The 68413-nt window shown below is 50.7% G+C and overlaps 2 protein-coding genes across 2 annotated transcripts; both read right to left on the reverse strand.

Moving 5' to 3' along the window:
• Positions 1–9161: 9161 nt before the first annotated feature.
• On the reverse strand, positions 9162–11519 carry FRAT2 (FRAT regulator of WNT signaling pathway 2). The gene has a single exon (XM_029244636.1). It carries the CDS (start codon positions 11339–11341, stop codon positions 10643–10645), a length of 699 nt encoding a protein of 232 aa, XP_029100469.1. The 5' UTR covers positions 11342–11519; the 3' UTR covers positions 9162–10642.
• An 18504-nt stretch (positions 11520–30023) lies between these two features.
• Positions 30024–58095, reverse strand: RRP12 (ribosomal RNA processing 12 homolog). Its single transcript, XM_029245879.1, has 34 exons — positions 57825–58095; positions 57044–57276; positions 55433–55516; positions 54251–54327; positions 53637–53742; positions 53317–53433; positions 52100–52238; positions 51884–52011; positions 50616–50714; positions 49890–49981; positions 49214–49325; positions 48907–49004; positions 47577–47691; positions 46425–46567; positions 46086–46207; positions 45071–45135; positions 44821–44983; positions 44237–44391; positions 43903–43970; positions 43251–43344; positions 42248–42406; positions 42032–42112; positions 41708–41813; positions 41376–41483; positions 40701–40858; positions 39609–39700; positions 39277–39435; positions 38986–39158; positions 38623–38751; positions 35615–35664; positions 33322–33391; positions 31759–31826; positions 31365–31447; positions 30024–30742 (listed from the first exon to the last, which is right to left on the reverse strand). The coding sequence occupies exons 1-34, from the start codon at positions 57961–57963 to the stop codon at positions 30640–30642; spliced, it is 3888 nt and encodes a 1295-aa protein (XP_029101712.1). The 5' UTR covers positions 57964–58095; the 3' UTR covers positions 30024–30639.
• Positions 58096–68413: the final 10318 nt, after the last annotated feature.

The following is a 68413-nucleotide window of genomic DNA, read 5'->3' on the forward strand; positions in this document are numbered from 1 at the left end:
GCGCACCCCAAGCTCACAGTCAGCAGGACTCCTCATTGGCGTGACCAGTCCTGGTGGCGCAGCGTGCAGTTCCACGCAGCCTCTCCGGGCCGTCCAGCCTGACGACCATGTGGTCACAGCCCACGCTTCTCAGGATCGCCGAACGCCCAAAGGACGAGGATGATCCCAGTTACTTGCTTTACCTTTCCAGGGCTGGTTCCTGATCCACTTTGGGGGAGAGGAACCTGTGTAAATCCTTTCAGGGAGTACCTCAAACTGCCAGACTTGAAATTTTACGACACGTAAAAAAACCCATCTCGTGTATTTTGGGGTGCTGGTTCTTGATACAAAACACGCGGCACCGGGAAAGGACGTTTTGGGGAATTGAATAGACGTAACCTTTTCTCTGCCCCCGCTTTGCAACTGCCTGAAGTTCTCTGAGTGGCGGGGGAAGGCGGTGCGCCTGTGATGCTGATGGGAGGTGGGGCCGACAGGTGCTGGGGAAAGGGGAGGGCAAGGCGCGGAGTTGAACCCTCGGTCCCCTCGAAAGTGTATTTTCACAGCCTGTCCGCCCCTTCTCGGGTTCAAGATCACTGTTTCCTGGGGGCACACGAGACTGCGGGGCTCCAGCAGGGGAGAGTCGCCAGGTTCCGCCTGTACTCGGAGTAGAGCGCGGGGTTTTGCAAGTGCTGGAGTCTCCTGAGGACACGCGCACCGCTGCCACCGCGGGTGTGAGGAGGCGGCGACGTGCTGGGCGCCGGTGCCTCCCGCGGGCGGCCGCGCCCCGGGCTTTCACGGAAACTGCCCTGAGAAGTGGCCTCGGGTCCCTTCTCTTCCCCTCGGCTCTGCTGTCCTACTCTAGCGGATGGCGCTGGCGCTCCTGGGGGCCCCGAGCTGGGAGCTGAGGAGACACCACGTGATGGGGCACTCCAGGGACACACAGCCTAGCACAGCAGCTTATAATGGGCTCTCCGGGGCCTTTTGCAATAACAGCTGCAATTCCCTGGATAGATGGAGTTGATTTCCTCCCTTTGCCCCTCCCCCAGCCATGCCAGCTCGCCTTTGTAAGTGAAGGAAACCGAGTAGAAAATGTGACCCTCCAAATGGAGAAGCTGCAGGCTTTGCCATTGTGAACCTGGTGAAGTGCTTGTAACATAACATTCACTCAGTCTGAAGGATCTAAGACGGTATTGTTGGTGTTTTAGTTTTATAAGATTCAATGGCATGTTCATCATCCAGATGTGGCTATTGACATACCTACACTTCGCAGCGGAGTGTCTGGAATTGTGGCTATCCTGATTATAGGATGTTAACTTAACTGAAATATCTGTTTTCAATAAATGCGTTGGGTTTTTTGTTTGGTTTTATTTTATACTTGTCGTCGGTGGGAAAGATGCACAGAACACGTTTCTCTGATCTCCATAAACATGAAAACACTTGAAATCCTTGTCAGCCTGGCTTGTGGATGGTAATTAGAGCGCCTTTGTGTCTGAGCAGCTCACTAGTTAGACAGGGCCTGCGTGGCTGGGTGTGTATTGGTGCTGGCATGAAATTAAATGAAAGCGAGGTCAGGTTTTGGACCAATCCCATTCACTAAAGCCTTAGAGCCTTCTGGATTACTAGTCAGTGCTGGAGAAGCTCCTTCTGACTGTATTAACAAAGGACATCAGATCAGTCAGTCACTTCAGACTGGGAGGCTTATCACTTTTTTCTTTCTATGGCCATTAAGTGGACTTGTTCCACAAGGTGGCCCTTTAGGCTGGGGCAGCCCTTGGTTAGGGACTGCTCAGGATGCAAACCTGCAGTGGGAAAGCCAACTGGGAGGGTATGAAAGGACTCCTCTCCTCTCTTTGCCCTTGGCACGTTCACTCCCATTCTCTCCCTAAGCAGTGACGGAACAGCCCATCTCTGTCCCTCCTGTTCTCAGTTACTTTGGTCTGTTTCCTCCAGGAAGGAGCCATGCTGGCAACAGGATATCCAGGGTTCAAGTCCCCTTATTAAGTGGGGACCTTGGGCAAGTTGCTCAACCTCTGTGAGCTTCGGTTTCCTATCTGTACAACAGATGAGACATGAGATGATGAGAAAAAGGCTCCTTGTGACTGGCACATCCTGGAGATGAATGGTCCAGTCCCTACCCCTTCCTTCCCAGGACTGTCCCTTGGTAGCCAATCGACTGCGTCCTCGGTTTCTCATAAAACAAGGGCATGCTGTGATCCCACAAGTGCTTTCTGGATTGAGTGCTGTATGATTTAGAGACCTGATTTTCTAACTCCCTTTTGGACTCAATGCCTGTTGTTTATACCTCCCCATTCTCTCTCTTCAAATACACAGACCCTGATGGTCTCTGAGAAGTACCTCCAGAACACACCAAGCCAGCCATTTCCCACAACCTGCCCAGGAAGGGTTGTGGAAGACTCAGTCCAGTGCCACCCAGCAAAGGAATGGTGACTATGGAGGCTCTAACACAAACTGAGGAAGGGGGGTCCTCTAACAATGCAGTGGGCTACCACCTCTGAGCTCTGAGCGAAAGGAAAGTGGTCAGGTGCCGACTTCCCCTGGCATTGGAGGAGCCCTGAAGTCCTTACTTAGATGAGGTGGGATTTCTTGGAGGGCAAAGAGTTAGGAGCAATCCAGGGCCAAGATGGCCATGATTCAATGCCACTGCCCCAAACGTGCTGGCTTCTTGTAATGATTGGTTAAGGCTAGACTCAACCATAGGGTTCACGTAATACAACCCCCTCCTTCAAAAAGGAAGACTGGAGAAAACTAATGCCTACTATGAGGTGCTTTAACTGCACTATAACCCTGTAACCGCCACAGGGTGTAAACCGTCCATCTTTAAAAATCCTGCAAGATCTTACTAGTCACCCCCAAGACATCTTTTGGAATAAGTCAGGGTTTACATTAATGATTTTAAAAAGTTATTAGACCATTTTTCCTTGGTGGTCCAGTGGCTAAGACTCTGCGCCCCCAGAAACTAGATCCCACATGCCGCAACTAAGAGTCCGCATGCCACAACTAAAGATCCTGCGTGCTGCAACTAAGACCCAGTGCAGCCAAATAAATAAATATTTTTTTAAAAAGTTATTAGACCATTTTATAGGTGGAAAAATATTCCAGGAAGGGGGCAGTGCAGAGTGACCTACAAAGTCATTTACGAAGTCAAAGACCTAACAGAGCCTAGAACCCAGGTCTCCAGTCATCCAGCTCAGGCCTCTTTCCAATAGCCTGATACCATCATACATAGTCCAATATTGTTCACTGCAGAAGTCCACACATATACTACAATGTAAACGATACCCCTGCAGTTGTCCAACATGATGATCCTGCCATTGGAACCCTGGAAAACCATGCCCCAGAACCCTAGGCTGAGCTAGGGAAAGCCAGGTATGCAGTAACCATTTTCTTACGTTCAGCATCCTATGAAGACAGCTGGCCACAGAAAATGGCCTGGGTAAGATAAAAGACCACAGCTATAAACTCAATGAAAAAAACACTAAATAAACTAAAAGACGGAAATTGACAAATAAGTGATTTGGAGAAAAGAATGCCACACCTCACAAAGAACTCCAGAGTCTGCCACCCCAAGATTTCATTCTAAATTAGGCATAAATGCTACAATATTTGAATTCTGTTTTACCCTTTTTTGCTCTTTCCTTTTCCAGCTCAGAAGCAGAAATATGGAGTGCACATCAGACACCACTTTCCTATCCAGCAAAGTCTGTGTCAAACCCTGTGATCCCTACCTTCCAATCAGGAAAGAGTTACCCTGGCAACCAAATTACTAACTCACTCAATTAGCTCCCCCCTCTTCCACTGATGCTCAGTAATCACAGAATGTCAGCCCCGGGAGAGCTCAGCCTTCAGTGGTCTAGTGCTACCCCCTCATTTAGAGATGGAAGCACAGGGAGGTTTCCACTCTGAGGTGCACTCCATTTGAACACCAGGAAGGCTGGTGCAGACAAAGCAGCAAAACTCTCCCATGCAGCGCTTCCTCCTGGTTTTCCATCCATAACTGAAGGGAAAACAAATGACCTGCCCATAACAATGTGTCCCAGGAGGTGTAATACATAAGAGCGTGGGCTCTGCAGGCAGCCCTGCATTGTTAGCTGTGTGATTTGGGACAGGATCCTTAACCTCAATAATCTCAATTAACTCACCTGCTAAATGGGGATAAATATAGCACCTACCTTGAAGAAAACGGTGAAGGTGAAATTAGATCATGTATGAGAAGCAAAATAGCCAATAAACACTCTTATAAAACAAAACATCATTCCTGGAAGCTACCGCATTAAGGCCACTACTTTAAGTCTTTTGTGGAAAATCCTGCCTTTTATTGACTTCTTCAATGTTTCTTAAAAGGCATAAACCTGTTTGCTCTGAAGATAAGACGTTTCTTAAACATGCACCCCTGTTGTATAAAGTGCGAAGGGAAGTGTAGAGGAAGGGAATAATCAGTCTAGAAGAGGTTTAATCAGAAAAGGGTGGAGGTCCCCTTCAAGCCAAATCTTGAAAACAGCTCAGGACTGGAACTCGTAGAGTAGGGGCAGCAGGAATATCACAAAGGGGAGGGTTGGGCTTCCCTGGTGGCGCAGTGGTTGAGAGTCCGCCTGCCGATGCAGGGGACACAGGTTCGTGCCCCAGTCCGGGAAGATCCCACATGCCGCGGAGCGGCTGGGCCCGTGAGCCATGGCCGCTAAGCCTGTGCGTCCGGAGCCTGTGTTCCGCAACGGGAGAGGCCACAACAGTGAGAGGCCAGCGTACAGAAAAAAAAAGGGGAGGGTTTGTGGGGAGGGCATTCTGAAGCCACAGCTCTTAACTCCCCCATTCCTATCAGAAATCCTTCTAAATCAAATTCAGTGCTCAGCTGTAGGTCTTCATGCCTGCCCTGTCCACTCCCATCTATAATTTGTACTGAGAAAATTGTGCAATTTCTTCGCAGGAGGTGATCTTCAAGCTCATATTGTTCTCACTCTTCATTTTATTTACTGTCATTATAGGGTTATCTCAGGGGCTCATATGTGAATGTCTTCTTTACTCAGAGTTTAGGCACCAGGTGATAAGGGTCTAGGCGCAAAAAGACAGAAAAAGACAAGAAGGGAGACATTTCGAAAAGAAAACCCGTAGTCCTCAGTACAGTACCAGGTAGCTGTTAAAATACAGGCTCTGGAGCCAGACTGCCTAGGTCGCAATCTCAGCTCTTTCCTTTAAAGCTCCTTCCTGTGACCTTGGGCAGGTTACTAACCCTCTCTCACCTCCCATTCCTTGTCCGCCAAGTCTGATAATAATAAAGTTCCTGCCTCATCAGGTTGTGACGATTCATTGAGCTAATGCTAGTAAAAATGCTTAGGCCACTGTCTGAAACATGGGTGCATTTAGCAACAACACCTGGGTATTGGCATTTAGTAAATATTTGCAGAGCAAACAAACGGGCAACTTCAACAGACTTGTGGAGGCTAAGAGAGTGCTTGGGGCACAAATGATGAATTGTGGTGCCTAGAGGAGAGGATGGGAAAGGAGGGACAGCAACTAAAAAGGGAAAACAGAACCAAAGGAAGGTTTGCTCAAGCAGGAGAGACCTGCGCTCATCCCACTGTGGTTGGAGGACAGTGGCAAAGGGTGGAATTGAAGGGAAGATGCTATAAAGGATAAGGCTCCTAGAGGGGGCACGAAGGGATGGGGCACTCAGTCTGGGTAGGTTTGAAGGGCAGGGCTCAGGGAGACCTTAGAGGTGGTTGTCCCCTGTGACAGCACTCTAAGTCACAAGCTGTCCTACCACAGGGAGGCCAGGGACCAGTTGGCTGTTGAAACAACCTTGTATAACCCTTCACGCCTGAGATGGCTGGGTATGTTTTCGTGTGAAGGAATCCTTCTTCTCTGTACCTTATGCTACAATAGAATGAAATCTAAATCTGATACCAAGGGGTTTATTAACTGCTCCGTTTTATCAATTAACTGACTCACAGGAGGTAAAATTCACCACCCACAATTGATAGGCTGTTCAGGGAGTTTGTTTGACTTATTGATTTGGGTGGGTTAAAAAAGAATCACAAGCTGGTTATCATCTTGTTACCTTTGCCCTGCCTTTTGCCCGTTTCTTTTTTTACTGTCTAAATTAGATTCGGTTTCCTAGGTTTTCCTGAAAATCCTCCCCAGACACCGGAGTCATAATCACCTTTCTCCAAATGCACCATAAATAGTTCTTCTCTTCAGCTGGGTTAAGCAGAGCAAGAACTCACAGTGCAGATGTTCGAAACACTGCTTAACGGTGCTGATAAAGAGAAGCTGAATAACTTCAGGATTAAAGAAAGACAGTGAAGGTCACTGAGCAAGCTCTGATTCCATATACCCTGGACCTGACCACGGAGGGTATACATAGTGATCACATAGCTATAGCTCTGTGTTTGTGTGTGTGCACCTGTGCATGTAGACACACATACCCAACCATCCCTTACAGTTCACCCTTCAGCCTCCCTTGGCTTCTCTGGGTTCTACTATTGGTCTTTGTAAAGTGCTTAGCACAGAGCCTGGCACATGGTAAGTGCTACGTACATTGGCTAGTGTTTTTCCTTCCCAACTGACAGCATCTCCCAGGCTCCGTCCACCCCTCTTAATCCTAACTGCCAAGTCTTTATCTTCAGCCCTGATCTCTCTTCCAACTCCTAATCACTTAGGAGGCACCAGGCTGCAGTCCCTGTAACTTCCCACATGAAACTCCTAATCAAGCCCCTCCCCGACCACACACACTCACACAACCAGCTCCTTGCAACTTCCCTATTACTCTTGTCCTTCTGGACTCAAGACTTGCAGAATGTTACCAGGGAAACCTAGACCTTGGATCCTTCAGAAGATGGAGTTGTCTCAACTCTGCCCATGCCCATGTCCTCAGTTCTGTGCCCATCCACTCCAAGGGACTAGGGATATCCCAGCCACAATCATCCCTGGGCCAAGTACTAGGAATGGGCTATCCCAAGCCGCAACACCTTGAAAACGGCCAATGCCTCCTTTGCACAGACACCTCCCCAGGCCCAGGACTCTGCTCTCTACAGCCTTTGCAAATGGCTGATCGGTAGCTGGGGTTGAGGTTCATGAGGAAATGTGCGGGTAGGCTCAGACAGGAGGTAAGAGGTTCAGCTTAAGAGTCATGAGTTCAGATCCTGTTCGACCACCCACAATTCCTACCCCTCCCCATTGTAAAGAGTGAAGGGCCATCTTGTAAAAGGTGCCTACCAGGGCTTCCCTGGTGGCGCAGTGGTTGAGAGTCTGCCTGCTGATGCAGGGGACACGGGTTCGTGCCCCGGTCCGGGAAGATCCCACATGCCGCGGAGCGGCTGGGCCCGTGAGCCATGGACGCTGAGCCTGCGCGTCCGGAGGCTGTGCTCCGCAACGGGAGAGGCCACAACAGTGAGGGGCCCGCGTACTGCAAAAAAAAACCAAAAACAAAAAGGTGCCTACCAGGGTTCCTGCCCAAACAGGGCTCAGTCCCCTTTCTCCCTCTCTCCACCTCGCTTCTCAGCTCCTGAAGATCTTCAGGTCCTGTCAGTCTACAGTCACCACTCTAATTTCATTCCTGAGTGCTGTCCTGGCCATGTTGCAGACCCAGAAGACAGCTGCATTGGGTGAGACCTCACCATCTTGGCCCTATGCCCTCATCTTACAGACTTGAGGTTCTAAAAAAAGCAGCCATCTACCATTTGTTATCTGTGCCTCTCTTATTGCAATTCCTATTACCTTATGTGAAGGTCTCGGCCCCAGACCTGCTTATGGGTTCTTCCAGGATGTCTGAAACCCTGGTCATCCCAGATCCCCAGCACCTTGCACATATGTGGCTGGCCTGCAAGAAAAGTTTGAAAATGGTGATGCTATTGTGTTGAGGCATTTATTGGGTCAAGGTTTTTGTGGGATGGTCTTAAGAACTTTAATAAATCCAACATGGGAGAAAATGGTGTCAAGAAAGTCTCATGGAGGTGGTACAGCATGACTGGAAGCTCTGGTTAAGGAAAGCAGGAGAAACTAGAGCCACACTGCCTGGGTTCAAATCCCAGCTCCTTAACTTAAAAGGTGGTGACTTCAGGCAAATCACTTAATCTCCTGGGCCTCGGTGTTCTCATTTATAAAATGGAGAAAATAGTGCCTACCTCATGACGAATAAAGCCATGACATAATGAGATAATGATTTAAAACACCCAGAACAGTACCTGGCACGTGTGTCAAGTGCCAACCCCCGGAATGATGACAGCAGAGACAGACCATCTGGAAGGTGTGTGGAGGTGGCCTTCTGGAAGTTCAGGAAAAGGGACTTATATGATACAGAAGCAAAAGAGGTGGCAGTGACTTGTGCTCACAGTGGAAAGGAAAGGGTGGCTGAAGTGTTAGGGCACGTGGGGCACGCTGAAGAGACAGATGGGGGCCACTGAAGGAAGAAGGGCCAGTGGTGGCAGCAAGAATCAGCAGCTGTCATTTTTTAAGCCCTTAAGTGTCCCAGACACCTCAGGTCCTCGTTTTACCCTCCCAACCAACCTATGAAGTATTATTGTTTTATACATGAGAGGAGGAAAACGCAGAGAGCTGTGACTTGCCTACTATGACACAGCTGCTGAAGAGCGGGACTGAGTCAAACTGAGTCACTGAGCAGCCTTCCCCTGCAGCCCGTGTGAGAAGGTGCTGGGCAGGACAGGTGCCCCTGGGGCTGGTTAGCAGAGCTGGGCTGTACCCAGAAAGGTTTCCTTGTGGGAAAGGGCCCCAAGCCTGGGGAAGATAAGACTGAGGGCAGAACCAGGAGGGCCACTTAATTAACTGAACCCCCATCTGCTCAAAACACCCCATTTTACAACTACCAAATACACTGCTATAAAACCCTATTGTCTTTCCCTAGGCCACAGCTCAAGGCTGGGTCAGTCTCAAAGGAGAAAATAGGCAGGCTCTGTCACCATTCTTCAGACACAAAAAAATCAGAAAATTCACCTCCCTCCACCCTCCTCCAGATACAGCAAATCGCTTGGCCTCTGCCCTCCAGCCTAGAAAGTTTCTGGACTATGTTCTTATTCCACAAAGGGCGTGAAAGCCCACCTAACATGTTTTTAAAAACCTGGACTGAATTTTCTGATCTTGTGGAACATCGACCCAGAAGCACTCATCGACTGCAACTCCACCGGTCTCCATCTCACACCTCGACCCCAAAGTCCCCTCTCCATCACGACTTCATTATGAAAGGTGTCCCCTCTGTGCTTTTTCCCCCACCTTCCACCAAAAAGCCAAAGCATGCTCCAAAACAAAAACCAAATTTATTCAGCAGACACTTTAATTAAGAAATCCTATAAATCAGGACCACCACAATTTCAGACACTCCGGTGCGAAGTGTACGTCAATAGCTACATCTGGAGGATGAACAAGCCATTGAATCTTTTTAAAAAATTAGTTTAGCTCCTTTACAGTTTGGGGGTGGCACCTTACTTAAAGCACCGTCAAGTTTCATACGGGTAAAGCCTGCGGTTTCTCCTCTTGGAGAGTCCCATTTAAAAAACGGTTTCGGTCACTCACAAAGAGCTGGTGGCAGAAGGAAACTGAGGGGTGAAGACCCACGGAAGCTCAGGCCTATGGCTCCACAGAGGGCCAGAACAGAGCAGAAAAACAGCCGGGGTCTCATCCATGCAGTGAAGACATCAGAAAGGGTGGAATAAGAAAGGCCAGCCGGGAGGACAGGAAAGAGACATAAGACATTGTTTATGCCTGTTTCTGAGAAAGCTCATGGCACGGCCAAGAGTGGCCTCACGGGAGGAGGAGGAGCCCTGGACAGAAGGAGAGAACAGAGAAAAAAAAATAACTCTCCTCGCACAGCCCTCTCCACCTGTGTGTCCTCTGGAGACGCTAGGAGGTGGCGAAGCACAGACAGGGCTCTTCTTGGAGCAAGAGAAAAAAGACACAGCGGTCAGTTAGCTCTCCCAGGAAGCCCACAACCTTCGGTCCAAGCACACCGTGACCTTGAAACACAGGTGGCAAGGTCAAGTCATTTAAAAGTCCACATCCACCTCGACCCACCTTCAAAATTCTCCACCTCCCTACCCCCGACAACTGGAGCTCACATCTCCCACCTCGACCAGTCACCGATGTGATGGGAGAAAGGGGGCGGGCGATGCCAACACACCCACCACCACGCTTTTACATTCTTCTTCCCTCCGGAATTTCTTTGCACAGCAATTGTAGCACCATTTTCACTAAGTTCCTCCACCGGAAAATAAAATGTATTCGTGTCATCAGTTTTCAAGTATTCTTACAAAGCCCTCGCGATTCTCGCCCCTTGGAGCCGTATCTTTAAACAATCCAAGCACACGACACCCCCAAGGGTTAAGTCAGGTACAAGTTGATGCAAATAGCTGCCATAGTTCTCCCAGTTTTACCCCAGGTTCCTGTCCCCGAGGTGGCCGGGGAAATTCTCACGCGACACGTACGCGCCCTGGCCCGTGCATTTCTCCACGCTCAAGTTTTCGCCGACAGCCTCGCCGGGGCGGGTAACTTCTCGGCTTGAGGTCTCTCCCCACTAGCCTCCTTGCAGCCTAGGCGGTCGCTCCCAGGACGGCAACGGCGGCTTCAGCTCAAGGTTGGGGAAAGCACAGGACGCCGTTGGGTCCCCGCAGCGGCTTCTTCCTCCTCCAGGGGCCCTGGGTCAGTGCAAGGCGCCGGAGGGCTGAAGGGCGACAGGGTCCGGTCGGCTGCGGCTGCCCCCGGGTCCGGGGGGTGCCGCGGGGCCCGTGGCTGCCACCGCGGCGACGGCTCGCTGGAGCCTCCGCACGGCCTCCTTGATGAGGTTCCCCGAGAGCACCAGCTGCTGCAGGAGCCTGTGCGGGTCGTCGTCGTTGGCGCGCGCCCCGGCTGGGGGCCATCGTCGCTGTTGCAGGCGGCGGGAGGCGACAGCGCCCCGCAGCCATCCTCGCCGGCACGGCCCGGGCAGTGAGCTGGGGCTTGCGGCGAGCTCGGCCACGAAGTAGGGCGCAGCCCGGCCCCGCACCCGGCCACGGTCCCCGAGGGCGCAGCGCAGGGCCCCCGGGGGCGCCGGACCCCCAGTCTCGGCCGAGGCGGGCGGCAGAAGCAACGGCAGAGCCGGGGCTCGGGCCTTGTCCGCCCGCACCACCGCCGGGGGTCGCGGGGGCTGCAGTGGCGGCCCCGGGGGCGCGCACGGGGAGGCAGGGCGGTCCTGCGCCGCGTCCAGCTGCAGCGTCTCGCCGATCTGGGCCACCAGCCGGTCCACCTCGCCCGAGCCGCCCAGAGTCACCGACTGTTCCAGTAGGAGGAAGCTGTCCTCCTCCTCCTCCTCTTCCTCCTCTTCCTCGCCGGCTTCCTCTTCCTCCTCCCTCCGGCACGGCATGGCCCCCCCGCGCGGGCACCCGGAGCTCTGCGGGAGTCGCCGGCGGCTCGGCTGCCCCCGGGGCTCGGTGGGCCGCGGCGGAGCCGGGCGCGGTGCTGAGGCCGAAGCCGGAGCCGGGGCGGACGCGGAAGCCGGAGCCCGCCAGGCACTCTCGCCGCGCGCCAGCAGTCGCGGGAGCCGGAATCCTACCGGCTCGGGTTGATTTGTAAACAATGGGTGACGTTGCCTCCGGGCCCTACCACCGCGCCGGGGCGGGGGGGACAAGCGAGGAGGTGGCGCAGCGCGGGCCGTCACGGGCAGCGCAGGGCCGCGGCCGGAGCCTTCTTGTGTCTGCGCTGGGTGTTTGCTTAGGAGGGGATCTGGGGCATGGGGAGAGCTTCGTACTTCCCCGGCCGGATTAGCAGCACAGGACTATGGAGACTCTGAGGTGGCCACGATTGGATTCTCCCACTAACGGACACACCCACCCACACACCCAACCACTCATCCTCCGACGCTTCCTCCCTCCCCACGTGTCAGCAAGACTTGGGCGGCCCTGCTCCCCCTCCCGCGCACCCGCAGTCAGCGGGGCCCGGGAGTGGTGGGGGAGGGGCGGGCCCTGCGACCAGCTGGCTTGGGAGGGGTGGGGCTGGGGAAATTGGGGGCGGGGAGGGGGACTTCGCAATGGAGGGCGGAATCGCCCTGAGGTGGAGTCTCGGTGCTTGCTCCCTCCGCCTAGTCGTCAAGCGCTACGACCCAGCGCGAGAGAAAGACGCGCCACCGCCTGGCTAAAGAAGAGCTGACTTTGTTCATTAAAAAAAAAAAAAAAAGCCGCGCGGCTAGTAAAAAAAGATTTAAATAGAAATATAGGGCGATGAAAAAAACCTCTCTAATCATAGGATTCAAACATGCTTCACATATTAAAAGTTTTTCTTTTCCAGCCTTTTTCTATAAAAGTGTTATACAAACAGCCACTCGTATACAACGTTATACACTTTTCCACTAGCATTATCCCGTAAACGGTGTTCGTGTTATTGCATGCGCCTTGAGAACATGTAATGATTACGCAAGTTTCCATTAAGTGGCTGTACCATAACTTACTAAATAATTCCTTTAACGTTTGCGGTTTACCTCATTTCACCGTTGTAAATAAGTGCGTGACTAACATTTTTGTGTGTAAAACTTCTTCCGTGTTGATTCTTTCCTAAGAACATATTCCCAGGAATGGGAATTCAGGTCAAAGGATATGGATATTTTAAAGTTTCTGATAAATGTACCAAATTGCTTTCCAACAGTTGGGTAAATTTACTCTCTCATCATTCATGTGTAAGCATACATTATTCGTTGCGCCTTCACTGGTATTAATACTTGAGTATTATAGTTATTTTTCTGATTTTGTAGGTGAAATGGATCTCATTTCAGTATTTATTTCTTTGCCTTTAGTTAGGTAGTTTTCTAAATGTTTGTTAACCAACTGTACTTCCTTTTTTTGTGAATAGTTCTCTAATAAGTTTTTCCTATTGATTTTTTTCTTTTGTATTTGCATGACTCCTCTACATGCCAGTTCACTCTTTTCTTTCATATTTTGCTGTGAATATTTCTTCGGTTTTTGTTGGCCCTGTGTTGTTTTTTTTTACTAAAACTTACAATTTAATATAGTCAAATCTACATAAAGTACCTTCCTTTGAAACTTCTAACACAATGCTAAATTTAGTCTTCTTGCCTCCAGAAAGTTATTAAATATTACGTTCTATTTTCCTGAGATTTTTCTAGTGCCTTGATTTTTTTCAAATCCATCTGGATTCATTTTGGTCACTGGTGCAGGGAGATGATACGATTTTTTTCCCACCACAGAGCTTGTCAGGCAGGGCTGTAGTTCTTCAGGACAGAGGTGTTTGGGCACTGTAAACACAAGCTCTGCCCTGAGCAGCTCCCAGCTGCTGGTTAAGCCGAAGGTTGTAAGGACTGGGTGGGGCTGGGAATATTATGATCAGTCTGTGTGCGAAGTCGAGAAAAACCTTGAACAGGTTGTACCAAGACCTAAAGAGATTCACGTCTCATTCCTGCCGCGTCTGGGTGTGTGACTCCTGGCAAATCAGTTTACAAGCGAAAACACATGTAAAATGGAAAAAATAATCCCAGCCCTGCCTCCCTCTGAGGATTGCTTTCAGGATCAAATAAGATAATGGGAGCAGGCTTTGTCAGGCATTACACAAATGTAACGTGGGATTAGGTCCAATGGTTTACTCACAGAGGCCTGGCTTAATTCCAGCGATTCCCTGAGGGAATCAGCTAATAAATTCATGATAAAGTTTCCCCTTTACAGCCCACTAAGTAAAACGTACCCCCAAGGCATTACTTCCTTGAACCTGCCTTGTCCCTGAATTCTGCCCCGGGACCACCCTGACCTGGGATTGATTAAGGCCTTCTTGAAGTCAGCCCAAAGGCTCCCAAATCCCAAGGTGTGACCCCCTACAACTAGTTCTGCAGGTTTTGCTGACAGATCCTTTCCCAACAAGCAGCCTTCCTCCTGCATCTCTGTGGAGGGCTCTTCACACGCTTTACTGATGAGGACTGAAAGCCATTTCCCCCAGAGAGAGTGATTTTCATTTTCATTCTGATGGTACTTACTGGAGAATTTCAAGAGGAATGAAAATTAGGGGAGGGCTTATGGATTTCAGCAGAGTTAAATAAATGGGAATTTTTTTTTCTCCTCTCTGTAAGATGATGCCTGCCCGTAAGCAGAGAAAAGCAGTTTTATGCTCCATTGACTTTAAACATTAATGGAGCTGGTGTAGCTATTGTCTCTAACCCAGCATCCCTGGAAGTCGTTTTTCTTTTCTTGTCAGGGTAATTCCCATAGTGTTCTTAGTACTAAAGGAAATGGAGCTGAGATGGCATTCTTTTAAAAATCTTCCCTTTGTAATGTTGCTTTTGTGTGGAGATTGCTATGTAAATATGCCGGGACTTGGATATTATACTATTCATTATAAAGATGAATTCATTACAAAAGACCAGTTCCATTTTCTGGGGGCACTTCTCTGGAGAGCTCTGAGAGGAAAGTGCTGTGCTGGACCAGTGGGAGGCAGAGAAATGCCCTGAATTAGGAATCAAAATACAAGATGCTAGAGAGGCTCAGATGCAATTAAAAGTAATGAGAGGGTATCAGAAAGGGAAGCGATGTGGGCTATGTGCCTGGCACGCTGGGCACCTGCCTGGAAAGAGACATGGAGGGTATTCAGCATCACCCGTGGAAGGACACAGAATTCAAGGATTTTCTGAATTTGTTTGGACTGCATTGAAATTCTTCGCAAGGAGTTTGCTTTCCACCTGGACTTTGTTTTCAGTAACCTGTACTCAGACACACCAGCGGGGATGAAGAGATAGACTCTAGGCTTGGAACTCCACCTGCATCCAGCCATGTCATCCTTCTGTGCCTCAGATCCTGAATCTGTAAAATGGAGGGTGATCCTTTCTTTACAAAATTGTTATATTACATAAGAATATGTATGGGGGGCTTCCCTGGTGGCGCAGTGGTTGAGAGTCCGCCTGCTGATGCAGGGGACGCAGGTTTGTACCCCAATCTAGGAAGATCCCACATGCCGCGAAGCGGCTGGGCCCGTGAGCCATGGCCACTGAGCCTGCGCGTCCGGAGCCTGTGCTCGGCAACGGGAGAGGCCACAACAGTGAGAGGCCCGCGTACCGCAAAATAAAAAGAAAAAAAAAATGTATGGGAAGACTTATCACATGACCTTGGCAGGGGTGATGTTGGAGTGAAGCTCTGAGAAGCAGAAATAGTCTTAGTGATGTGTAAGCCTAAAAAAAGGGGAATTCTATGCTGTGGTCCATGAACAGATGAATAAACAAGCTGGGGTATAGCCATGCAATGGAATATTACTCAGCCATAAAAAGAAATGAAGTGCCGATGTGCTACAACATGATGCTCAAAAACATGCTAAGTGAGAGAAGCCAGAAACACAAGGTCATGCATGTGAAAATATCCAGAATAAGTAAACCCATAGAGGCAGAAAGTAGGTTGGTGGTTGCTTAGTTCTGGGGAACGAGAATGGTGGTGGCGGCGGAATGACTGCTAAAGGGTACGAGGTTTCCTTTTGGAGTGCTGAAAATGTTTTGGAGCTTGATAGCGGTTGTGGTTGCACAGTGTTGTGGGTGTACTAAATGTCACTGAATTGTACACTTTAAAATGGCTAATTTTATGCATGTGAATTTCACCTCAGTAAGAAAAATTCTATGCTGTATCTGGTATTTGATCTAGTTCTTTCTTTTTCTATAATTGTAACAGCAATCTATTTGGGGATGTGAAGTCATCGCAACTTCACCATGCTTCCAATGCAGGTCGCCGCTCTTTTTCGACTTTGAAGTCACATTGAAGATGTCAGATCAGCTGATTCCCTCACTCCTGTTGCATGATTTTCTGGCCAAGGTGAACTGGGTCTTTGTTTTCCCTCGGTAAGGAAGCAAAGGCTAGTCCAGAGGCAGCCAGGGGACCACGGTGGGCCTGATAAAGATCTTCAGTCATCCTTCCCATCCCAAAGTTTTCTCCTGGTTATCTTCTTCTCTCCTTTGTGCTAAGGGTGTTGGTTGGGAAAGTGGATACAGTACAGTGCCTAAAGGGAAAGGGGTTATTTTTAATAAAATTACGACCTAGGTAATCATGATTAGAATTTGCCTTGGAAAAAACTGTAGGTTCAGATCACAGATCATTGGTCGCCAAAGGTTCAGTTGGTGGAGCGGAGGCTGTGACTACAAAGACAAGCACGGGAGTTTTGGGGGGCAATGGGGGGGCGATGGAATTGCTCAGTGTCCTGACTGTGGTAATGGTTACACACATCTACACCGGTGTTAAAACTCAGAACTGTACACCCAAACAACAAAACAAACTGTAAACACACACACCATATATTAATTATGATGGCAGATGCATGGGTGTATATATTTGTCAAAACTCAATGGACCCTTCGGACTTCCCTGGTGGTCCAGTGGTAAAGAATCTGTCTTGCAGTGCAGGGGACGCGGGTTTGATCCCTGGTCAGGGAACTAAGATCCCACATGCCGTGGGGCAACTAAGCCTGCGCGCCACAACTACTGAGTCCGCACACCTCAACTAGAGAGCCCACATGCCGCAAACTACAGAGCCCACATGCCCTGGAGCCCTCGTGCCGCAACTAGAGTGAAGCCTGTGCCACGAGGAAATATCCCACATGCCGCAACTAAGACCCGACGCAGCCAAAAAAATAAATTAAATACATAAATGTTTTTAAAAACCTTAAAAAAAACTCAATGGAGGGGCTTCCCTGGTGGCGCAGTGGTTGAGAGTCCGCTTGCCGATGCAGGGGACACGGGTTCGTGCCCCAGTCCAGGAAGATCCCACATGCCGCGGAGTGGCTGGGCCCGTGAGCCATGGACGCTGAGCCTGCGCGTCCGGAGCCTGTGCTCCGCAACGGGAGAGGCCACAACAGTGAGAGGCCCACGTACTGAAAAAAAAGAAAAGAAAAAACCTCAATGGACACTTAAAATGGGTAAATTAATTATATGTGAAATATAACCGCAATAAAGTTGATTATCAAAAATTTGCCTTCAGGGCGACTTCCCTGGCGGCGCAGTGGTTAGGAATCCGCCTGCCAATTCAGGGGACATGGGTTTGATCCCTGGTCTGGGAAGATCCCACATGTCGCAGAGTAACTAAGCCCATGGGCCACAAGTGCGGACCCCATGTGCGACAACTACTGAAGCCCGCGCGCCTAGAGCCCGTGCTCCGCAACAAGAGAAGCCACCACAATGAGAAGCCTGTGAACCACAACGAAGAGTAGCCCCCGCTCACCGCAACTAGAGAAAACGCACGCACAGCAATGAAGACCCAACACAGCCAAAAATAAATAAATAAATATTTTAAAAATTGCCTTGGAACATGAAAGACATATGCTCTATAAGTTCTCTATAAGTCACATCATATGGGAAAGTAGGAAAGATGACAAATGGGCTGTTGGTTGTGTGACAGACCAGGCCTCATGGGGCGTGGGAAGTCCTGGCAGGGTCACCACAGCCTGGAGCTCAGCTTGGGAGGCTGTAACCTCCCCCCATTCGCTTCAAGTAGGCCATTCTGGATTTTCCTCCTGGAGTAACTTTGCTTCTGGTTTCTTGGGGGAGGGAAGGCACAGGTGAGTCCAGCATCTACAGACCCTGACACACAAGTGCACTGAGGCCTTCTCTTTCCTGCTTCAGATTCGTGCAGGAAAACACCAGACCTCCTTGGAGACAGTGCTGGTCTCCTCCTCAGAAAAAGCACATGACTTCATTTGGGAAAACATAAGCCCATTTGGAAATACAGACTTGAGAACATTGTCTAAATTCATTCTTACCCATCACAGGCCTGTGCCCCTAGGTCTAGTGAGCTGTCCAGGGCCCACAGCCTTCTGGTCCTGACGAACTTTAGAGGGGGCACCACGTTGGGAGTTGGGTGACTTGGGTAGTAGTCTTGGTTCCTCCAGTACCTGGATGCTGGGGACAGCAGTCCCAGCTCTGGGCCTCATGGTCCCATTTGCAAAGCAAGCGGTTTGGACTCAACTCCTGGAGGCTGCCCTGGCTCTAGGATGCTGCGTGAGCAGCTCGGCTGTGATATCCAGGCCCATAATCTCTAGCACTTCCTCGTACTACTCTTGCAAAATTAGGATGGCCAGCAGCTAGTGCCGAAAAAACTGACAAGGGCATTGGGAGACTTTGTGCTTTTTACTCTGTTTCCAATTCTGTAAAATGGACATAATAAAACCATCTAATTTAGGAGCTGTTCTAAGCAGAGAAGGAGGAGCCAGCTGCACCTGGTGCTCAGCTTGACAGCCCCAAGTAAACCACGGCCCCTCCCTCTTAATCCAGGCCCTGTGAATGTACACTTTTAGAAACCTATTAGCCTTGATTTGGGGTTCATTCTTTTCTCTCTACTACTATGTGGTTTTAATATTTTCTTTTCTAGCAGTCTTGCCATATATTTGGCTTTTATTATATAAATCTGTGGATACAGATGGACTATACATTTAAGTAAAATAAAATTGCTGTCTCCCCCAAAGAACAAACAAACCTTCAAGGTTAAATTAGATAAGAATTTAGGTAATAATTCCTAACATTTATCTGTAGTTATTATTGTGCCAGGTACTGAGCTTAATGCCTTACACATACATTTTATCTTATCCTCAAAACAAATGTGTGAGTTAGATATGATCATCTCTATAGTATAATATAGAGATCTATAATATAGAGAGGATATTCTCTCTAGGGAAACTGAGGCACAGAGAAGTAAAGTAACCAGCCCAAGGTTACACAGCTAGCAAGTGGGGGACTGGCCTTTGGGTGACCGACCATCCCAATTTGCCTGGGACCCTCCTGGTTTTAGCCCTGAAAGCCTGCTGTCCTGGGAAATTGCCCTAATCTCAGGCCAACCAGGATAGCTGGTCGCCGTAACTCAGTGGTCCTCAACACTGAGGGCAACGTGGCTCCTCAAGGGACGTTCTGCAATGGTAGTTGTTATAGTAATGGTAGTTATTACTATTTGTATTACTATTACTATCACATATAATTTTTTAACTTCTCATCCTCCCTCTTCTTACCACCATGATATCCCTACAAAAGTATTATCAGTTTTACCAAACCACTTCCCATGCTTGTAGGAGGAGGAAGGGTGTTGATTGGGAGTACCCAAAGTGAAAGGCACCTACTTTTACTTTTTTAAAACTCTTTTTTCCCTTGCTTTTGGAGCAATTATTTATTTATTTATTTATATTTTTTGGCCACACCGCGCAGCATGTGGGATCTTAGTTCCCCGACCAGGGATCAAACCCACGCCCCTGCATGGGAAGTGCAGAGTCTTAACCACTGGACTGCCAGGGAAGTCCCTACTTTAAAAAAAAATTTTAACCAGAACCCACTTTTCTGGCTCAGCCAGTGTTTTTTTTTTGCGGTACGCGGGCCTCTCACCGTTGCGGCCTCTCCGGCTGCGGAGCGCAGGCTCAGCGGCCATGGCTCAGGGGCCCAGACGCTCCGCGGCATGTAGGATCTTCTCAGACCAGGGCACGACCAGTCTGCCCTGCATCGGCAGGCGGACTCTCAACTACTGCGCCACCAGGGAAGCCCTCAGCCAGTGTTTAATGAGAGCTCCGAGCCTGCCCCATCCCGTGCAGCCTTCAGCCAGAAGAAGGCTGGCTGCGGAGCAAGAGCAAAGGCAGCTGAATACATCAACGAGTAACCCCCCTGAGCTGCTGCTGCTGTGTTTTGTGCTTTCTTCCAAACCTGGATCCTCAAAGGGGACTTTGCTATTCTCTTTTCTGAAAAATGAAAGTACATTGTAAATAAAATCATTTCAAAGCATGGTTGCTTAGTGGTTTCTACACAAAGGGAAAATCCTCTAAAAGGTAAACAGCCCAACCAAATGTAAGGTAGGAACTTTAGGGGCCAAGGATCCTTAATTAGTGGCCCCTGTCCTATAGAAGTGGCTCTAAGCCTCAAAAAGTTAAACAGAAATACTATATGATCCAGCAATTCCACTTCTGGGTATATAACCCAAATTGAAAGAACTGAAAGCACCACATTCATAGCAGCATTATTCTCAATAGCCAAAGATAGAAACAACCCAAATGTCCATCCAGATTTATGAATGGATAAACAAGTGTGATATAGTCATACAATGGATTATCATTCCTCCATAAAAAGGAAGGAAAGGGCTTCCCTGGTGGCGCAGTGGTTAAGAATCCGCCTGCCAATGCAGGGGACACGGGTTCGAGCCCTGGTCCGGGAAGATCCCACATGCCGCGGAGCAACTAAGCCCGCGTGCCTAGAGCCTGTGCTCCGCAACAAGAGAAGCCACCGCAATGAGAAGCCCGCGCACCGCAATGAAGAGTAGCCCCCTCTTGCGGCAACTAGAGAAAAAACCCGTGCATGGAAAGGAAGACCCAATGCAGCCAAAAGTAAAAAATAAAGTAAAAAAAAAAAAGAAGGAAGGGAAATCTGACTCATATGACAACATGGATGAACCTTGAGGACAGTATCCTAAGTGAAATAAACCAGTCACAAAAGAATAAATATTGCATGATTCCACTTATATGAAGTACCTAAAATAGTCAAATTCATAGGGACATAAAGTAAGACAAAAAGGGGCTGGGGGAGCGGGGGAATGGGAGTTGTTTAATGGGTATGGAATTTCAGTTTGGGATGATGAAAACGTTCTGGAGATGGATTGTGGTGATGGTTGCACAACAATGTGAATGTACTTAATGCTACTGAACTGTACACTTAAAATGGCTAAAATGGTAAATTTTGTGCTATGTATAATTTATCACAATGAAAGAAGTGCCAGTTGCCTGGAAAAAGGAAAAAAAAAAGACAGACAATAACAAGTGTTAGCAAAGATGTGGAGAAACTGGAGCCCTTATACATTGCTGATGGGAATGTGAAATACTGCAACAGTTTGGCAGTTCCTCAAAAAGTTAAACATGGCCTTAGCATATGACCCAGCAATTCCACTCCTGGGCATATAACCGAGAGAACTGAAAGCACATATCTATACAAACACTTGCACAAAAATATTCATAGCAACATTATTCATAGCAGCCAAAAAATAGAAACAACCCAAATGTCCATCAACTGATGAATGAATAAACAAAATATGGTATATCCATACATGGAATGTTATTTAGCCTTAAAAAGGAATGAAGTACTGATACATGCTGCAACATGGATAAAACTTGAGAGCATTATGCTCAGTGGAAGAAGCCAGACACAAAAAGCCACGTGTTATATAATGCCATTTATATAAAATGTCCAGAATAGGCAAATCCATAGAGACAGGAAGTAGATTTCCAGGGGATGGGGGAAGGGAAGCAGGGGATGGAGGAAGGGAAGCAGGGCATGAGGAATGACTGCTTAATGGGTATAGGTTTTCTTTTTGGGGTGGTGGAAATGTTCTGGAATTAGTGGTGACAGTTGTAAAACATTGAATTGTGTGCTTTAAAAAGGTGACTTTGGGGCTTCCCTGGTGGTGCAGTGGTTGAGAGTCCGCCTGCCGATGCAGGGGACACGGGTTCGTGCCGCGGTCCGGCAAGATCCCACATGCCGTGGAGCGGCTGGGCCCCTAAGCCATGGCCGCTGAGCCTGCGCGTCCGGAGCCTGTGCTCCACAACGGGAGAGGCCGCAACAGTGAGAGGTCCTCGTACCGCAAAAAAAAAAAAAAAAAAGGTGACTTTGGGGAATTCCCTGGCGGTCCAGTGGTTAGGACACCGTGCTTTCAGTGCTGAGGGCCCAGGTTCAATCCCTGGTCTGGGAACTAAGATCTAACAAGCTGCAGGGTGAAGAAAGAAAGAAAAGAAAGGAAGAAAGGAAGAGAGAAAGAAAGAAGGAAAGAAAGAAGGAAAGAAGGAAAGAAAGAAGGAAGGAAAGAAAGAAGGAAAGAAGAAAGGAAAGAAAGAAAGGAAACAGTCTGGCAGTTTCTTAAGAGGTTAAACATAAACTTAGCATATGACCCCGGAATTCCAATCCTAAGACTCTATCAAGAGACATGGAAACAAGTCCATAAAAAGGCTTGGGCGTGAATGTTCCTAGAAGCGTTAGTCATAATAACCCAAAGGTGGAAACAATCCAAATGGCTATCAACTGGTGAATGGATAAACACAATGTGTGTATACCCATACACTGGAATACTATTCAGCAATAAAAAGAAATGAACTACTGAATCATGCTAAAACATGGAGGAACCTCAAAAACACTATGTTAAGTCAAAGAAGAACTATGTTAAGCCAGATGCAAAACACTACATATTACTTGATTCCATTTATGTGAAATATCCAGAAGAGGCAAACTTACAGAGACAGAAAGCAGACCAGCCCGGGGCTGTGGATGGGAGCAGAGAGTAACAACAAAGGGGCACAAGGGAAGTGTTGGGGGTGATGGCAATGTTCTAAAACTGGAGGTTGTTGATAAATTATATTAAAAATCATAGAACTGGGGCTTCCCTGGTGGCGCAGTGGTTGAGAGTCCGCCTGCCGATGCAGAAGACACGGGTTCGCGCCCGGTCTGGGAGGATCCCACATGCCGCGGAGCGGCTGGGCCCATGAGCCATGGCCGCTGAGCCTGCGCGTCCGGAGCCTGTGCTCCGCAACGGGAGAGGCCACAATGGTGAGAGGCCCGCGTACCGCAAAAAAAAAAAAAAAAAAAAAAAGGGTTGGAATGTTCCCTTTTATCTACCGTATGAAGGAATTTGTGCAAGATTGATGTAGTTTTATTTTTAAATAGTTGCTGCTGAAGCCATCTGGACCAGGAGTTTTCTTTGTGGAGTTCCAACTTTTTAAATAGTTATAAAGCTATTCAGAATTTTTTTTGCAATTCAAAATTTTTATAGATTATACTCCATATAAAGTTATTATAAAACTGACCATATTCCCTGTGCTGTACAATATGTCCTTGTAGCTCGTTTATCTTATACACAGCATCCTACTTTTTTTAGTTGAACGTCAGAGAATTTTGGACTGAATTGCTACAGAACTCCTCACCAATGACCTTCGTATTACTAAATCCAATAATCCTCACCTTACTTGAACTTTCAGCAGATTTGATGCGGCTAATAACCTCTTTTTCCTTGAAATGTTATCTTCACTTAGGATACCATGTTCTCCTGTTTTGTGTTTTATTTTGTTTTGTCTTGTTTTTTTCTACCTCACTGGCTGTTCTTATCTGCCCTTAATGTTGGAGTGTTCCAAGCTTAGCCTTAGATGTGTTTTCTCTATCTATACTCACCCACTTGTTGATATCCCAGTTTATTTGCTTGAAACAGACACACACATGTTCCCAAATGAATACACCTACCCTGGGAGCTCTCCTCTGAGTTCCAGATTCATATATCTAGCTGCTCTAGCAGCTCCATCTCCATTTGGACGTCTAATAGCCATCTCAAACTCAATTATGTCTAAAACTGAACTCCTGACTCTCCAGCTCCCAAATGCTTCATCTGTAGTCTTTCCCATCTCAGTTGATGGCCACTCCAGATCATGTGACCCCTATGTTCACCGTCTTCCAATGGCTCCCCTTTCCACTGCAAGGAAAATGTCAAAGTCCTTACAGTGGCATATAAGACACTACGCCAGCTCATCTCCCTCTTAACTCCAACCACTTTTCTTTGAATAACCCGAGTACATGCCTACCTCAGGGCCTTTGCTCTTGCTGCTTCCTCCATCTAGAGGAGTTATCTAAAGCCTCAATTATTCAAGTCCTTAATCAATTTAAAGTTAATTGCCCAATTTAAAGTTGAAATCACCCCTCCTTCCCTTTCAATACTCCCTGTCCCCTTTTCTGCTTTATAATTCTCTGTAACACTTATCGCCAGCTAACATACTTCAATTCCATATTTCTTTTTTGGGTTACCCCACTGAGGCTAGGAGTTCTCTTTGTTTTGTTCTTTGATGTATCCCTAGTGCCTAGGACAGTGCCAGACATATAGGGAGCAATGATAAAAAAGGATTGAATGATGGAATGGATGAAATATGTCCAGGCCTCGTGGTCCAGAAAACAAGGGGCCCAGCTTCCCTCTACTGTGGCTGAAGATCCCTCCACGAACAGCACTGAACTCCATGTGGCAGTTTTCGTACCACTTAGAGCCATTTCTCACCATCTCCACCACTGACGCCACCACTCCCCACCCCAGTGTAATGCACCATCCCCTCTTGTCTGGATTGTTAACAGCAACTTCCCAGCAGGTCTGCTCATTTCCTCTTTTTTTAAAAAAATTTATTTTTGGCTGTGTTGGGTCTTTGTCGCTGTGCGCGGGCTTTCTCTAGTTGCAGCGAGCAGGGCCTACGTTTTGTTGCGGTGCGTGGGCTGCTCATTGCGGTGGCTTCTCTTGTTGCGGAGCACAGGCTCTAGGTGCGTGGGCTTCAGCAGTTGCGGCACGTGGGCTCAGTAGTTGTGGCTCTCAGGCTCTAGAGCGCAGGCTCAGTAGTTGTGGCACACGGGCTTAGTTGCTCCCTGGCACGTGGGATCTTCCCGGACCAGGGCTCGAACCCGTGTCCCCTGCATTGGCAGGCGGATTCTTAACCACTGCACCACCAGGGAAGTCCCCGTGTGCTTTATATTTATTTTGTCTGTCCCCTCCTCATAAACTTTGTGAAGGCCAAGTTCCTGTCCGCTTTGCGTACTACTGTATCTCCCACGCTTCCCAAAATGTTTTTGTAGAAGGAAGGAAGGAAGTCCTTTGTTCAGAGTAAATGCACAGTGCAGGTGTATGAAGAAAATGATGGAAAGGAAGAAAGAAAAGACTTGCAGGCTGACTCCACCCCTCCTTGAAAGGGTACAAGGAAGAGGAATGAATACCCAGCAAGCAGCGCTGCCCCACCCCACCCCACCCCACCCCACCTCACCCCTCCCAGCCCTCCCGGCCCTCCCAGCCCTCAAGAATGTCAGTCCTGGTACAGCTCCACCCTCCCCTCACCAAGTACAAAGAAACCTCCTCTGCAATTAGTTTTAGTCTGAGTTGCAGGGCTTTGGGGGTGAAGAGCCTGCAAGATGACTTATGGGAAGAACAGACTCTGGTGTCCCAATCGCATGCGGCGTTTTGAAATTCACAGCCAAGCCTCTTTGCAACACCGTGCTCACCCGGAGCTAAGGTACTTCTGTTTCAGGCAGTGTGGGCTTGAACTCTGGAGGCCTGGGTGCTCCCTAATGCCACCTGCTTAATGTGGCCTTTGGGGTCTCAGCTGTAAAGTGGGAATCATGACGGTAATCACCTTAACGTGACGAGGCTCTGCACAGCTTGAGTTGTAACTGCCTCTGTACCTGCACAGGAGATTTGAATCTGGCAACTGTGTATCAGGTGTGACTATGTCCCTGTGTGAAGTCCCAAGGGAGGGGATCCATGTGATTCCCTCTAATGACCCTCCAGTGGAGAGGGAGGGGCTTTCTTCAGAATAAATACTAGATGTCAGCTTTGCTAGCTGATTATTATTTGTTTTGGAGGTGTGCGCACCTACTCGGAAGGAGTTGAACTAGCTGCTGGAATGATTAAGGAAGGCATTTTTAGATAAGTATTATCACACAACGATCCAATCAATACAGGCATACAGGCGACCGTGTAAAATCTGCTCGGGTAACACTGTGCCTCGTCATTTTTATGAGCATACTTTCAACGGAGGGCTGGTCCTGGGGTTATTGGCTGTGGATGTACTTCAGGCTCAGTTGCCTCAAGTCCAAGATCTACGGCATAGCAACCATTCTGGTGCAAAGCAAGACTTTTCAAGATCTTGTAAGACCTACAGAGGAGCCATAAGGACTGTATGGACTATTCCTGGGATGGTTCACAAATCCATCTGCCTGTAAGCGGCGCCTCAGGTCCTCTCTGAAATTCTGGCCTAAACTTGTATCAGCTCTGTAATTGGTACCTATGGACCTACAGGGTGACATCCCTGGAATCTGGAAATCAAGCTGCCCTGTAGAAGTCAAACCCTTCAGGTCCACACATGATGGACAGGATAAGTTATCTGCACAAGGCCCCAGAGGGAACAGGATGCCTCCCTGCTTGGGCTTGGAAATGCGATCCAGGCATGCCTGCATGTGGAGGAGCCAAATGAAATCTCAGAAAAGCTTCTGGACAGCAGGTAAGTGGCTCCAAAGAACCCAGAAGGTACCACAGACCTTGGGCCTGTTCTGCAACAGTAACCAGAACAGAGAGGGACCCAGTTGACAAGGTATATCCCATACACCAAGGTCAGCCATCCTACCACAATGACATTATTAACATATCACTCACGTGATTCCCTTTGCCCAGTTTCATGCTCACTAAAGCCTCTGATTTTGACTCCCTTTGCAGGGGACCACATGAATGGAGCAGTCACTATGACACCAAGTCTCTGGCCCTGTAGCACTTATATTTCTCATTACAAATTAATAAATGGCAAATTTGACTAGGCCTCTTGTGAGTCTATTTTTTTTTCTCTGAACACGATCAACTCTGATTTTAGGTTTGCAAAGCTGATATCCAGACCTCACCTGGGGATGTGCATGCAGCCTGCACATGTAGTGGCAGGCCACCACACCTTCACCTACTTTCTTAATCAATACTTACAGACTACTGACCACAGCCCCAAATGGGAGAAAACCTTCCTGCACTGCAACCCTGGGCCTGGATGACTCAGCCAGCCTCTAACAACCTGGTAAATATATTGTTTCTTTCTTTTTAAAACATATTTATTTATTTTGGTTGTGCCGGGTCTCAGTTGCGGCATGGAGGATCTAGTTCCCCAACCAGGGATCGAAACTAGGCCCCCTTCATTGGGAGCCTAGTAAATATTTCTAATGGCAGCAGTGACATTAAGCGCAATTTCAGGAAATGGCGAGCCAGCTTACACTGCCCCAAATCAGGGTGCTTTTCTGGAGTACAGTCATCTACCCAATCATAATAATGCATACCAAAAAATAGAACAAAGCGCTGTCATCATGTCATTTTCTAAATGTTGCTTTGCACATGACCCAGCATCTAGTGATGGCATTAAACTCCTGCATACATCAAGGAGCAACATACTTATGGACTCAAAGATCCTTTCTAAGCAAACTGAGCTACATCTACTGGGCAGATGTTTAAGCCAGGACATTGAAAACATGTTTATGAAGTGTTTATACATCAGTAGGTTAAAAATTTTGTGATAGCCAAGTGCAAATTTAGAATATAATCTTGTAATTTAAAACTCTATTTTTTATCCAAAAAAGCCCTGTGTATAGAAAAAGGAAACAGGGATGAAATATATAGGATTAACAGTGAGAATTTGGTGGAAGGATTCTGGCCCATTTTTCACTTTTCTGTTTTTTTTTCAAACGTTCTGTGAAACTTTATTTTTATTTATTTATGTTTTTGGCCATGCTGTGCGGCTTGTGGGATCTCAGTTCCACGACCATGGATTGAACCCAGGCCCTCAGCAGTGAAAGCGTGGAATCCTAACCACTGGACCGCCAGGGAATTCCCAAATCTTCATTAATTTTAAGTAAAATACAGAATACATTCTAATTTTCTAAGTTACCTTTTGAAGAAACGTATGCAACCAAGATGAATGAAAACAGAGACTACTTAAACGTCTTAAGTAATTTTCCCACTTGTTGCAAACAACAAAGAAAACACAGGATCAAACATGTGGACTGAGGCAGGCTTGCAAACGAGCCAAAGACCTAATAAGACAGCCAATGCCAGGAATGAACTGTGGGGACAGCCACCATCAGGCCTGCTGACGCCATCTTGAGAAGCAACATTTCCCAAGAAGGGGGAGGGTTGGCTTAACCTGACCCACCTGTGTCCAGAAGTGTCATGATGATGGGGGACACGAGCAGATTGCCTTTGCAAATCCCCATCATGATGCCAAATCCTCGGCCAGCACAAGGGTTGCTGTTTTGGTGCAGCCAGGGCGGGTATGCTTTGTCTTCCATTTCTGAGGACGGACCCCAGAAAAGCAAGCCTGAAGTCTCAGATTCTGGCACTGTCAAAAGCATAACGAAATTAAAGTAGTAAATCTGGATCCTGTTGGAGGCTCTCCACCATGCCAGCTGCCCTGAAATCAAATGAGTCTTGCGCTGATGAATACGCCCAATTCCCCTCCATCCCACTGTAGAAACAAGAGCGGCACTGACTTTCCCAACAGATGTTTCAAGCACCTGCAAGTTTCTGGAGCAGATTAATTCTTGCCTTTGCATCAAGATAATTTGCATTTGAAACCTACTTCCCAAAGGATATGGAGTTCAACACATCACTAACACAAACCTTTCTAGGTCACCCGCCCCTCCCACCTTTGAAAGAAACAAAGCTCCTCGGAAAATACGCCATAATAAGCAAGTTGCTTCAAAGTTTTAAGACATCGATCCTGGGCAGTTGGCTCCCACCCATACTTATTTTACATGAAGCTTCCTACTGCATGTGCTCACATTTCCTGAGAAAAGGAACAGGAAAGGGCTGGGCTAGCTTAATTTGACCTACCTTGTGTCCAGAAGTGTAACGACAGGGGGTCATGGTTGCACCACCTTTGCAAGTCTAATAGCCACCTCTTTTGACTTTTTTTTTTTTTTGACTTTTCTTGCTTGCTCTCAAATTTCAGACTTTCTGTGAACAAGGCATGTCAACAGCGCCACCTCTGGGCGGAGTGTGGTTCCTCTCAGCTTCCTAGCCCAAAATCAGCAGGAGAAAATGCCCTAATTTGGGGGCAACTGATCAAGTTGACTTGTGTCCCCTTAGAGGATGAGTGGAATGGTGCACAGGGCCTCCTGGGAGCCATTTCAAATGGGGAGATTTTGAGATAATAAAAATTATCAATCCAGTGCCAGGGGACAAGCATACCTGGGGGTGCGGTTCTTTGCTTCTTGATTCCTGCTGGGAAAGCACACACAAGGGGTTCCCTGGGCTGATGGGACAAATGACCTTAGGAGCAATGGGAGCTCTGCACCAATCCCTTCTCTGCTCCAGACCAACAAAAGCTGGACAGTAGGAATCACATTGCTCTTTGTACCACAACTTGTCTGGGAAAAAAGAGAATGTGAAGATCAGGAAGTTGGGTGATCAGGCTGCACTTGACACACAGAGGGGCTCAGTAAACAGTCCGTTGAATCAGTGAACAAAGCTGCTGGGAGGAACTTGTGCCCTGGGGCAGCCAGTGCTGCAGCTCTCAGCCGGCTGTCTCCCCTTTTTATTTTTATTTTAAAAAAATTTTATTTTTGGCTGCGTTGGGTTTTCGCTGCTGCACGCAGGCTTTCTCTAGTTGCGGTGAGCAGGGGCTACTCTTTGTTGCGGTGCACGGGCTTCTCACTGCGGTGGCTTCTCTTGCTGCGGAGCACGGGCTCTAGGCACGCGGGCTTCAGTAGTTGTGGTGCGTGGGCTCAGTAATTGTGCTTGCGGGCTCTAGAGCCCAGGCTCAGTAGTTGTGGCGCACGGGCATGTGGGAGCTTCCCAGACCAGGGCTCGAACCCGTGTCCCCTGCACTGGCAGGCGGATTCTTAACCACTGCGCCACCAGGGATGTCCTGCCTCCCCTTTTTAGTATGAGTTCCTGGTGCTCAACCACAGCTCCACAGACCAGCCCCAGAGCATTCGCTGCCCCTTCTGGTGCTACAAACATCACCTTCTAACTGGGACTGTGAAGTCAGGGAGACCTCCTGACACAGGTGGGTCAAGATCCAAAGGGCATAAAGAAGCTGTGGCACATATATACAATGGAATATTACTCAGCCATAAAAAGAAACGAAATTGAGTTATCTGTAGTGAGGTGGATGAACCCAGAGTCTGTCATACAAAGTGAAGTAAGTCAGAAAGAGAAAAACAAATACCGTATGCTAATGCATATATATGGAATCTAAAAACAAAACAAAAAAATGGTTCTGAAGAACCTAGAGGCAGGACAGGAATAAAGACACAGATGTAGAGAATGGAATTGAGGACACCAGGAGGGGGAATCGTAAGCTGGGATGAAGTGAGAGAGTGGCATGGACATATATGCACTACCAAATGTAAACCCGATAGCTAGTGGGAAGCAGCCGCATAGCACAGGGAGATCAGCTCAGTGCTTTGTGACCAGCTAGAGGGGTGGGATAGGGAGGCGGGGAGGGAGACGCAAGAGGGAGGGGCTATGGGGATATATGTATAGGTGTAGCTGATTCACTTTGTTATACAGCAGAAACTAACACACCACTGTAAAGCAATTATATTCCAATAAAGATGTTAAAAGATACAAAGGGCAAGATCCAAAGCCTGACCCAGGGCTATCACGCTATGCGCCCCCGACAGCACGCTGGGACAGGAGAGCAAGTGGTCAAGCCACTGTTGCCAATGACCAGACACTGTTCTTGTACTTGCGGCGGGGTGGGGTGGGGGCAGGTGATAAAACACAGTGTTTCTAGGTACAACACATGGTGTTGCATCTTTATTCTACGTCTGATCATAGCAAATCTCACAAAGCCAGACTGCAGCCAGGCAGAGTGCCACGTGGCGACAGGCAGCCAGAGGAAAGGAAGACGATCTCTTCTGTTGCAAACACTCTGGACGGAAAGCACAGCCTTCTCGCTAGCCTACCCAGAGGCACTGAGGCCACATTCCCATCTCCAGGCCCCAGGGACATCTCTAAAGGGTGACTCCCATTTGGAGCTTCCAAAATCCAGGGCACCTCCGGGAACCAGTCCTGGTTCCAACAAGTCATTCTGAGTCCAGGCTCTCCCACTGACTGCTGCATCTGGACCTGGCGTCATGGCAGCTTGAGGGCTAAAAAGGGGCCTCAGACTGGACCAGAGCAGCCCAGGGGGTCCCGGGGCTCAGGACCGTTGATCCTTTCTGCGGAGCTTGTGTCCCACCTGGGAGCCCCGCTGGGCAGCTCTCACCAGGCCTTTGAACTGTCCCTGCAGCTTCACCTTCTTCCTGCAGGGACAAGGATCAGAAGGGTCACGTCTCGCCGAGAAAAGGCAGCCCCCCTTCCCATAACATCAAAGGGTGGTGTCCCCACCCCAGCACCAGCAGGAACAGGGGAGAAGGGGCGCTGCCAGGTGGTGGGTGGCACGTGATCCGTGCAGACCACACCCATCATGTTTAAAAGGGCAGTTCAAGTCAAGGATACTTGAAGGTGCATGCGAAAAAGTAAGAATAAAAAACCGGGACCCCTGGTGGCGCAGTGGTTAGAATCCGCCTGCCAATGCAGGGGACACGGGTTCGAGCCCTGGACCGGGAAGTTCCCACATGCTGCAGAGCAACTAAGCCCGTGCGCCACAACTACTGAGCCTACGCTCTAGAGCCCGTGAGCCACAACTACGGAAGCCCGTGCGCCTAGAGCCCGTGCTCCGCAACAAGAGAAGCCCGCGCACCGCAATGAAAAGTAGCCCCCGCTCACCACAACTAGAGAAAGCCCATGCACAGCAACAAAAGACCCAACGCAGCCAAAAATAAATAAATAAAATTAATTAATAAAAAACCGGAAGAGACTTGAGCAATCGAGTGGAGAGTGTAACGAGCACAGCCCTCACCCCCGACCCTGCACACGCCGTACCTGCGGTTGAGCTTGGTTTTACTGAGGGGGATGTAGGCGTAGGGATCGAGCCGACCTTTCTTCTTCATGTCACCCTTTGCTTTCTGCTCACCCAGAGAAACAGAGTCAGCCAGGAGGGTGGGCTTCTCTTTCCACCCTTGCCCCTGACCTGACAGGCTGAATCCTCCCTTCCCTTCATTCTTTGCCTCAGGTGGTGCCAAAGAGCTTCTGCAGCCCTGGACAGCCATCCAACAAGGCCTGGACTTCAGGTGCTAACAAAACCTTTGTGTACCCCTCAGTGTGGCCTCAGGCTGGCTCCACAAAGGTGCCTCTCCAGGGCAGTGATGGGCACAGCTGCCCCGCACTTCCCCAGAGACTCTGCCAGGAGAGTCCTTGCCCCACCAGCAGCTCTTACCTTGGCCTTGTATTCGGCCCCGGGGGTAGCCTTCTTGGCCACAGGGCGATGGATGCCAGAGCCTCCCGCTAGAGGGGGAACACAGAGGCCATGAGTCAGGTAAGGCCAGGGCAATTGGGCAGCCTTCTCCCCGGAGAGCTGCTGGGGAGATGAGTCACAGCCAGGACCGAATGGTTGTCCCCTACCAACAAAGGACAAAGAGACCTTCCTCGAGAAGGGACTGTCCAGCGACTTGACAATTAGACCACTGAGCTCCTCAGACTGACCTGAATCCAGAAACCTACCAGTGACCTCTGGAAACACATATATCCTCGACTAACATAAAATACCTCACCCTCTCCAAACTAAATCTGCTCCATTTGTTCTGGGGAAAAGAACATAGGCTTTGAAGCCAGACAGACTGGGGTTCAACTCCCAGCTCTAACCGTAGGCATGGCTCTTAACTTTCTGGAGCCTCTTAAGCTCATCTGTAAAATGAGGCACTAAGGCTTGATCTCATTCAGGCTTCACACCAAAACTGTGAGTTAGAAAGGCAGCTCTTATCCCATCGTACAGACGTGAAAACTGCGGCTTCGAGAGATCGAAGTGCTTCCAAGGCCAGTGTTATTTCCAGCCCGGACTTCCACACAGTCATGGATGGAATCACATAGTGGCGACTAGGGAGGGCTCTCTTAGATGACCCAGATGAATCTCCTTTAAAGGTGAGAAACTAGAAGGTCAGAGAGGCAGCGTGACCAGGCCAAAGTCACACAGCTAAGAGCAGCTGGCCAAGCAGTCCTGAACCCAGGCCTCCTACTGCATCGTGTGGTACTACTGCTTCTGCACCACACCATCTCAGAGCAGAGGAGGTGAGCTGGGCCCTGGCCTGGGGGGCCACAGAAAGAGAAGGAGCCCTGAGGCGCTCCAGCTGGGTGAGGATGCCGTGGGGCTCTGAGAACATACCTGCTACTGGCATCAGGGACCTCCCACAGGAGCCCCTGGACCTCCAGATGCAGAACAAGAGCTCTGCTTCGAGGGCCTGGGGGCAGGGGCCCTGCGGGGGCTGCCTTGGGGGAAAGGAGGCAAAGGTGAGGCAACAGAGGCCTCTCCTGGCTTTGGGCAGCCACCTTGGTGCCTCTAGCAGCTATTCTGGGGAAAGGAACAGCCTGGGAGCCCAGAAACAACTGTACAGGGGAACTCCCTGGGCAGCCCTCCCAACTGCCACCCTCAACATAGGTCAAATCTGGCCTGACTCAAAGCCAGAAAAGAGAGGCAGACATCTCCCAGGAGAAGGGTGGGCTGCAAAAGTCTCAGGAAAGCCTGGGTTGGTGGGGAAGAGATGGGGCTCAGGGGCTCCCCAGAAGGGCTGGGGGTTCTGTGCACAGATCTCCTAACCCCCAGGCTCTCCCTCACCCACAGACCCCCTTGGTCCCCAGCCCAGTCTTATGGGACATATCAGCCAATCTTTGCTGGTGCCAACTGAGTACAATCAGGCCATGCAACCTCTTGGCCCTGCCTGCAACACACCCTGCCTAGTGCAGGTGACAGGGAACCTGCTGCAAGAGAGGAGAGAGGAAGCCTCACCTTGGTACTGAGGGGGCATCTCCAGCTCCTCACTGTCAGCCTCTTTCTGCTTGAGCTTCTGGTGCTTTTTCTATAAAGAGGTAACAAGCAAAGTTCATAAACAAGAGGACATGATGATACTCACTAATGGTAGCCGCAAAAGGAATCGTATCCTGCGTTAGTAGAAAAGGTTCTCTGCCAAGCACTCGATCCCCCATACAGATGAGGACACGAAAGCTCAGAAAGGGCAAGTAACCAGGCAAGGCCACACTGCTCGGCAGCAGAGGCGTGGCTTCTAGCCCAGGTCCTCACTGCGGAGCTCATGTCGGCTGCTCCACTGCTAGGCCTCTCCACACTGAACTCCCCCAACAGGGCTACAGCTGCCCGTCTGGGCACCTTGACCTCAGTTTAGCCCAGCCTTCCTAACGGGGATGAGGTCCTCAGCCTCTCTGGGGAGAACAGCTTTATCGGTACTTCGTCTCACATGACCTCCACTGCACCCTCCCCATTAGTCAGACCCACTGATCTCTGACTAAGTGCAGGCCCTGGGGATACAGGGGACAAGACCCATTTCCTGTGCTCCTGGGGCCCTCAGGCAGGTGGGAGACCCCTGCTCAAGTCAGTCATCACAGTCGCTCAACAATGCTACCGTCCCCGGAGTTGTAAGCACGAGGCAAATGCTACTCGCCAGGCACCGTGCTGGGAGCTCCAAGAGGGAGAGGTGGGCCTGACAGCAGCCCAGCCCACCAGGAGATCTGAGCCCGGAAACTGACAACCAGGCAAGGTGGAGGGCTGTTGTGTGGGGAGACCTGAGCTCGCAGGGCTGGCTGCCCCACAGTGTCTCTCCCACACTGCCTGGGAAGCCTGTTCAAACTACAGATTCCTGAGGCTAAAGCTCCCCGGGGGCCCCGGGCACCTGAGGGGCACTCACTGGCTTAGGGGCCAGACAGAAGAGAAGGTGTGCCAGGTAAAGGGAACGAGGCTGCAGCACACACAAGTGTGTCTGGGGAACCAGGACATCCAGTTTTGTTAGTTGAGACCCAGCAGAAGGGGCTCCTCATTTAGAAACAGAAACGGGCTGGAAATGTGGTTGTGGCCGCATCATGGAGGTGACGGCTCAGTTTGTTCTTGGTTCAGCTGGCACCTGGCAACAGTTCTGCCCACTGGCAACTGCAGCTGGCATTTTATGCTCCCACGACTGAGGGCAGAGGAGTGAGACTAAGCAACTGTTACGCAAAAAAGCCCCCAGGGAGGGCTTCCCTGGTGGCGCAGTGGTTGAGAGCCCACCCGCCGATGCAGGGGACACGGGTTCGTGCCCCGGTCCGGGAAGATCCCACATGCCGTGGAGCGGCTGGGCCCGTGAGCCGTGGCCGCTGAGCCTGCGCGTCCGGAGCCTGTGCTCCGCAACGGGAGGGGCCACAACAGTGAGAGGCCCGCGTACCGCAAAAAAAAAAAAAAAAGCCCCCAGGGATCCCAATGGCAGGTGATGGATGCCATGAGCCAACCGGGAGCGTGGCCACCCTGGGACCCTCTCGGTGCCGTGAGACAAGGTGCCCCAGCCCTGCTCTGCTGACCTGGGGGCCATCCTTTCACAGCCGCAGTCAGTTCCCCTGGCCAGGAACAAGGGTAGGCTGCAGAGGGACTGCAAAGCCCCCTGTGAGGATGTGCTCAAGGAATCAGGCAGGCTTCAGCCAGAAAAAGATTTCCGGGAAAAATGTAATAATGATGATGATGGTGACAACGATGAACAGCCACCACTTCCTTAGTGTGACTAAGTGCCACACATTTTACATATAAGCTGGGATTTGAGTTCAGTCTGGGGCCAGAGACATGCACTTTTAACAACGTCTGTGGCCTCAGGCAGGCTGCGGATGATAGAGTCCCCACCTCCTGGGAGGATTAGTGAGGTGACACATGGGGCCCTCAGCACTCCTCAGTGGTGGGTGCCCCTCCCCCAAGTGGAGGCGGCCCCTGGCAACATGCAGGCCGGCTGTTGCCCCTGCTGCCTGCACAGCACATGCCCTCGGTGGAGAGACAAGGGACCGTCTCTTTCTTCCTTCAGCTGGACAATACAGCCAACACCGAAGGAGGCACTGGGTGCTTCAGAGGGAGCCAAGCCCTCTCCACGCCCCACAGAGGGGTCAGCCGTGACATTGCATGCCCCGGGCTGCCTGCTGTGTGCCACCGCGAGGCTCCACTGAGCAGTGAGGAAGCAGGGCAAGTGAGTATGTGGGAGCGGGGAGACGGCGAGAAGCTATGAGGCCCAAGGTTTAGGTCTAAGGGCCCCGGCCCTCCAGCAGCAGGAGTTACTCACACTCCTGACGCCCACGTCTTCCATCAGGTCAGCCATCTCTTCAACCTCCCCTGGAGCCAAAAAGAAGAGAGACCTGTGAACACTCAGGGAGCACCCCTGTCCTCCCAAAGCCCACAGAAATTTCAACCTGCCTCCTCCCAGCTCATCAGGGTGCAAGGGCTGCCAACTCCAGCCCCAGAAGACCTATCCCGTGGAAGATAAGACCCCTGGACCCTGCCCCTTCCTCCTTCCCATCCTGGGCCCCACGGACGACAGCCCCTCAAGGAAGTGGTGACCTGACTTCTAAAGTGAATACAGCTTTTGTTGAGACTCTAAGAAAGCCCCAGGTTTCCTGGGGAGCCAGGCATTCCCGCAGCCCCACATACACTCCACTTTGCTGGGAAGACTGCCCTATTCCCCTGCTTAAAAACCTTTCCCTGCATTTGTGCTAGGCATTGTGTGGCGATATAAAGAAGTATGAACCAACAAAAAGCATAGGCAACAAAAGATAGATAAACAAAAGATAGATTAGACTCGATTAAAAATGTTAAATTTGTGTATGTCAAAGGACACACCAACAGGATGAAAAGGCAGCCTACAGGATAGGAGAAGGTATTTGCAAAATACTTTCAAAAGATAGATAAACAAAAGATAGATAAATTAGACTCCATTAAAAATGTTAAACTTGTGTATGTCAAAGGACACATCAATAGGATGAAAACGCAGCCTACGGGATAGAAGAAAGTATTCGCAAATCATAGATCTGATAAAAAGTTAATATCCAGAATAAAGAAAGAACTCCTATAACTCAACAACAAAAAGAAACAACCTGAGATGCAAGAGGGAGGGGATATGGCGACATATGTATACGTATTGCTGATTCACTTTGTTATACAGCAGATACTAACACAACAATGTAAAGCAATTATACTCTAATAAAGATGTTAAAAAAAAAAAAACCAATTCAAAAATGGGAAAAGGACTTGAGTAGACATTTCTCCAAAAAGATAGACAACAAACATGAAAAGACGCTAAACATCACTAATCATTAGGGAAATGCAAACAAAACTACCATGAAATACCACTTTACACACATTAGGATGGCTACTATCTATGAAACAGAAAACAGCAAGGGTTGGAGAGGGTGAGGAGCAATTGAAACCCTTCTGTCCTGCTGGTGGGAATGTAAAATAGTGTAGCCACCATGGAAAACAGTAGGGCAGTTCCTCAAAAAATTGAAGACAGAACTACCACATGATCCAGCAATTCCACTTCTGGGCATACACCCAAACGAACTGAAAACAGGATCTTGAAGAGGTATTTGTATATTTATGTTCATAGCAGCACTATTCACAATAGTCAAAAAGTGGAAGAAAAAAAAACAAAAAAAAGTGGAAGCAACCCAAATGTCCACTGATGGATGACGGACAAACAAAATGTGGTCTAGATATACAACAGAATAAGGCAAGCTTTAAAAAGGAAGGAAATTCTGACACAAGCTACAACACGGATAAACCTTGAGAACATTATGCTAAGTGAAATAAACCAGACACAAAAGCACAGATACTGAATGATTCCACTTATATGAGGAACCTCGACTCATATTCAAATTCACATTCATACAGACAGAAAGCAGAATGGTGGCTGTCAGGGGCTGGAGGAGGGGGAAATGGGGAGTTGCTGTTTAATGCGTACAGAGTTTCAGTTTTGCCAGATGAAGAGTTCTGGTGATAGGTGGTACAACAATGTGAATGTACTTCACACTGGTGAACCGTACACGTAAAAATGGTTAAGACAGTAAATTACATGTTACGCATATTTTACCATTTCTTTAAAAAAGCTACCAGTATATTTAAAAAAATAAAGAACTTTGAAACTGATCAGCTGGAGGGAAGACAAACTGAAGTGAAGTCAATCAACAACCAAACGTCATAAGAAGCGTGTGACTAAGTACGGAAGCCTGGCAGTCCCTGGGCTTGTTGGGAGTTCTGAGGGAACACGGCTGAAGCCAAGGGCCCGTGCAAAGGCCACAAAGGACTTGCACTGGATCTGAAAGAGTGGAGAGGGGCTGGGAAGGTGGGGGGCAGGGGGCGGGTGGGCATTTTTAGCGTCAGGGTTCCATGCGCAAGAATGGAGCAAGGAGACGGGATACACTGAGGGTGAGAAGGGGACAATGACGAGGCCAGATCTGGAAACAGTGTCACCACATTTACCCCCAGCACCTCTATATGCTGTTCAAGTCACCATTTCATCTTCACTATTACACCCGCTTTGGAGTGAGGAAACTGAGGCACAGAGAGGTTAAATGACTGTCCACAGTCACACAACTAGTAAGTCAGGTTGCAGGGGCAGCAGGGACAGCACTGGTTGAGTGGCTGCGGTGAGCAGGCGGTGAGAACCAAAATAAAGAGGAAGACATAAAATTTAGAAGACCCAGGCTTTTGTGATCTTACGTGATATGTACAGAGATACGTGAATACAGAGATAAATGCAGAGGGAACAGGAAAGACGAAATGGGACTTGGAGATGTTACACCTGAGCAGCCCCTGGACAACAGGAGACAATGACTCGGGAGAGTCTGGCTCTTTTCACCAATAAATGAGCTTCCAGGCCTCAGCCAAGTTTACGCTTGGAATAAAAAAACACAAAAATTTTCAAAAAGGAGGAGGACAAGCAAATAACCAGACCAGAACAGAATACAATAGAAGAGAGATTAACAGAGTGTATCACAGGTGGTAAGAGGAAGTACTACTGCCTTTTGAAAGTTTTGTTTGAATTATGGAAGTACTGTGTAAATGCCTGGGTTACACCATAAAAAGATTTCTCAATGTGGTCAAAAGAGTTTGAGAAACAAAAAATTTGAGAAAGTTGCCCGAGATACAAGCTCCTTATATCTGTTTTTACCTATGTTTCCCCCCAGAATGGTCGCTGAGTGAATGAGTGAACAAACAAATGAGTGGATGAATGAGCAAACGAGTGCAGCCCTGGCCCAGGCCAGCTGCAGCTCCTGAATGGGCAGGTGGCCCCACCTTTAGCGCCTTCCTCTTCCTCCATCTTGGCGTCGCCATCCTCCTCCTCACGGATGATCAGCCGGCCGTCGGCGCTCACCTTGAAGCCGTGGTCCTTCTTCTTGCCCCGACCTGGCCCAGGCTGGGTGGCTGGCGGGGCAGAGTCGGGAGGTGAGGAGGTGGAAGGCCCGTCCTAGCCCGCTCACACCCTCATCAGAACCGACGAGCCTGGGTCTGTGACTTGGATGAGTGCCCGCGGCACTATGATGTGCATGTGTGGGAGGCCAGGGTGCCTGCGGGCCTCCCCAGAGGCCACTCCGCTCCTAAAGCTGGCCCAGGGCAAGCCTGTCCCCCGTGCCCATGGGCCAGCCGCTTCTTACTCACCCAGGACTCGCTGGGCCACCTTGGGGTCCAAGAAGTTGAGGGGCTCGTCCCCGCCACCCTCCTTCAGCCACGCGCGGCCCCTCTGGCGGGCCAGCCTCTGCTGCTCCTTGCCCCGACTCCTCTCCTCCTCCTCGTCCTCCTCGTCCTCCGAGTCAGCCAAAATCTCCTCGATGCTAAGGACAGACAAGCCCCAGTCAGGGCGCTCCAGGAGAGGGAGGGCAGCTGGGCACGGCCTGGGCAGGCTTCGGGCCAGGGGAGACCCGGCCCCCAGCGTCCCGCCACGGGTCTCACCTGTCGCCTTTGCCCCGGAAGGGCTCCTCCTCCTCCACCTCCTCTTCCGCTGCGGCCTGGCTCAGGGCCCGCTGTTTCCTGGCCCGGGCCTCTGCTTTCCGGATGTTCACCAGGACTTTCTGGTACTCCTCTGGCAGGAGCTTCCTCACCAGCTCGAACCTGAGGCCACAGAGACGGGCCGGTGAGGTGCCCGGGCCAGAGAGCGCTATCCAGAGCGAGGTGTCCAGCCAGAGCCCTTCCAGCCCCCCAGCCTGGCCCCTTCTCAGCAGCGGTCCTGGTGGACTGGAAACCCCTCGACCCCTCCCCTACTCCCTCCCAGTCAGGGCACAGACCCGAACTTGCGGATGAACTTGGTGAACAGGTTCCGAAGCTTCATGCGGAAGTGCCGCCGCATGTCGTCCGAGAGCTTCCCGATGGCTCCCATCTGCGGGGCAGAGCAGCGGGGCTTCAGGGGGAAGATGCGCCCCCTCACCCTGTCTGCCCCCCACACCACGGGTTTCTCCTGGTTCCACGAGTCCCTCCTACTGCCCTGCATGAATCTCTGGCTGGACCGCACTCCAGCCTTCGTGAGAAACACGTGGCCAGCAGGTACCATCTGCAGTGTCCCTCGGTGAGGCTGGTGGTGCAGGGCCCCCTCGATCCTCTGAAGGCTTGTATAAACCCCAGTCACTCCAGGACAGGTCACCGCTCAGGCCGTCCTCCCCATCGCCGGCCCGTTAGGCGGCAGGGGCAGGCATCCTGACTCTCATCTGCCCCTTCTCGCTTTGACCCGACCCAAGGCCAGATGCAAAGATGACACGCAAGAGGGACCTAGAGCCCTGATGCGATTCAACCCAGCTGGAAGTGGGAAACTGAGGCGGCAGGTGCAGTGGATGGAGGGCTCACAGGACAGTCCCAGCTTGCTGCACGCCTTATGCCCAGCAAGAGGGGGCCAGGGACCCAACACCAGAGGGCTCTTCAGGCCCTTCTGCACCCCAGCAGGGGCATCTAGAGAAGCCTTCTCAAACCCAGAAGGTCACAGTGCAAGAGGGCAAATAAAAAGGGAGGTTTGGGTCCCTTCCGAGGGACATCCCAGAGTCGCAGTTCTGTTCCCAGGACTGTTCTCACTAGCACTGTGACCTGGGAAAATCTCTGGCCTCAGTTTGCTATCCATAAAACAGGGGGTGGCCCTACCCACCGCCCCCTGCCCTGCAGAGCCCCTGCTGCTGTGGGGGGGCTGCGGGGGGTGACAAGTGGCAGCCTGGGTGCTGTGCCCCTTTACCTCCACCACTGGTCTCTTCCAGGGCTCCTGCATGACCTTCTGCTGCACAAGACAGCGTGTAGCCAGAAAAGTGTTTGAAGCTGGCTGGCCTCAAGGCTCACTGGGTCTCTGCCGGCAGCTCGTGGGCCACTATGCCACTGGCCGAGGGGAAGGGGACACTCACCACCAGTTGCACGTGCTTGGCCAGGTGTGCCATGTCCATGACGACCATTGACACCTTGATGAAGCCCAGTGCTGATCTGACCACGTCGCGGGTGCGGGAGGCCAGGAGCAGGCACACATTCTCCAGCAGCTGCTCCATCGTGCTGGCCCCCATCAAACCTGTGGTGGCCAGAGGGCCACTGTCAGAGACACCTGGAACCCCACCCAGACCTAAGACCCCTGCCGCGTCACAAGAGTGGGAGCTGACACCTGGGGGACACTTCCAAGTGCCTGGCACGTGTCTAGTCACTTTCTGCCAGCATCTCCTCTAGTCCTTCAGACACCCTGTGAACAGGTGCTGGTTTTCTCCTCCATTTTAGAGATGAGAGAGTAAGGTTCCAGGAGGTTCCTAAGTTTGTTCAAGGTGTCACATGGCTGGTAAGAGGCAGAACCGGGACGAAAATCTAGGCGTGGGACCTAACCTCCTCCGACCCACTCTGAAAGCGGGATACGGGCAGCTGTGGGATGAGGAAAGCCGAGCTGGGCAGGAGAGGAGGCGGGAGGCGGTCAGGCCTGGTTCCAACTCTTCGTCCTCCGTCCCAGGACCTTTCCCTGTTTCGGTAGCCACACTGTCCTGACCTCCTGGGCACTTTCCTACCCCGAGGGCTTCCCAGGCCTTCAAGGAAATAGCGTTTACCTTTAAACTCGAAAAGGAGGTGGGTCAGGGCCAGGATACTGCAGCTGACCATGGTCACAGCGCCCACGAGACCGGGGTAGATCAGGACGAGGTAGCGCTGCAGGGCCTCTGGGAGGGCAGAGAGCAGGAGCTGCCCAGGGCAGAGCCCACCGTGTGTGCTGCATCGTGGGCCCAACCGGAAGGGGGGCTCCCACCAGAGAGGAGCAGCCCACCCAGGGCCAGCGCCCAGCAGCTCCCTCTATCTTTTCTCTCTGATGGGTGAGTGCGGGGTGCCTCCTCACCCAGGCCGGGAGAACAGCGCCCACCCCAGCCCCATGCCACCCGGGCCTCACCTGCCGGGTCTGGGCCAAACCGAAGGAAGGCGTGGCCCATCTCCACCAGCAGCGCAAAAGCATTCTTCCGAGCTCCCACCGACACCTCCTTGGTGCAGAGGATCACCTGCCCAGACAGCCCCGTTAGCACGGGCTCCCCAAGCTGGCCACCCCAGGGTTGGCAGCCTGAGGCAGAGCGTACGGGTAAGGGCACTCACGCTCCCAGACAGTGAATCCAGCCCACCCCCACTCCCACTACTGCCCTCCCCTGATCCTGGTAGGCCTTCAGGAGCCCCATTCCAAGGAACCCCAAATCACAACACACTCCCCTCCCGCACCCCGCACCTCCGGGACGAGGGCACTGATGAACTCCTCGTGCTCGGCGGAGAGCTTCCTCACGATATGTATGAGGCACTTCAAACGGGGCTGCGGGACAGGGGGACAACAGTCAGGACCCTCAGTGCCACCTCCGCCCCTGAAGTCCCTAAGCGTCTCCACGCTGGTCCTCTCCTGGTGTTGCTCGTCCCCCCTCGGGCAGAGCGGGGCCCCTGGAGTCCGCACCCTCTTGGCGGGCGAGGAGGTGCTCCGTAGCGAGTCCAGAAGGGTCTTCTTCAGGTCGTCCAGGTGGCTCTGCACGAAGCGGGCGCCAGGGCCCTGGGGGCTGGCGCACACCTCCTCCAGCACGCGGTAGGCCTTCTTCTGTACCCCATGGGCCTTGCTCTGGGAGGGCGTATGGTAGACAGGGGTGGGTGAGAGAGGGGGCTGCGGGGCACCCCACCCTCACCCAGTCCAATAACATCCACAGAGCAGCCACGTGAGCTGTGACTGGCCCTGGTGGGGACTCAGAGAAGCTGGCCCTGCCCTCTGGAGCTCGTGACATCCAATGGGAGGGCAGGAAGAACACAGGTTAATGAGAGGCTGATTCTGGGCCAGGCAGGGGACGCTGAGGGGAGTGAAGCCTACCCAGCCCTCCATCCCTTCCGCTCCCCGCCGGGACACCTCTCCCGAGGTTAGGTGACTCTGCCCTGGACTTGTGTGCCTGCCTGCACGTTCCACCAGAGCACTTCTCACGCTGTTGGGTAACTGCTTATTATACTGTTGCAGTGGTGACAGTTTTCAGAAGGTCACGCAGGCCTGACTTTTGCCTGGTGGTTAGCCACAGCGTGCAGGGGCGAGCATGTCAGGCAGGGGACCCAGCATGTGCAAAGGCACAAAGGGGCTGTTATATCTGGAACCCTTAAAAGCAGCCTAATGAGGCCGGAGTGGCAGCAGGGGGATGAGGCTGGGTAGGATGAAGATCAGGCCAGGCGGTGATGGGCCTAGTGAGTGAGTCAGGCCTCGGCTCTACAAGAGGCATCTTAGCAGGTGAGGCCCAAGCATGGCCGTGCATTTCTGTCACTCTGGCACCTACATGATAGAGTACAGGGCTAGACAGATACAAAGGGCAGCCATGCCATGAGAAAGCAGATTAAAACCCGATCCTGGGCAGCAGCAAGGCATGGAGACAGGGCCCACGCCCCCCCACAAGTGTGGGCGTGTGGGGCTCCCGGCCGCCACGGCTCACCTCTAGGTAGGGCCGGATGGTGGAGTACAGCTTGCTGATGGCGGCTTCATCAGCGCGGGGAGCCAAGGCCACGACCAGGTCCAGGACGGACAATCTGCTCAGCGACAGGAAACCAAGGAGGGGCTTAGTGGAGGCTGGGGAAGGGTATGCACCATCAGTGTCCTCGTGTCTACTGGGTACGGGGGAGGTGGGAAAGGTCAGGGTGAGGAGGACAAGGGGCTCGAAGAAGCCCATGGACAATAATCACTGCCTGTAACCTAACTCAGCACTCATAAGGTACCAGCACTGTTCCCGGCGCTTTACATGTCTTAACCCCTTCAATCCTCACAGCAACTCTATTGCAGGCATTATCATCATGCCCATTTTACAGATGAAGGCACAGAGTAGAGTAGATAAATAACTCAACCAAGGTCACAGCTTATAAGGGGCAGAGCTGGGATCTGAATCCGGGCAGCGTGTCTCCAGGGTCCTCACACTTCCCTAGCAGACTACAATGGTGCTCCAGGATGGAGGAACTGGTCAGGCCTCAGGGTAGAGCTGGGACATTCAATATCTCAAGACTTTCCTAAATAATTCCAGACAGATACACAGAGCTTCTGCTAGACATACTCTCTAGCTCCCTGGGCTGCCCCAGCTCAAGTGGGGCACTTACCTGGTGAAGTCAGAGCTAGCAGGGTCCAGCACCTTCTCACTGGCTTTTTCCAGGAAACCATTCACCAACTGGCAGCCCAAAGGGATAAGGAGGGAGTTGTTCAAGAGAAAATACACAGCAGCAGCAGGTCACAGATTTGCACCCTCGTCTCTTCCCCCTCCTCTCCTCCCTTTTGAGAAGGCTCGAGCCCAGCCTACTGCTGGCATATGGTCTCCTGTTCTTCTGGGGGCAGAGGGCCAAGTAAGCCATGGTGGGTAGGGTCTTGACCTTTCCAACACCCCAACCCAACACTCACCCACCGGAGACTGTTCCTCCCCCTCCTCTACCAGGTCACCTGAGGCTCAGTAATGGTGAGGTAAGTTTTGATGGTTTCCAGCACGGCCCGGCGAGGGGCTGGGGTGTCTCCAGCTGCAACGGGCTGCCCGTACAAGTTGAACAGGATCGGCAGGAAGTTCTTCGCAAAGCGGCTCACTTCAGCACGGTCGGCCTCTGGCAGGAGGACCAAAGTTTGCACAGAAGGGCCAGGAGATGACCCTGCCTCAAAGGCCACTGTGGTTGCAGCCCAGAGGCATTCTTGTGGGGGACCTGTGACAGGGTCATGGGTTTGAGGCTTTTCTGGGACAGGAGAGGCTGAAGCCAGAGCACAGAGGACGAGGGGCCACCACAGTCTATGGGGCCAGCCAAGTGCTAGCCCCACGTAAAGGCTGGACAACTCCCAGCAGCTCTCAGTACACTGAGAGTAAAGAAAGAGAAGGGGCCGTCTTCAGCATCCTACTGACTCCTCGGGTCCCCAGTGGACACTCAGGTCCTTGAAAAGCATTAGCGGTGGCTCAGGCAATGAGCTGGACAGGCAGGGTCAGGGGACTCACACCATCACAGCCACCTTCCACCAGCCCCGACCCCAGAGCCCACACATACCCGCCTCACAGCCCTTGGTGATGAGGGTGCGCAGGGCCTGGCACACAGTGACCCTCAGGTCTGGGCGCTCGCTGATGGCCGTGCCCAGCGTCCGCGCCAGCCCTTTGAAGGCGGTGGCCACATCCGTGGGCCTCGTGCAGAACCCAGGCAGGAGGGTCCAGATCTGGGGAAGGAGGGGATGATAGAGGAGAGTGACGACCAGCAACCTGTGCCCACCTGTCCTCCTCACACCCCCCAGCTGACCCCTTACCTGCCACTGGAGCGTGTCGTAGATCTTGGACTCCACTGTGCTGCCTGCCTGGGCCAGGTCCATTGCTAGAGTGACACAGGACACAGTGTGACCCTGGGCACACTCCTGACTGACAGGCCTCATGTTTACCCAAACCAAAAGCCCAATGATGAGGACAGGAATATGGGCGATTCCCCTGCTCCACAGACGAAACATAACACTTATTATTAAACAAACACTCGTTTGTTCTAAAAAAAATGAAAAGACCTATGTAAAACAGAAAGCGACATCTCCCCACAATCTCCCCCGCAAATCTTCCTCCCCATTTCTGACCTTCTTATATTTCTCCAAGCACGTGCACACTTTTAAAGACGTAAAAAGGATTGCCTTATAAGTATATTCTTCTGAAACCTGGTTTTACTTGAGAATAAAGCTGGTAACACTTATCAAGCAGTTTCGACATGGCAGCCTGTGTAATGCGCACTTACGTGATTATTGCATTTAATCCTCACACCATCGCAATTATCGCCCTCATTTTACAGATGAGGAGCAGACCCAGGGGAGTTGAATAAACCTGCCCGAAGTCACCAAACGGTGGAGCGGCTGAGCTGAGCTTTCAATCTAATCTACTCAGCTCACCATGGACTAAACACGTCCATTCCCCTGTCGGTCTCTTTCCTTCTGTACAGTGAGCACTCTGTGTCCCATGGTGGGGCTTTATTATGACTGACTTCATTGGAGCCCCACTGAGGGATGTGTGGGCTGTGTCGGGATTTTTACTTGGAACATCTTTGTATATATAAATCGGTGTGTACTTGTCTAATTATTCCTCTGGTGGGAGAAAAGGCCCCTGTCTGCCTGCCTCGGGGCAGGGGTGCCTGGCCACGCCTCGGACCCCGCTGATGACGGCACTCAAGCACTGGCTGACCACCTGCTCGGCCCAGGGAGGCTGCCAAACGTCCTAAGGCTGGGGCGCTGGACCAGGAGCCCTTCCCGACCCTTCCAGTGAGGCTCCAGGACTGTGGTGGGCCCGTACCTTTCCTCTTCAGGGTGGTAGCCAGAGGCAGGAAGTAAGCGGTAAAGAAACCAAGTCGAGTTTCCCGGACATGGTCTCGGATGACAGGCAGCAGCCAGCTCCGAGGGAAATCCAGAGTCTCTCTGGGAGGAGGGAGGGGAGGCGCAGTGAGGAAGGGGTGACGGCCTGGAGCTGTCTCCCCACGGAGCCGAGGAACAGGACAGGTCCTGCTCTGGCCGCCCCCACTGACCCGCACGGCACGTGGAGACATCAGCCGAGGGTGTGGACACCCTCCCAGCGGAGAACAAGCCATGTGGCTCTCCTGGGGCTGGAATGGAAGCCAAGCAGGGCTGCACTTACTCAGAGCCATCAATTTCCAAAGGCACAGCCTCTAAAACCACCTCGGGGCCCATGCTGGCCACGGCAGCGCCCACTGCGCGGTCCAGAGCTGCCATGTGGGGGGAGTAGGGGGAGAGGCGCAGGTCACACAGGGACTGGAGGCACTGGAGCAAAGAGACGCGGGTCAGACATTAAGACGGGCCTGCAGCACAGGCACCCGTGGCTGAGGCTGGGCCAAAGTCTCCAAGAGGACGAGGTCGGGGGCGTGGGGTCAGGTTATGCTCTCGCCAGAGGTCACAGACCATTAACCAAATTCAACTCTTGGATGTGTTTGAGCCTTCCTCAATGCCCCAGGATTTAAAAAGAAATTCTGTATTTGTTAGTAAAGTGTAAAAATCAGGAGATTTCATATACAAATGCAGATTTCCGGTTTATCTTGAAAACCGGGAAGGTATGGGAAACGCAGACCCACGGTACAATTAGTATAAATTAGCAGGCACTGCGGAGCAGCTGCCCCTCGAGACCAGAGCTGCCTCCTCTGGTTCACTACAGCCCCTCAGAGCCCCTCTGCGAGCCTCATTCCTTGAGGACCTCTCACAGGAGCCAGGTGTTGCCAACCTAATCTAGCGGGGCCTGGGCCAGGCCTCTCAAGGAAGGCCCTACCCTCGGGGAAGGCCCCACGAGGCCGTGAGCTGCTCCGCCTGCTGGTGAGGGGTCTGTGCCCTGTCCTCAGGCTCCCACCTGCTCCTGGAGCTGGGGAGGATCTCCGGGTGATCCCTGAGCCTTAAATGGTTTACTCTGGGCTTTGGTAACCTCCCTGGGACCTAAGGCTGCTTAAAATACTATGCTCACCTGTTACAGAAAATTTAGAGAATTAAAAATTAAAAGATAATAGATAGGGGTGAGGGAGAATCACACTGGTTCCCTGTGAGTTTCAAAACCATCAACTCCAGCTAAGACTAGTGAGAAGGCATTAGGCGGTGGGGGGAGGGGTGGTTTTAGCCCTCTTCTCGTTCCTCCCACATTGGCCCAGTCGCCTTCCTGGGGACACAGTACTGGGCACCTGCAGTGGACCCTGGCAGTGGGGGAGTAAAGCGCAGAGGTAACGGAGACACGTGCCCCTCTAGCAGCCCCAGCCACCTCCTGCCCTGGCCCAGCCGCTGCCCCAGTCACCTTCCTCATCACGGGATGGGCCTGTCTCCCACACGCCTCAAAGAAGACACACAGCAGCTGTAGCACGGAGCTCCATGATGCGTGGAATCTGTATGTCAGGCCCTCCTCCACTGCCCTGCCAAGGGAGTGGGCAGTCAGGGCCGTGGAAGTCCATGGCCGGCACCAGGAACTACAGACCACGGCAAGGGTGAGGCCCCAGGAAAGGCCAAGGGGGAGAGCTAGTGTTTACCAAGTACCCCCCGTGCTAAGAGTTTCATTTATATAATCCTCACACTTCAAAAAACAGCTGTGAGCTAGGTTATTCGTTCCATCCTCAGATGGGGAAACTGAGGCTCAGAGGGACTAAGTAGCCCAGCAGTGTCACTCTTCTAGTGGCCAAACTGGGCCACCAAAGCCCATGTTGTCACTGTCCCATGCTTTCTCGGTCTGACCAGAGATGGGAAGATGGGGTAGGTACAGGTGGACTGGGCAGAGGGAGGAAAGCCACAGCAGTGGGGAAGCCCGGCCGGCTGCTAGCCCCTTCCGGCCCAGGCACGCTGTGGTCAGCTCATCTCTTGAAGTCGAGCCCCAGAGGCTCTAGGCAAGAATGGCCAACAGGGGTTAGTGTGGGGAAAGGGGTGAGCTGGGGGTGGAGCAGCTCTATTCCTCAGTTTTCCAGAAACTTCATTCCAGGTGTATCCAGAAGAAACAGGCCTATGTCCTCATAAGGAACAGAACCCAAAGCATCACACCTTGGAGCTGAGCAGACAGACCCAGAGGAAACACCAAAGATCCTAGCCTCTTGGTGCTCTGAAGCTCCTCACTGGCGGCTGGAAGGGCCTGGGTGGCTGGAGGCCGGTCTGTGAATGGCTTCTCTTGTAGGCATGGAGGGCAGCACAGCACATGAGTAGAGTGGATTCTGCGGTCAGGCTGCCGCTTACTAGTTGAGTGACCTCAGCTTTCCCAGTCTGTAAAATGGGGTCAGCACCTATCTCCTAGAACTGTAAGGACTACCAGTAATTTCTGGTATTTATTGGAACTTAACTACGCACCAGGTACTGTTCTGAGAACTTTACATATATGACCTCATTCAATCCACACCTCCATTAGACTGATGTGGACCCTGAGGTGTTGAGAGGTGGAGGAACTAGCCCCAGATGACGGGTCCCCAAGTCCACACTCTTGAGCATGACACTATGGCACCTGGAGTGCGGCCAGTGCTCAAACCGACAGCAGCTGCTCTGGTAGTGTGCGCAAGGCCCACCACAGTGACAAGAGGAGTACCTGTCATCACGAGGAACTTTCTACAGGCACACCTTATTCCCTCCTCATACAGAGGCTGTGTTCTCACCTGAACATCTTGGCGACATACTGGGCAGGGCCTGAGGCCGAGGAGGTCACGGAGCCGATGTCAGCCATGTGGGGAGCGACACACTCCTTCAGGATCTCCTGCAAAAAGAGGCCACAGCTGTTTGGGCCCAAAAGAGCCCCCCAGTGCCACTCAGCCCTCCCAGGTGACTGCTTCCTGAAGCTTCTAGGAAGCTCACCCCCACCCTGAGAACTTCTTCCCCAGGACACAGCTGGAGGCCTGAGGTGAGCTCTGGGAGCTCTAAGGCTCTCTGCTTCCCTCGCTAAAGCTGGGCTGGGGGCTGAGGTACCTGAAGGCACTGGGTGGCAGCTGTCACCACCTGCGAGTGGGGGGAGAGGAGGCAGGTTGTCGCAGTTCCAAACAAGCGAGGGAGGTGGCCCAGTCCCAGGTCCCGATGCAGCCTGTCAACACAAAAGGCTTCTGTGGGGTCTGGCCGCTGAGCCTGCGTGTCCGGAGCCTGTGCTCCGCAACAGGAGAGGCCACAACAGTGAGAGGCCCGCGTAAAAAGAGTGACTGTTATGACGGAGACACAAAACAGAAACTGGGTTCGCAGGACTGAGGATCCCAGAGGAGGGGACCATTAACCCAGGTGGGGAGTAGGGTGGAGCCGCAGAAAGGGGATGATATCCTCTGAGAAGTAAACCAGCTGCACAGCCGGCAGCGGTGACAGGAATCAGGATGGCACTCGGGCCCCACCTCTCGGTGGGGAAGGTGCTCTCGGCCGCCTTGCTGCTCAGCTCCTCGGAGCTCTGGCAGGAAAGGCAGCAGCCCTGGCTAACACAGGCTGTGCTACCTGGCCCCGCCTTCACGAACACAAGAGCTGGTCTGCACACACTCAGTGCAGAACCGCCGCCCCCCCCGAAAGCCGAACCCCCTACAGCTTCCGGCTCATGTCCCTCCCATCTGTACCGCAGTGCAGGGGGCCTGGCTGGAGGCCAAGGGACCGCCCTCCACCGCATCCCTACCTAACCAGGTTGATGTGGGCTTTCTCCATGACCTTCAGCCAGGCCAGCAGGGGTTGTAAGTCATTCTCGCTGGGGACGTAGTCGTACAAGGCCTAGGGGCGGGACGGGAGAAGCAGGTGACTGAGCAAGTGCGTTCAGCAGCAGCCCAATGACACGACCCCTTCCCATCCCTAGGCAACAGCACGTCCCCGCAGCTGTCCTGTCCCAGGGCCTGCACACGGGCCCCTGCACTCACAGCCCCGTGGGCCTTCCTTTCCCTGCTCAATGAAGCCCTTCCGCTTCTGCTTCTATGGGAAAAAAGTCTCTAGGAGCAGTCAAAAATAACTTGGGTCACACAACCTTTGTGAACCTGACAAAAGCCAGAACCCTTCTCCGGAAAAATGTACGTGAGCATATACACACATTTTGCAATTTGGGGGGGGTTTGTGCCCCCTTCCCCAAATCCACCCAGAGATCCCTAACACTGAGAACCTTTGTTCAAGGTACCTGTTAATACCATGAGACCATGCTGAATGGTTTTTTAGGTTAACTACCACAAAGTCAAGAGTCAGGGCCCCCAGCTCCCGTGGACACTGATGTGGCTTTGGTGGCCAGTCTCCTGGCTGCCCGTCTACCTGACTCCTACACAGGGGCGGCCCAACCTGGCCCATCCAACCTCGCTCTGCAGACAAGTAACAGGGCCGCCCCCCAGCACAGCCATGTCCCCGTCCCCCCATCAGGCCTCACCGTGATGATCTGGGCGTTGAGCTCTGCTGGCAGGGTACCCGGGCTTGGCTTGGCATGGAAGAGGCTGTGAAAGGCCTGCATGGCACAGGCTGTCACCAGCTGGAGAGGACACGGAGGCTTAGTGGGGAACCCACCGCAAAGCCCACGGTGGCCCTGCACTCCTCAATATCCCACTCCAGCCAGTGGGTTTGCGGGGACTTGGGCCCCCTGAACCTCAAACATGCCTCCTACACCTGGACACTCAGAGGACTGCTGCTTTATTAAGTCTTGGCAGCCACCAGGAAAAAAAATGATTTAAACAAGGACAATGGAGAAATGTGAACAAAATGTTTTTTTTAACATAATGGGCTTGGCTACAAATGGTTGGCATACTATAATTATAGCTGTATTTTCACGTTTTTATGTGTTCGCTTACCTAAAAAGAAAATGTCTGAAAGGATACACGGCAAGTTGTCTGTGTACTATTTATCTTAGGAAATGAGACTTGGAGGGAAAAAGAGACTTCTATTTTTTTACTTTATATACTTCAGAATTTTTTTTTCCTTTTAAACAATGATCATGTTATTTATATAATGAATGCTTTAAAATACATATGTGAACAAACAGTATAAGAGAATATATAGAGATTAACAGAATTGTGCTAGCATATCAAATGCAAGGGATCGTTTTTTTTTTTTTTTTTTTTTTCGGTACACGGGCCTCTCACTGCTGTGGCCTCTCCCGTTGCGGAGCACAGGCTCCGGGCGCGCAGGCTCAGCGGCCATGGCTCACGGGCGCAGCCGCTCCGCGGCATGTGGGATCTTCCCAGACTGGGGCACGAAACCGTGTCCTCTGCATTGGCAAGCGGACTCTCAACCACTGCGCCACCAGGGAAGCCCCAAGGGATCGTTTTTATGTATCTTTAAAGTTGTCATACTGACGTTATTAAGTAAGCAAAAAAAAAAAAAAAAGAGAGAGAGAGAAATAACCGTGTCTGTGGCTGGGGTAGAGCTCAAGGTAGGGGGAGGACTGATGCTTTACCAGCCCCGCCATGGTTCCACCCTCTCCCTCACCTCATCTCCCAACAGAAGATGCCCAGTCTATACGACACCAGGGATGAGATGTTGTCCCTGGGTGTAGCTAAGAGCAGCGCGGGGGCCAGGAGACCCCGGCCCCTGCTTTTGGCCTGAACAGTGAGTTTCCCGAGTGCCAGCACCACAGGCCTGGGGTCTGAAGCTCTGCCCTCCCTCCTCCTCGGCGCATCCCCACGCGCCGGGGCCCGAGCTTACCACGTGGCTCAAAGTCATGACCCGGAGGAGAGTCTCACTGCAGCTCTTCACCAGGCCGTCCGGGAAGCAGGGCAGCAGGTCCCTCAGCAGGGTCAGCATGTGCAGCGTGGTGGTGGCCTCCTTGGAGCCTGGTGGACAGAGGGCAGCTGAGACTCCAGCCCACTCTCTGCAGCAGGCCCTGCCCCCCGCCGCCCACTCTCAAATGCGCTTCCCCACCTCCAGACTTCTCGATCTCCTGGATGCAGAACTTGGCAGTGGACATGGCAGCAGGGTGATGGGCAGGGGCCTTTTCACCAAACATGAATTCACTGCCCTTGAGGACGGAGCACACTCCATGCTGGGCAGCCTTCCGGATCTGAGGGGCAAGGAAGGGGGACAGGGCCGGGTCAGTGTTCAACCAGCAGTGTGTGTGGTTCTCATGACCACCAGTAGTGAGCACTGATCGCACACCTCCTACAGGGCCAAGGACACGCCTGGGGCTGCGTGTGTGTGGACCCCTGGGCTGCCGAGTAAGACAGACCTCGCTTTCCATTCCTGCTCTTCTGCTAACTCACCAACTGGCCTTGAGCAAACCAGACCACTTAGTCTCTGAGCTTCAGTGTCTCACCTTTACAACACGGATTCCTTCATTCATGCAATCGTCCAGCAATATACAGTGTCCACCAGTTCAGCAGTGAACCAACAACTCATTGGGAGGTAGGAAATAAAGAAACGTACACCAGAAGGTAAAAGTACTTTGCAGACAATAAAACAGGGGCTGTTACTTTTTATACGGCGATCAGGAAAGTGTCACTTCAGTGACATGACGTTTCAGCAGAGACCTGAAGCAAGTGAGGGAACCACTGGAGGGATACACAGGGAAGGAGGCATGAGCCTGCCTGGGATCAGAGCACTTAGCACAGGGAGTGACTCTTACGACTGTTACACATTCCCCGCCCTAAATTTCAGGAGGAAGCAGAGTGGCCAAGCACAACTTACTGGGCACCTACTACAAGCCACGACCTGCAGCAGGCCTGTGGGGAGCACCAGAGTGTCACCATGACCTTGCAGCCAAGTTGTTATTATCATCCCTATTTTACAGCTTGGAAACCAAGACTCAGAGAGGTTAAGTAACTTGCCCAAGGTCACAGCACAACCAGTGAGTCCAGTATTCAACTCAGGTCTGTGTGACTCAAAGCCCCCCTCCAGCCCACTCTCCTGCCACTGTAACTAAACACGTCACTGAGCAATGAGGCAGCAGAGACTCAAATGGGCCTGACTGTGACCCTCCCTCCTGTAGGAGGAGCTAGCAGATAGGGCTTCAGGCAGGAGGAGAACCTCCGGACAAGAGCCCAGCACTCAGGGCGACCTCCCCAGTCCACTCAGCAGGCCAGGCCCAGCCCGGTTACTAGAGTGGCTGCCCCCTCCCACGTCCTGGTGCCCCACGGCCTCACCTTGGGCTTGGGGTGCACAGTGAAGCTCAGCAGCCCATGGTACACCTGCAGGGTCACAGGGTAGCTCCAGGCCTCCAGGTCCTGCTTCCGCAGAAGGGTGGCCAGGCAGGAGAGGACCTTCAGAGGAGAGGTAGTCTCTCAGCTCCACCTGCTTCACCCAGGTGGGAAAGAGCCCGGCTTCTCACCAACTCCAGAAAATGCCAAAGGGCTTTCTGAGGGTCCACAGAGTGCCTATACCCCTCCCAGGGAGTGTCCAAGCTGTAGCCAAATCAGATGGGCTCTGGAAGATGGCAGGGGGACACCTAGACCCAAACACTGACCCATCGGAGGGCAGAGGTGGAGCCACTGCTGGCCTGGGCTGACATGATATCCATGAAGGCTTTGGAGGTATCAGAGAACTTCTTAATGAGCACAGGGCTGGGCACGCTACAGGGAGAGAAGAAAGAAGGTCAGAAGACTAGAGGGGCCTCTGAGAGCAGCTGGTCTGGAGGAGAAGGTGGACAGAGCGGGGCAGCGCTGGCCCAGTCACTCCGCGAGCCCACCCTTTCTGACACCCAGTTCAGTGCGTTTCCATGGCACCTGAGCTCCCTGCCTGCCCCACCTTCTCCACAACCCGCCCTCCACTACCCACCAGATGGGCCCTTATAAACTCCCCCAAGTCCTCTCCCCACCTGCCCCCTGGCTGCAGATGCCCAGACATCGTGGCTCAACGCTCCACCCTGTCCCTCCTGCCCGACTTGCTGCACAGGGCTGCCCCTGCCCAGGCCCCAGCACTCACACTCTGTCCTGTAACATCCCAGGCCACCCTGGAGCCTGAGCCAGTAGAATGCCACCTGATACTTCGCATCTTTTTGTTCCTTTTAATAATTCCCTGGTCCTCTTCCTCCCTTCCACCCTCACTCCCTTCTTCCCCCTATAAGGAGCCAGGACTCACCGCTTCAGGACGAGGTTCAGCAGGTAAGCAACAGCGGCCAGAGACTCCGTGGACTCCACCGCTTCCATTGTTGTCATCTGAGGCCAGACCATGGGGTGTGAATGGGAAATGTGTCACGCTGGGCAGATGGGGTATGGGGGCACCGTGTGCCCAGTAGGACGGTTATGACCAAGAACGCTGGTGTCAGAGGTTCAAATCCCAGCTCCACCACTGTGACTTTGGACTAGCAACTTAACTTTTCTGTGACTCGGTTTCCTCATTTGTAAAATAGGGATCATAAGCTGTTGTGAGGTTTAACTGAATTAATATACATCAGACATTTAGAACACTGCCTGACACATTATGAAAACCATATAGTGCTATCTGCTTCGTTAGTCTAGAGCAGAGGTTAGAAGGCTTTTTCTGTGAAGAGCCGGATAATAAATACTTCAGACTTCGCAGGCCACACATGGTCTCTGCCGCGTATTCTTCTTTGTGTATTTTAACTATCTTGTAAAAATGTAAAAACCATTCCCAGGCCTAGGGCTATACAAAAACAGGCCACGAGTCAGATTATGCCCATGGGCTATATAGATTGCTGGCCCCTGTTCCACAGCAGTGGTTCTCACACTTTTACACCCTTAAAAAGTACTGAGGATTTCCCCAAAGAAATTTGGTTTACAAAAGTTATATCTATTGATATTTATCATATTAAAAATTAAAACTGAGAATTTTTTAAAACACACAAATATGCAAGCACAATTCCATGAGCTGTCAAAATGTCATCAGACATCACGTAACTTCTGGAAAACTCCAGGGTACGGTCATGAGAATGGGAGTGAAAAAGGTAAATGATGGTTTAGCGTTATTATGGAAATAATTTTGACTTAACCAACCCCCAAAAGGGTCTTGGGAACCCCCAGACTACACTTTGAAAACAATTTTACTAGAGAATCCCCTGGGTGTAACTCAGTTTCATGGATTAGGAGAAAAAAATAAATGAGAGTAGTGGATTTTGTTTTACAAGAATAATGTAGCAAATCCCACCAGGCTTACCAAGCCACCTGAGAATAACTGAAGCGCTTTCACCTGTTTAAGGTTGTCCTTCTCTACCCCCGCGTGCAGGGGCCCCTGCCTTCTCCTTATAGCCTGAATAACATGCTACTCCGAAAGCCCGCCCACCTGCAAGTCACACCCACTCACCAGGGCAGCAAAGTACTCAGTCTCTGTCTCCTTCCCACCCTGGGAGCGTATCACCTCGGTGACAGCAGCCAAGACAGCACAGATCTGCACATGAGGGAGAAGGTACCTATGACATCTATTTCCGATCAAACCCCACCGCAGGGTAGCCTCTTCTCCTTCCTCCTTCACAAATTATTCTCCTGATAAAGCCCAGAGCAGACAAGATGAGCAGCAGCCAGAGCAGAGCCAGGGGAACACACACGGGGCCCAGCAACAGGAAAACTCACACATCTGCCCAAAACCCACCTCTAAGGCTCTACCCCTTATATATGGAAATACCTGCACAAATGTGTAAACGTTCAAGCACAAGTGTTCACTGCCACAACCAATTGGAACAATACAGCAGCCGTCAACAAGGGGTTAATAATGTACTCACTGTGTAATAATGACAAATTCAAACACTATGTGACTACTGAAAATAATGGTGAACAACTACGTAGATTAACTCAGAAACACTGATCAGTGGCGAAAAAAGTTGTAGAATAGTATATATAAAATATAATGGCATTTCAGTAAACCTAAACAAAATGTGGGTAAAAAAGTCTACAACGGTAATTTGACAAGAGGCCACTGAGCACCTGAGATGTGGCTAGTGTGACTGAGGAACTGCATCTTAAAAGTTTTTAATTATTTATATTTAAAAACAAATACTTTATCCAGTTATTGGGAAACAGATTTAGAACTACTTGGGTATATGAATCTACTTTTGCAACTGTAAGTTTTATGAACTTTAAATACAAATCAAGTATTGCCAATGAAGATTTAGCCTCCAAATGGAGGTGTCAGACTAGACTTTGAAGACTTAGTACGATAAAAATAATGCAAAAACACCTCACTTTTAAAAATATTGATTATAAGTTGAAACAACAATATTTTGGGTATACCAGGTTAAATGAGATATATAAAATTAAGGTTAATTTCACTTGCATCTTTTTTACTTTTATTTAACATAGCTACTAGAAAATTTTAAATTATGTATGTGCCTCACATTACATTTCTTTTCGACAGCTTTGGTCTAGAAAAGTACTGTTACTATTAACAGTAACTACCACAAAGGAGTTAAGCTGGGAGAACAACTTTCATATTTTATTCTACTCACCTCACTTTGTTATCATTTATAGTTTTGACATTTTTTCATTTAAATAATGAAAATATATGTATATATAATTTATAAACTAAAAAAAGGTAAATAACATTTAGGTCTTGTTAGATAAAACATTTTTTAACCACTGTTATTCAGTATTAATTTACTCAACAAATGTTTCCTGAAAACATTCTATCAATATATAAAAAGGCCTGTCTTAAGTATAGTTGAAGAGATAAATGTTTGCAAAAAATGTTTTGGACATTTGAAAACTGTCAGGAAAATACCCTGAGGGACTTTACACTTGAGCCAGGAAGATGTTCTTAGAAAAAGCAGAAAGTGGAACCTGCCCTAGGAGGGGTAATAAGCAGCAGACACAAAGGGTAGGAGGGGAGACACATCATCCAGAGATTCCACCTGTTGTCACCGGAGAGCAGTCAGCTGGCCTCCCCTCACTAGCCTCTGGCTGTCCTGAGAGTCCCCCCTACCTCTTTGTGGGCAGCCGAGCTGGACTCCCAGAAGCGCTGCACTTTGCTGAAGGTGACGTTTGTGCAGTCGGAGAGGCCGCTCAGGAAGGTGCCCGAAGACTTCTCGGTGAGAGCTGGCGCCACCTCTTCCTCTTCCATGGCAGTCTCAGGGGCTTCGCTTTTACCCAGACGCAGGGATCCTGACTGCAGCTCATTATGCAACTTTACCGCATCAGCTGTCAAGTCGCTCTTTCCTGAGAACCGGAGGCAAAGGGTAAGGCCCCCAACTCTTACCCGAACCTCCTTTTGGCTAAGAGAACAAGAACTACCCCTAGGAAACAAACAGGCGGAGTCCAGGCCCCCAACCAGAGAGGCTAAATTCTGAACGCGGTCTGCCTCAGCAGTCCACTGTACACCTAGAACTTAATCAGATTCAGAAAGGGAACCCTCCAGGTAAAAGTTTCGCCGGTGGGAGTCGGGTGGGGGCTGCAGTGAGGGGCCTGGGAAAGAGATGAGGGTGAAAGCGCTTTGTAAAGCGCCACCACGGTTAACTACAGGCGTGAGTACTGACTGATACTCGTGGTACCCTAGCCTAGCCAAGTCATCTCCCTCCTGTGGAGTCAGTTTCTGCATCTCTTAAGTGGGGAGGGTGGACCTTTACAACAGGCTCCAGATCGGACATTTTAGGAGACGAAAGGTCCGATGCTTGGGCCCCACAGCCTGCAGAGAGGCTGAAATCCATTGAGACCCAGGCCCGCCCAGAACACCGCCGCAGGCGGCCCTTGGGTCGCGACCCTGCTACCTGAGGGCCGGCTGAAGAAGCGGCTGCGGGCGGCCTGGCGGTGGCGGGAGATGGCCGGATTGCTGTCGCTGCTGTGGCCTTTCTTCCAGCGTTTCAACTTGGCCGAGACCCCGGAGGGCAACTTCCCCGAACGACCCATGTCTACTAAGCTGGGGGTGAGTTTAAAGGACCGGGTTCCAAGGGCCTAGTAGCACACGCAGGACCCACGTGGATTCCCAGCCCGCTCCACTTCCTCTTCCTCTGGCGTAACTTCCGTATTCACGTCCGTTACCATGGCAAAAGAGTCAACATCCGGTTCACGTATTCTCCAGGCTCCGATCTGGGCGGGGCTCCGAGGAGATCAGTTCCTAGGGAAGAAGTGCCGGTGTTAGGGAGTCGCTGGGGCTCTTATTCCAGGGCTAGGGTTCTTGGCCACAGGAGTGTCTTTTTTTTTTTTTAACATCTTTATTGGAGTATAATTACTTTACAATGGTGTGTTAGTTTCTGCTTTATAATAAAGTGAAATAGCTATACATATACGTATATCCCCCATATCTCCTCCCTCTTGCGTCTCCCTCCCACCCTTCTTATCCCACCCAGGAGTGAGTCTTATAAAACTGGAATTCCTTTGCAGGTTAAAAAACAAACGTACATTTATATTATTTTTTAAAAATCTAATTTCAAAACTTGAGCGTAGAAACAAATTTATTTGAATGAGTTAATCCTACTGCATAGCACAGGGAACTATATCCAATCTCCTGGGAAAAACCATAATGGAAAAGAATATTTTTTTAAAAATGGGGACTTCCATGGCACAGTGGGTAAGAATCCACCTGCCAATTAAGGGGACACGGGTTCGAGCCCTGGTCCGGGAAGATCCCACATGCCGCGGAGCGACTAAGCCCATGCGCCACAACTAGTGAGCCTGTGCTCTAGAGCCTATGAGCCACAACTACTGAGCCCGTGTGCCACAGTTACTGAAGCCTGCGTGCCTAGAGCCCGTGCTCCGCAACAAGAGAAGCCACCACGATGAGAAGCCCGTGCACCGCAACAAAGAGTAGCCCCCACTCGCTGCCAACTAGAGAAAGCCCACGTACAGCAACGAAGACCCAGCGCAGCCTAATTAATTAATTTTAAAAAAAAGTATGTATGTGTATAACTGAATCACTTTGAAAGATTGGCACAACATTGTAAATCAACTATACTTCAATTAAAAAAAAAAAAAAGAGTTAAGACCTGGCCAGACCTGAGGAGTGAAAACTAGTTTGGGTTGGAAAGAGAAAAAAGCAGGCAGTGATGGTCTAAACACGCTTAGCTATTTTCATTTATTACTGTGGATACCCACTCGCTAAACCACCCTTGCCTCATGATAGCACTCAATCCCACCTACTTAATATCCTCTTCTCCTAATTCCACTTCAGAACCAGAAAGCAATCCAGATTCCCACTCCCCTGAGACACTCCCCAGAATCCTTTAGCCAGAGCCCAAACTTTACAAAAGAGATTCCCTCCCCTCTCTTGCAGAGCAGCACTCCAAGATTCCTCCAGAATTCCCTCCCTCAATTCAAGTCAGTAAATATGATTTTGTCAGACTAAGGCTTGATCCTGGGGCTTTTGGCTGATTAGGCTTTAAACATTCATTTTACAAACATTTTTTTTTAGCTCTCACTGAGTAAGACACTTCAATGAGTCCATCTTGTAAATGAACCAGAAGCTGACAAAGATTTTGCATTCTGCTTCCTTCACTTGATACAGTGTGAATTTTCCCCCTTGTTACAAAATGATGAAATGACGGTTTGCATCACCCCCAAATTCAAATGTTAAAATCTTAACCCCCATAGATGATGGTATTAGGAGATGGAGTTTTGAGAGGTGTTTAAGTCATGAGGGTGGACCCTCATGAAAGGAATTGGTGCCTTATGAAGGAGATGCCTAGCCCTTTCCACCATGTGAAGACAAAGCAAGAAGGCACTAGCGATGAACCAGGGGCCTCACCAGCCACACTGGCTCCCCTGAAGCTCGAAACCAGCCATAACTAATCTACAGTATTAGAAATCAGGATAGCACTTTTCATGGTGGTAACAGCTGAGAGGAGTGGGAATATTCTAATTTTTTATCAGGAGGGAGTTTACATGGATGTATTCACTGCGTGATAGCTCATTGAGCTTATAAGTTGTGCACTTTTCTGTGTATATATTAGTCTTCACTGGTTTACTACAAATAAAAAGTCGTCCTTGCACACAGAGCAGAGGGAGCATCCAGACTGTTAACATGAGAAAGCGTCACTGCAGCAAAGGCAGCGAAGGCATTTGAGCATTGACTCAGCTGCACGGGTCACCACCAACTCCTCCCATCGGGCCCCATTCCGGGACACAGGCTGAGAGCTGGATTGTAAGTCTGAGAAAAAGGAACTGGTGGCCTGAGGAGGAAGAGGAAGACAAGTCTGGAAACTATTGAAGCAAGCCGGTGCTCGCAACCAGAGGCCTAGTTGTGGAGACAGTTACTTGAGAGAAGACAGACGTTAAGTGTTGGGTTCGAGTCTGGACTTACGTTCCACATGACACGGAGCAAGGATTTAACCTCTCTGAGTCTGCATTTCATATTCCGTAAAGTGGTAATAATACTACTGAACCCACTGGGCTACTCTCTCTGTGGTTTCAATGCGAAAGGTATGTTTGTCAAAATGCGTACAGCTCCGTAAATGTTGTTAGTGGTACCTTGTAAAGGGTGCCATGGTGCACTTTTCCCACCAGAGGGAGCTCTGCAAACAAGCAGTTACAGCCAAAACCCTACCAGAGACAGCTGCAAACAGCAATAATGGCTGAGCCGCTGGGGTTTTGCAAATCAGATGCGGAGATGAAAAGGCCCAGGGTAGTGGCAACCTTCCTATCCTTTTCCTAGACAGCAGACACTGCGGGCCTGCAAACCGAGTCTGCGTCATGACTGGATACAGCCCCTGGATGAACCATCAACCTAGAATGAGCACTGGAGGTCCACAGCCTCCCTGCGGGCCCTCCACCCTGAGGCATCTGCTCAGGGCCTCCTCAAGAAGACATGTGGTGCCAGGAGAGGGGACAAGAGGCATCCAGATGGCCTGAGCACACTCTTTCCCACCCTGCACCCCAGGGTTCACCTTTTTGGTGAAGGACTAACTACCTCAACCCTGAATTCCAGCAATGTCTTCCACCCAGAGGCATTAGCCATCTCCATGACTAGCCACATATATATGGCTAATAAGGACCACTCACGTTTGTAGGATGGGTCCTGTAGTCAGACCCTCAGGGTTAGAATTCAAGTACTACCACTTGCTGTCTGACCTTGAGCAAGTCACCTTACTCTCTGAGCCTCAGTTTTCCTCATCTGTAAAATGGAGATAAGAATGCCTACCCTGCCCATAGGGTTTATGAGAACTAAGTAAGGTAACACATGTAAAAGTGCTTAACACTGCCTTGCACATAATGAGAAGGCAATAAATGTGAGCTCATTATTATAATGCAAAACACTCTTCTTGAGTAACAAAACAGCTTCTCAGCTACTATCTAAGTGAGGAGGACAGAGCATGTGTCCTCACTTCACAGATGGGGAAACATGGTTCCAAAGAGTTGAGTGACACCCCTAAGGTCACACAGGCGATCAATGGGCAAAAGCTGGGAGATCCAACTGTTAGCCAAGGAGCACCCCCTGTAGCCACTGCTCTTAAAAGCCTCTTTGAGGTTCATGTGGAAGGAACAGGGCTTCTGTGTCCAAAGCACTGAGCCCAGGGCCAGCAGGAAGGCCTTTTTTAGGTCATTGGGGCTGTAATCTGTTATGACACTAGGCAGGAGGAAACAGAAGTTGCCCTAAACAAAGAGGAAGCGATGGTTTGGATGTTTGACTTAGGTCTCAAGCTCTGGTGGGGGGAGAAGGGCTTTGTCACCCTGGGCAGCCCATCATGACCCAGGCAGTGGAGTTGCAACTGCTCCAGAGCATTTTCCTAACTGCTGGAACTGTGTCAACAATCAGGCTTTGGGCTTAGGCAAGCTTGCATTTGGAACCACATCCTAGGTGCGCCTGGGGGCAGGCAGCTGACCTTTCTAGGCCACTGTTTCCTCATCTGAAAATGGGGCTGCTGTTTGGAGGCTGAAATGAGATCACACGTGCCAAATGCTTAGCACCGTGCCTGGCACAGGGGCATGAGTGAATGGCCGGGTGTACGGAAGAGAAAGTGTGTTTCCCTTCTGGTGTAGAGAGGACCGGTGTCTGCGCATGGCAGATGCGCTCTTGCTCAAAGGGAGAACTGTCTCCAAGGTGGAGTCCACCCTTTCTTCCCACCTGACAGCAGGTGTCCATGGCTGGCAGAAGGGAGTCTGGGTAAGGAGAGACAGTGTGATCACCACTACCTGGCATCCTGATTCCCATAAAGTCAATCTTGGACTTCCCTGGTGGTGGTTAAGAACCCTCCTGCCAATGCAGGGGACACGGGTTCAATCCCTGGTCTGGGAAGATCCCACACGCTGTGAAGCAACTAAGCCTGTGTGCCACAACTACTGAGCCTGAGCTCTAGAACCTGCGAGCCACAACTACTGAGCCCACGTGCCACAACTACTGAAGCCCACACGCCTAGAGCCCGTGCTCTGCAACGAGAAGCCACTGCAATGAGAAGCCCGTGCACCGCAATGAAGAGTAGCCCCCGCTCGCCACAACTAGAGAAAGCCCGTTCGCAGCAACGAAGAACCAACACAGCCAAAAATAAAAAAAGTAAAAAAGATTTTCATTTTGCTTCTCTGCCTCCCGCTGACTGTGAACCCCCTGAGGACAGGGACCATTCTGGTCCACTCTTTTTTTTTTTTTTTTTTGCGCGGGCTTCTCATTGCAGTGGCTTCTCTTGTTGCAGAGCATGGGCTCTAGGTGCGCGGGCTTCAGTAGTTGTGGCTCACGAGCTCTAGAGCACAGGCTCAGTAGTTGTGGCGCATGGGCTTAGTTGCTCTGTGGGATCTTCCTGGACCAGGGCTCGAACTGGTGTCCCCTGCACTGTCAGGCAGATTCTTAACCACTGCGCCACCAGGGAAGTCCCTCTGGTCCACTCTTGTGTCACAGAGCCCACCACAGTGTCTGGCACATAGTAGGCGTGCAATACATTTATTTGCCAAATGAATACATGACATTAGCTGAGCTCAGCTAGAGGCACAAGAGAGGTTTGGGTAAATCTTTGGGGGGTCTAAGAAGATGTCCCCTCATAAGGGGGCTGTCAGAGGGCTATCTTTCTTTTTTTTTAATAAGCTGAATTTTAGATATGTAACCAATTTTCTTTCTTTTTTAAAAATATTTTATTTATTTATTTATTTGCTTACTTATTTTAGCTGCGCCGGGTCTTAATTGCAGCATGCGGGATCTTTAGTTGCAGCATTCGGACTCCATAGCTGTGCAGCATTCGGACTCCTTAGTTGCGGCATGCATGTGGGATCTAGTTCCCCGACCAGGGATTGAACCTAGGCCACCTGCATTGGGAGCGTGGAGTATTACCCTCTAGGCCACCAGGTAAGTCACCATCAGAGGGCTATCTTTGATGAGAAGGTGAGGTTTGTTTTTTTTTTGCGGTACGCGAGCCTCTCACTGTTGTGGCCTCTTCCGTCGCGGAGCACAGGCTCCGGACGCACAGGCCCAGCGGCCATGGCTCACAGGCCCAGCTGCTCCGCGGCATGTGGGATCCTCCCGGACCAGGGCACGAACCCGTGTCCCCTGCATCGGCAGGCGGACTCTCAACCACTGCGCCACCGGGGAAGCCCCAGAAGGTGAGTTTTTGAAAGTAAAACTGGCAAGGTAGATTGGGAACAGATCCTGTCTGGCATTGAGGGCCAGGCTAAGGGGTCTGAATTATTTTTTTTTAATTTTTTTTAAACTTTATTCTATAAATTTATTTATTTATGGCTGCGTTGGGTCTTCGTTGCTGTGCACAGGCTTTCTCTAGTTGTGAATGGGGGCTACTCTTTGCTGCAGTGCATGGGCTTCTCATTGCGGTAGCTTCTCTTGCCGTGGAGCACAGGCTCTAGGCACATGGGCTTCAGTAGTTGTGGCACACAGGCTCAGTAGTTGTGGCACATGGTCTTAGCTGCTCCACGGCATGTGGGATCTTCCCGGACCAGGGCTCGAACCCATGTCCCCTGCATTGGCAGGCAGATTCTTAACCACCACACCACCAGGGAAGTCCCAGGGGTCTGAATTTTAATAGGAAGTTGTGGAAGCATCTTACACTTATGATCCTGCTGAGTCCTCACAACCAGGCTGTGCAGGAGGTGTTCTTATTGTCAACCAAACAACAATAACAACAATAAACACACACACACACATACAAGGCTGCAAATAAGAGGAGAGTTTATTTTGTTCTTAAGAATTGCAATTCTAGAGACACAAATTTGGGTGAAACCTAAAGAATGTTCCAGGGAAGGGAGTCAGGGGCTTTTAAAGGCAAAAGCCACAGGCTGCACTCTGGCACAAGAAAGGAGATGTTTGTCCTTAAGGGATAGGCTGTCACAAGTGCTTTAGGGTAAGGGTCTGATAAATACCTTGAGTTTCTGGAACATTGGGCAGATGTCCTGGATGCCTGCATTAAGGTAATAAGTGCTCAGAAGTCAGATTTCTATCCAGGCCTAGACATGCATAAGTCACACTTCCTCAGAGGCCTCCCAGCTCCATTTCAGAGTGCTGTCTTAGCAACACTGACTCCATTTTGATTTTCCTTTCACATCATTATCCACATTTTACAGATGGAGAAACCAAAGCTGTGGAAAGTCAAGTAACTTGCTTAAGTTCCCAACAGCATTAAATGGTAGAGTTGGAATTGTAGCTTACTTTTCTCTCAAGTCCTTTTCCTCATGACCAGCTGGTTACAAAGAGATGAAAGTAGCCTAGTTCTCACATCCGGCACTCACAGGCTGGTTGGGGTGGCAGCAAAAACACCTGGTGGTGATGATCAGTGCCATCATCCAGGTGCACCCAGGAGGACGGGAGCCCCAAGCCCGGCTGGGTGTGGGCAGGCCTCAGAGGAGAGTCAGGGACAGCTTTCAGGTAAAAGTGACAGTCTTGGTCTATTCGGGCTGCTATAACAGAATACCATAAACTTGGTGGCTTATAAACAGCAGAAATTTGTTTTTCACAGTTCTGGAGGCTGGGAAGCCCAAGATCAAGGTACAGGCAGATTCAGTGTCAGGTGAGGGCCACTTCCTGATCCATAGACTGCTGTCTTCTTGCTGTGTCCTCACATGGCAAAAAGGGCAAGGGAACACTGTGGGCTTTCTTTTATAAGGTTCTAATCCCATGAGCCCTCATGACCTAATCACCTCCTATAGCTTCCACCTCCTACTGCCATCACATTGAGGGTTAGGATTTCAACAGATGAATTTAGGGAGGACATAAACATTCAGTCCATTGCAGTGACATTGGAGTTGCACAGTGACTTGAAGTTGACCTGAAAGGAAAGTTAGAGGTATGGGTCAGGCCAAGGGAACAGCAGCTGCAAAGGCACAGAGGCTAGGGGTACCATAACATGTTTGCTGTAGAGGTGGGTGCCAGTTAGAGACTACTGCACCAGTACAGGCAAGAAAGAATGAGGTCTGACACCAAAGCAGTGGCAGTGGGAGCAAAGAGGAGAGGACAGATTGAAAAGCATATTTAGGAGGCGGAACGGGCAGCACTCACTGACTGACCCGTTATGGGCATGAGCAGGGTTGCAGTGTGCAGTCGTGCAGACTGTGGACTGCTCGGTTTCCCGGCTGAGGGATCTGAAATCCCGTCTTCATTGGAGCCTTGTCTAGAAGAAGGGTTGGTCTTTTTCTAATTAACCAAGACATCATAGAGACTAGCAATAGCCCTTGAAAGGAGGAAAAATTACTCCCAGAGAGGTGACATTCCAGAATATTAGTGGAGGGTGTCTATGGAAGACACCACCTCTCAATAGCTGAAACAAAAAGCTGAATCTCTGACTTACTTCAGGAAGACAGAGCACTGTTTGTGGGGCAATCTCCTTGAGTGGAGCAGGGAAGTGACCCTCTATGCGGTGCTGGGAGGTGTGAAGGTCAGTGATGGGCATGCTTAGAGAAGGGAGGGTTTAGGGATTGGTTGGTGAACTGAAGTGTGGCTGTTGCTGATCGGCTGGCTTACAGAAGAGTGGTCACTGAGGCAAACTGCCATTGTTCAATTAAAGGGAGATGAGTTATCACTGCTTAAATGGTTTAATACCCTTTGGGGTGGTTACTTGTTGCCATGGCAACAGGACAGTCTTTGGGGTATGAGAACTTTTTTTTCCTCAAGTGACAGCTGGCTTGAACCATTCACCCCTCCCCCACAGGGGCGTTTTACTTTAACGATGGACCATGTTTCTCAAGGGGTTAAATCTCCAGAGGGATTTAGGGGCTGTTTGGGGCGAGACACCTCCCTGGTCCAGGCAGTGGCAATAAGGTCCAGTTTCTGTCATCTCCCTCCAAATCCTGGGCCTGGGGTGATCCCAATAAGGGACAAGGGAAATTAGTTGTATAGCAGGGGAAGGTCCCGGCCTGGGGGAACGTCACGTGTCAAGTCAAAAATAAGATCTAGGAGTGAATGAAATTTTATCTGGGCACCTTACTGAGGACTATAGCCAGGGAGACAGCCTCTCAGACAGCTCTGAGGGGCTGCTCTGGGAAGGTAAGGGTGGAGCCAGGATACATAATCGTGTTTGCTGAAAAGACAAAACAAAAAAACAACCCCCCCCCAAAAGAAACCCATGTAGTCAAACATCAAAAGTTTACCGCTAATCACAAAAAACAGACATCTCAAATTAATGAGATGTCTGTTTTACACTTAGAATTTAATCCAAAGAAACATAGTAGTCTATGTTTGGGAAAACAGTTTGATGTGAAGGAGAATAGACGGGTTGGCTTATTGCCCTGTTTTGAGCATTTTTATCATCATAGTTCTCACACACAGGGCCTAGAGGCAGAGGACCTCGTGCACCCCTGGTGGTTTCTTTTCAGAGACTGAGAGTTCCATAATCCCGGGAGAAGGGTTTTTACTATGGCTGGGCTGGACACTCAAGTCTGAAGCTGGGTTTTGAGGTTGGAGAAGAAAGGGTTTTGTCAGGGGAGCTGTAGGAAGCCAGTTCCAGCCAGTTCCAGCTCTATCTTCAGATGGCAACTGTAGAAGGCTGTGAAGCATGTGTTTTACCCTTCCTTGAAGCCCTACTTCCTCTCTTAGAAGCTCAGAGTCTTGAGACATAAGCCACAATCATCTGGGCTCACTTTCCAAGGCAGGAGTCCTCTCCTCCTGAGGCACCAGCTGAGCTGGGGAGATCTGAGCATCACGCGATGAGTTTGCAAGATGTTGAACAAATAAAGACGTGGTGTCCTGATGGGGAGTCCTGTGGGCTGAACGGCAGCCGCCCGCCCCACCTTCCACCCAGCAGAAAACGCGGTTCGCCCCACTGGGATTCTAAATCGGGTGCTTCACTGAATGTTTGGTACTTGATAAGAGCGTTACCCTTCTGCAGAAAAAAATAAATGGGAAGGGAAGCTTGAGAGAGGCCTTTATTATTTTAAGGGACGAGCGGGGGCAATAGGGCTGTGATCACTGATTATCTGAGTTTTCGTAGCAGCTGAACCAACAAGCTTGGTGGTTGGAAGCTGTTCGAGTCCTGGGAATTTCCCTGAGGCCTGAGGAATTAGAGCACTGAGCTAGAAGGGAGGCTGTCTGCCCTAAGAGTTCAGGGATTAGAGGTTGGCTGGGGGCCCCAGGAAGAGATGAGAGCTGTCACTGATGAATGTCCCTGACCAGGAGATGAGAGTAAAGAAGGCTCTGGAGCACAGGCCCCCACCCCCATGCGCCATGCAGGAAGGAGGGCTTATTTGGCCATAGTTGCTCCCTGCCGGGCAGGGAGGGAAGGAGGTGACCTGTTTGGGAGCTGTGCAGTGGGTCCCTCAGGCTGTTCCCCAAGCTGCCCCCAAGCTGTGATCAGAGCCTTCACACTGCTCGGTTCTCAGGTTATGTGAATGCGCTCCTGTATCCACCCACTTCTTTAGAAGGGCCCAGGGATCAGCCCTGACAAATGTCTGTGTGTCTTGTGTTCAGGAGAGATAACAATTAAGATTTAAAAAAAAAAAAGTAGTAGAGGGCAACATACACTGGTTTATCCTTACCCTTTACTGTCATTTGAGAAATCTTGGTTTGATAGGCTCTAAGCTTCTTCCCAGATTTGTGATGCTGTGGTAGATGCTGAATGAATCCCAATCTCTGCCCAGGAATTCTGGCTTCCAGCTGCAAAGCCTTCACAGTCCTCACGTGGCTCCCCCCAGCCCCCTTCTTTTCCAGGCTTCTCCAGGCTCCTGCCTTTCCCTGACACAGCAAGCCCCAACTCTGGGGCCCTTCTCCGTGGATCGCCTCTGACTTCTCACTTTTGAACCCAGTCCCCTGCTCATCTCCTGTGATTTTGAAAGGCTCACCTCACTTTCCTCATCTGTTACATGTGGACTGGAGGTGGCTGGAGGTGGGGACTTGCAGTGGAGAATTATCAAGGTCTCTCCTAGCTCTGACGCTCAAGGACACTCAGGGAGTTGGCCATGGGCAAAGGCATCATGCTTAGTGCTTGTGTATGGGTGTATAAAA

The sequence above is a fragment of the Monodon monoceros genome, unplaced genomic scaffold, assembly GCF_005190385.1.
Source record: "Monodon monoceros isolate NGI ecotype Baffin Bay Population unplaced genomic scaffold, NGI_Narwhal_1 Super_Scaffold_4, whole genome shotgun sequence".
In the NCBI taxonomy this organism is placed as follows: Eukaryota; Metazoa; Chordata; class Mammalia; order Artiodactyla; family Monodontidae; genus Monodon; species Monodon monoceros.

What these genes read in the sequence shown, in the direction of transcription:
- RRP12 (XM_029245879.1), bottom strand. Translation starts at nt 57,963, where the DNA reads ATGGGTCGTTCGGGGAAGTTGCCCTCCGGGGTCTCGGCCAAGTTGAAA. An exon ending in CTGAACCTCGTCCTGAAGCG is followed by an intron (nt 53,743 to 54,250) that starts GTGAGTCCTGGC and finishes CTCTCCCTGTAG; the next exon opens with CGTGCCCAGCCCTGTGCTCA. An exon ending in TTGGAAATTGATGGCTCTGA is followed by an intron (nt 46,208 to 46,424) that starts GTAAGTGCAGCC and finishes CCCTCCTCCCAG; the next exon opens with AGAGACTCTGGATTTCCCTC.
- FRAT2 (XM_029244636.1), bottom strand. Translation starts at nt 11,341, where the DNA reads ATGCCGTGCCGGAGGGAGGAGGAAGAGGAAGCCGGCGAGGAAGAGGAG.